Below are 72,089 nucleotides of genomic sequence, written 5' to 3'. Positions count from 1 at the left end.
TGACATATACAATTGAGTGTATTATCCTATACTACCAGACTGAAAACAACAACTAATTAGTAGATTTTAAGTTTGAGCCATGCAAAAGCTATACTACCTGGCATTCGCCAGGAAAACCCAGATTTGCCTTTTTTCCTGCTTGCCCCACGAGTAGGTTAGGCTATTCGGTCACTATATTTTGAGATGTTTTAAGCCATGGGCAAAGTGGGCAATTGCCTAGACCACCCATCTTTTAAGTGTTAAGTTTTAACGGGGTAAACCCATAAAACTACCCGACCTGGGTCAGTGGTACAGTACGTTCAAGAAATGGTTGTGGTAGTTCCTTTCTAATTTATATTAAACATACAAAAAATCGAGAAAAATACTATTCACCACAAAGAATTCTGATTTGATTATCCAAGGGAAAGGAAATTTAATTTTAATGAGTAACACAGTCATTCAATGCACATGTAAATCAAAGCATTAATGGTTCGACATATAACAGCTTGAATACATTCATAGTGCTATCCATTGAACGAGCCAGTGTGAGAAGAACCTGTCTAGGATTGATCCAACTTTGCATCTGTAGATCTACCACCCCAAATGCCAGTACTACAGCAGAATTTTCAGGAGCCTTTGTGAGCCCAATAGGGATTGTTCGTTGTCCGTCCTTCCCTTCACAAGCCCTCTAAACCCAATCTTGTCCTGACGAAGACCCCACAGTGGGGAACCATTCTCCCTCCTTTTTCTAGGGGTCAAAACGTAGACCATCTACTGCATACCAACAAACTCATAGAATGAGAATAATCTAATCAATATGTGTCTATGAGATATGTATATATGGAAACTATTGACCTGTATTAGGCTGGAAAGGTCTTACTGTATATTATAGTAATCGAGTCCATGTCACTATACCTTTTCCCTGTCCCTCACTCACCAATTCACTACCATTACCCAATCCCCCCTATTTTTCTTCTTGTCACATTGAGAGCACTGTAAATATCACATGCACTACGAATGTATTCAAGCTGTTACATGTCGAACCATTAATGCTTTGATTTACAATTACATTGCATGGCTGTGTTTTTCATGGAAATTAAATTTCCTTTCCCTTGAATCAAATCAGAATTCTTTGTGGTGAATAGTGTTTTTTTCGATTTTTTGTATGTTTAATATAAATTAGAAAGGAACTACCAAGACCATTTCTTGAACATACTGCCCATTCTTCTAAGGGTGGCCCTAGAAGAGTGACCTTTCTCTAACTCTATCTCGCCCATGTCAATTTCTCTATCACAGCCTCTCTTCCTCTCTATTCCTAGCTCTACCTTTTCAGGGAATCATATTAGTGATTTGCTAGGTGGAGGAAGGCTGTCGGCTCCTTTCCCTCTGAACACTAATGACAGTCTATTTGACCCACATGCCCTAAAACAGTGTTTGGAAAACATTGTCCACGTTTGTCAAAATAATAATAATCAAAAGATAAATGTCTAAAAGCAAAAATAGAACCAAACCCACAAACCAACATGTCCCCCTCTGTGGGTTGCTCTTGTTTGGTATGTTTGCTTGTTAAGTTCTTTTATGTTGGTGTATTTATGCCTTTACCTCCTTTTTGCTTCTGCTCCTTTGTACATTGCTCTGATACCCTCATAGGTCATGTTCACGCTATATAAATCTTTTCGAATAAATAAATAAAACACTATCTCATAAATTATCTTAAATGGGGATCTTCCAGTATACACTTACTGTAAATTTGAAATTATTCCCAGACAGGGTCAGACTGGCCAATAGGGCAATAATGCAGTGCCCGAACGGCAGGTCTGACAAGTCAATGTGTGGGACGGTTCATCTGTTTGTGGGCCTGATGTATGGTCTTTTGGGCTGATCTTTATTGTTGATTTCTCAGCTATTACCACAAACATTGCCTGCAGCAAGCACAAATTAATTATCTCAAATGCCCAGCAAAACACTTATACAGTGGGCCTTTACAAGTTGAAAACTACCCGATTTGCAGATGTGAGACACTTTTTACCTATCACATTCGCTAATGGGGTACACTTTTTATTTTGCTGGCGTGGCCTAATTTCTATCCCAGTGCGACCTTGTACCCAGATTTTTAACAAGTTACAAGACTGGGTGGAGACTATATTAAAGGTAAAGGTTTCATCGGATCTATCTGCACCTTGTTACAGTCTATCTCTCCATGAAAAACAAAGCACATTTTACTGAAGATAAAATCAAGGCAGTAAAGCCTCAATAAAAACTCTGCAAGATGCTTTTAAATTTCATATCACAAAAATGTAAAGGGCAAATTTCTCCTCTCTCTCCTTGGGAGGCAGATGTCACTGCTACTGGATGCCGGGGTTGCCCAATACCAAGGTTGTTTTCTTGTGATTCCACCTCATGCCTCTTTCTCAGGCCCCTCTCTCTTGCAGGTGTTTTCTATCCGTTCTAATCCATCTGTCAATCTTTTTTTTTTTTCTTTCATTCCTCTTTCTCTCTTATCTACATTTCTCTTTCTCTCTGCTCTGAGTCATAGTCTGATGATGAAAAATAAATCCTGTTTCCTAAAAATGAGTGATGTTGCCCACAACCTCAATTCACCAGCATAGATTAAGCTCTGCTGTAGGCAGAGCCCATGTTAGTCCTCAACACTTGTTGCATTAGTTCCATCTAATTTTTAAACTTTATAGCTATTCCTTCAGTGTGTTAAAACCAGTTTTTCAAACCTGTATGTTTAAAATTATTACAAACAGTAAATTAGATATTGATTGTATATTTTTCTTAATTATTTTATTGTCTATGAGTTTTGTACAGAACCGCGTGTTTCAAAAATCAAAAGCAATTTGAAATGCAGCAAGGCTGATGGAGTTCCAGAGTCTCAGGCCTTTTGCCCTCAAGGATTTTTCTCCTTGTTTGAGCCTTTTGAAGGACTGCTGTTAGTTTAGATGGGGGTGGGAAGCTCAGTTCCTGGATGGATAGCTCTTGCCTTTGACCCAATGAGCTTTATGTTTGATACAGTGAGTTTTTGCATTTGATTCTGTATTCCATCGGAAGTCAATGAACAGCATTCAGTGCCAGCTTGATGTGATCCAATCTTCGTAAGATTTCTGGTCGCCTGCTTCTATAATCTTTGTGGCCTGGGGATGAGGTCTCTGCGATGCCAGTGTAGATCACATTAGCGTAGTCCAGAAACACCATCTCCAGGGCAGGTGCCACCTGGTTTGTCTGGGGAATATGAGGATTTTCTGTGAGACTGACAGTTGTAAGCTGACACCCATGACCATGGCATTGACTCCAGGGGGGAGGTAAGGATGGAATTGAAGATGATCTTTAGATGTCTCAGTTACTGTGAGGGGGCAGGATCAAGCCGGGCAATTTCAGAACAGTTGAATGTGTATAAATCAGTTGAGCCCTCCTTTCACAAAATGAGAATTTCACTTTCGCTAAACAAAGCAAACATATTTCATTCTGTGGTGGACGTGGTCACTTCAATGTCTAGCGTAATCCAGCCGCTTGCACCCCAGTATTTAACCTTCAATCGGCATTGCAGCTGTTTGTCACTTTCCCATGTAGAGCACCTTGTTGGGTCAGCTTGGTTCAACAAACTCTCACTTTCATTCCTTGTGTTAAACGGGCAACAGGAAATATCACCCCAAAAACAGGCCTGTCGTTACGCCTGACCTTCTGCCCTTTAGATCGCCCCAAGACACACTTTCATCAACCCCTCTTCTCCCAAAGACACATCCCATAATGAGGATACTATGAACCTGATGATACAGTCCCGACACCACCACAACTCCTTTACCTACCCCCACCCCTCCCCCCTAAACTGTAGCAATAGCAACCAATCATGAATAATGTTGGACTTGGCCCTCTCCAAGCCTTTTTTCTAACATGATGTTAGTGGTTTCAGGACTCTGGGCACTTTACTGTTGCTGTCCAGTGTAAAGTGCATGTGTGCTCTGTTTTACATTGGTGAGATTGGCCTGCCCTCCCATAGGGATGCATTGGGGATTCCCTGATAAGTATGTCAGTGGTAAGTCCTGATATGAGAGATGCAGCGTGGTATGGTTGGAATACAATTAATAGAATGCTACGCAATGGTGTGTGCACATTTATTATAACTATTTCAGAAATGCCACCTCTAGACGTTAACGAGAATCAAGAGGGAGAGAGAGGACCAGAAAGCTAGTCCAGATCCCCGGTTTATATGTATCAGTATCAATAGGAGACTAGCTCTAGAGTGGATTAATCTGACACGGATATGGTAGATTAATATTAGTAATGTAGCGACTCAGTATTTTGCCAGATGGCAATGGCACCTGTTGGGTGTCTTTGGAAAGCCCTCACCCACGCTTTCTACACGCCCTAAAGTGTATCTAACTGTGAGACGGGGGATTCCCTTCTCAAGATCACGCTTTCAATGTTTGTTGTTAGCTCCAAGGTTATTGAAGTGGCAGGGTGAGGCCAGGATTTCTGGCCAGCACCAGCGTGGGACCTGTTGTGCCTCCTTCGCAGAACCGTCTCACAGTTAGATACACTTTAGGGCGTGTAGACACATAGACTACACTACACAACCCCTAATTTTAACCCACACATATTTATTGTCCTGATGAAAGCCAGATTAATATAAGGCACTGGCTGAAACATGTTGACTACTCCAGGACGTAGGAGGTCGTAACCCGCCTCTAACGTCCCACAGCCTTATTTTTAACCGCTGGCGGAGGCCCTTTTAATAAAGTATCCTCACCTCAGGGACCATCTGCCAAGCCGTTTTAACTTCACTTACCTTAGCACCTCACACTGCACACACAGTGACATACCTGCTCCGCTGTAATCAGGCGTCGAAGCACACCCGGGACACGCTAGGTGTCACTGGGTGGGCCCGATGATGAAGCATGCCACCAACTAGGTTGGTGGGTGAGGGCTTTCCAAAGACACCCAACAGGTGCCATTGCCATCTGGCAAAATACTGAGTCGCTACATTACTAATATTAATCTACCATATCCGTGTCAGATTAATCCACTCTAGAGCTAGTCTCCTATTGATACTGATACCTCTAGACGTTCGCATTTCTGTGTGCTATGTGTCTGCCTGCCTGAGGTGGATTACATGTCTGGCCTTGCAGAGACAGAGGCTGGTGAGGTTTGTGTGGCTCCAGGAGGGGCAGGGTGAGTCAGCGCTAGGCTGAATAGGGCATCTGCAATTGGAGTAGTGGGAGGAGCAGTCCCTGGTCCCTGAATAGGATTGTGCCTGCCCCAGTAAATGCTGGCTCCGCCCTCCTGTGGTGTGTCTGATGACGAGCCCCCACCTAAAAAAGGGGAAGAGGAGCTTGGAAAACAAAGTGCTCCAATTCCCTCCTGAACCAGTGTTGGCTGGTTCCCCTAAAGCCCTGTACTGCAGACCAAGTAAAATGCCCTATAAATGTAGGGGCTGTGACTCCATGGAGCCTGAGCTGTTCCTGTGCTTACTGGGGCTTTGCTGCGGCTGGGCTACAGGAGGAACCACCATGAGGGACTACCTCCCTGCTGGAGGGCCCTGTGTGCTGGCCTGCCTGGGCCCAGGTTTGCCCCTTTGAACTTTAAGGACTTCCAGGAACTGTGGGCATAGTGCATTGTGAGCGCTCTACCTTATTTGCCAGGAGGGAGGAGCTGGCTCACCTGCCGCGTGAGGCTGTGAGGGAATCCCAGAGTGTGGGATTCCCCCTGCGCTGCTGATTTGAAGCGGGAGCCTACCCATCATGACTGCTGTGCAGAGCTGTGCTGCGTGATAGTTCCTGGAGGGAACCCCGGCGTGATGGGTTCCCCATAGCTGGTGGAGAGGAGCAGGAGCCCACCCCGCATTTGAACTTAATTAGTAATTAAGAGCCCAGCCCGCTGTTGTGCGCACTTCAAGGGATCCCGGCGTACGGATTCCCCTGTGTTTGGCAGAGAAGCAGGATCGCTGCAAAAGGAGGAAGACAGGCAATTTGCCTGACTCGGGGCCATCTTACGGAGGCTGCAGAGGCCACCAATGGTAGTGCAGCCGAATGGAAAGTCCCTGAGGCCCGGAACGGGGCTCCCGTGAGCTTGGGAGAGCTCCACGGTGCCGGCCAGAGGAAGTCCAAGGGAGCGAGAGAAGTCCCGAATTCAGAGTCTCACTGAGCGGGGGCCCCGTGAGCTGTGGGAGCCCGCATGTCGCCAGAGGAGCAGAGAGGCTCTCCTTTGTGATCCGCCGGTGCCGTTCTCAGCAGCAAGATGTCACCGAACAGCCTGGTGAGTGGAGTCTGTCAGTGAGCCCCGGTGAGTGGGGGAGCTGAGATCAGAGCATTGGGAGCGACCCCTGAGGCACAGTGGTGCCAGGCCTAAATTTTGCAGCTGCCCTGCTTGACAGAGGGCAGCTGCAATGTTGTGGGCAAATTTGGATTCCCCTGAGGCACATTGTTGGTGCCGTTGCTGACACAGCTGCCCCGCATGACAGTGGGCAGCTGCAAAGTTTGGGTGTAATTGTTGGACCTGATTGAGGGTTCCCAGGGCACTGTGGTGCCAAGGCGTTTCCCCCAGCTGCCCATAATTATTTAGAGAATCCCTGAGGGAAGCCAGAGGGGCCCAGAGGGTACCGTGAGTGCCAGTGCCCACATTTTTGCCTGCACAGCTGCACCGCAATTAGCGGCAACTGCTACGTTTAGGCCTGCACAATTGCACAGTTTTGGGATTCTGCTGCATTGGCAGCCGCCCTGACATTTGGGATATAGGATTCCTCTGTGCGGTATGATCGTAACCTTTATGCTCCTCTTCGTCGCCTCAAACAGGATGTTCAGAGGTGGCGCGGCTTGCCTCTGTCCCCATTGGGACGCGCAGCACTTTTTAAAATGATGTCCCTTCCCAGATTTTTGTATGCCTTGCAGAATTTTTTTGATCCTGTTCCCTCCAGTTACTTTCGCGAGGTTGAAGGTTTACAGAGGCAGTTAATTTGGGACGGACGAGCTCGCATCTCCTTATCTAAACTCACGCTCCCGTGGTACGATGGTGGCATAGCCCTTCCGGGCATCAGACGTTACTACTGGGCCTCACAGCTCAGCACGATTAACCACGTGACGTACTCCCCGGGGCCCGCACCCGCCTTCGCTATGGATAAACTCCTGTTGCCGGGCGGCAACTTCAACAGGGCCTTATATTCGAAGGTACCACTCCGTCTTCTGACTGGACCTATGAAATGCGCTGTGCGTGCTTGGAAGGATGCGACTGTGGCCACAGGTTGGAGTGATAGATTGACGCGAATGACTCCGTTATATGACTCAGAGCGGTTGGGTGGCCTGTGGCGAACGAAAGGGTTTGATAGAAGGGATATGATCGGTATTAGCAAGGTGGAGGATCTTTGGGCCAGAGGCACAATTAAGTCCTTCGAGGCCCTGAAGGTGGAGTATCAACTGGATGACAGGGAATATTTTCGTTATCTTCAGGTGCGTCACGCGTTGCTCTCTGTTTTCCCCCCTGGGACGGAATTCCCCCAATCATCCCTCATCGAGGATCGGATTCTGGATGGCCATGTGCCGGACAGCACGATTTCTCTAATTTATAAAAAACTTATTAATAACAGGGCTGATCTTCTGGTGAGGCTTAGGACCTCTTGGACGGCAGATGGCCTTGAATTAGATGACGAGGACTGGCAAACGGCGATTTCCTCCCCCAAGGAGGTGGCTATTCCGGCCCGCCTTCGCTTTGTGCAGTTAAAGATCCTCCACCGAGTTTACATGACTGGTACGCGTCTGGTTCGGATGGGGTTCTCGACTGATGGGCTGTGTAAACGTGGCGGTGGTATGGATGGCACCTTTCTTCACATTCTATGGGAATGCCCGGTGATCGCCGCTTTCTGATCCAGAGTGCATGATGTAATGGGGCAAGTCACCGGGGTCTCTCTCCTCCCTGAGGCGAGGCGCTGCCTTCTTAATGTGTGGGAGCCTACGGATTGTGCGGCTGCTCAGACCTTTTGGATCACTCTGGGCAACATGGTTGCCAAGAGAGATATAGCGCAACTCTGGGGCTCCCACAGACCACCTGGGATAAGTGCTTGGAGAGAAAACATGGACTGGTGCATGTTTCGGGAGAAGACGGTATATGAGGCTCGGGGCCGGCCCAGGAAATGGGGTAGAATCTGGTCACAATGGAATGCATACCGTGGAGACATTTGTACCCCGCCACTTGATTTTACTACTAACATCCCCTCGTCCCCGTAGTTGACGTTCATATAGACTGACTACTATACTTTTTCAATTATCCTTTTCACCGTCTCCACTCTCCCCAGAAGGTTGCCTTTATTCTTTCAAATTGATCTTCCCCTTCCCCCATCCCGTGCCCTAGACACTGTTCCCACCATGTGAGTGTTTGTGTTGTCTGTTTCAAATTTCATCAAAATTATAAAAATAAAACCTACATGATCCTTCCTATATGTTTGATGCCAATGCACCATAGTGATGTTATTTCTGGCTTTTTCCGCAGCATAATGTGGTCTGAAATATTGTCGATTGTCATTGCGGCCGGCCCGATTGGATTGTAGGCAGACGCTGTGTACTGTGCATACGATAATAAAGGTTTTAAAAAAAAAAAAATAATAATAATAATAAAAAAAAAAAAAAGAATGTTGTGGAGTGTTGTTTTTGCGGCTTTTTGCAAGGGAACGCCTACTCTGCATCTGATTAGCGTTAGTTGCCAGGGCCATCTGTGGCGAAGATTTTTGCGGCTACTATCGCAGGGAAACTAGTGATATCGGCTGTTAGCACCAGCTTGTGAATAGGGTGATCAATTTATTGCGACTTTGGCTGCGATAAAGTGCAGATGACTCTGCAATAAGTTCTTGAGAATATGCCCCTCTGTCTTTTGTACCCAGTGTAGGTGATTCCATGTCCTAGCCTAGCTGCTGTTCTGTTTCAGAGTGTGTCTACTTACCCCAGGACATGTGCATTCCCTTTCACTGTGCCCACTGGTCCTATGTAGTGTCTTCCATTTTCAGCATCAATATTTTTGAGTGTGAACTGTCTACCTGTCCTAGCCTCTTTGGTTCACATTGTAGGTGTCTCCCAATACCAATAGAGGAATTCACTTCTTGTCTTGTTTCCAGTATACTCCTTGTCCCCATGCCTTTGGGTATCTGATCCCATGTATGTGTCTTAGCACACAAGAGGATTAATCTTAGCCCAGCTGTACCTCTGTCATTACAGGCAGGAACCCACCATCTGCAACTCCTTTTGTCATTTTGTTGCTGCCTCAAAAGGGCCAGACAAATCTAAACTGCTAACCAATGTCCCCTCTGAATGGGAACATAAACAAACCAAGAATACCTTCAGCCTTGTGGAACCGAATTAGCCAGGCCGAGGTACAATTCCCAGCAAGGTACCATGGCACAGCAAGATTCAGGCCCACATCACACTCTCGGCACTTGGGGCTATTCACTGCGAACAAGATTGAAGTATGGTAATATTTAAATTTATCTGGACTGCAGGAAATTTCTCTGATCACACACCATTCCATTGTTTTTTGCTCATCAGCGTCATTACAGAGAAACGCATATCATACGCAAATAGTCTTATTCAAACCCAAAATGAACAGTATAGTCAGAAATGCTAGTCTATATCACCTCTGAATGGAAGCAACAGCATAGCCATATGCATTTTGGACTCCTGGTGTCTCAGCAATGAGGTGCGGCTTGAGTTCCTATGGAGCTGGACACCTGGGGTCACATCTGAGCATGCTGCAAAGGGCCACTCTGTTACACGGCAAAAGTGATGGGTGGAAATGCTTGATTTTATCTGAACCGCTGGTTATCACTGGTTTATTGTGTCTGCCTCCCAGTCCATGGAAGTCTAGCTTGCCTGTGCCATCAAAGACATGTAGCAACCATTTACTAACCAGTCGTGGCCCTGCACAAAAAGAGACAGTCCAACCCTTACATGCTACACTGAGCCCACTCTGAAAAGCAATTTTGGCAGCCCAAGATAGGTGTTGGCCTTGCTCAGCCTACTCCAAGAGGTTGGCGTTCCTAAGGTACAGTATGTTACAGACCAATTTTTGAATGTACTGACACCACTTAGGGCACAATTACGACTTTGGCAGTGCTGCTCTGGTTCCGTCCCGCTGCCTCACAGCCAAAGCTGCGGTCAGACCTCCCACCAGATTAGGAGTTTCCTCCTGTCTGGCGGGCTGGTTTTTGGCGTTCCCAGGGTGGTGCCCCTAGAACTGGGCAGTGTAACTGTGATTAGCTGCCTCATCAAAAATAAATAAGCAGGCTTGCTTTTAAAACCATGAATTAATTTTGCAGTAGGAGTGCAGAGTCCTGAAATATCGCTGGGGCATAATGCCCCATCTGCTCTCTGTGACAAACTGGACTATGTAGCAAATTTGGGCTAAGGGCCGGGCAAATGGGCAAAAGGGCATCTTGAATTGATCCCAGTGTGTAATATTTACTGGTGCAGCAAGAACTCATCAATAAGGCATCATCAACTATCTACTGGTAAATTCATCTTGGGGAATTATGAATCAATCATTGAGGCATCGTCATGGGATAACTAGTGCATTTATTACTTGATAATTTTGAAATCCTTAATGAGGGTATTATAGATTGTTTGTGTACCATGAACCTGCCTCTGGAAGCATCATCCCTGGGGCATATATTACTGGGCTTCATGAAAATGTCCCCCCTGGAAAGCAAAAACTGATTTACATTGATTTCTTCACTTGGGTATTTTGATGTGGCCAATAGGGCATTCATCACTTTCTCATTCATCTGGAGCTTTGCAAATGGGTCCTGGTGGCCACTTGGTTTTTTATATTATGGACTGATCAGTAGGGCATCATGGTCTGACCCATTGGCATCTTGAAGTGATAATTACAGTCACACATTACTGGATAACCAAGGCAGTGGCCATTTTCTCTGCCCAACATCATTACCAGACACAGAACCTAATAAGCTTACAATTCTCCAGATGGCAGCCCAGTCAGGCAAACCTGCTTAAACAGCTGAACTAAGGATAGGACATAACACTGACATTTGAGCAATGTAGCAGTCTATAGTGTGCTCTATTTAACACATGCTATGCATTTAGAGATATTTCAATATTTCACTGATCATCAACTAAACATCACTTTTTATTAGTGTATTGTGGATAAATGACTATACCACCGTATTCATCCATAGTACTGCTGCAAATATTTACAAAGATCCTTGGCATGGAGGAGCTATGGACATGTGATTGTATGTAATCTAATTATTTTTTTCATTTTTATTTTTTTATATTTTTATTAGTCTTTTTATGAGTAGTACATTAGTCATATACATCTCTTGTACCGGTCTGGTTTACTCTTAGGAGAGTGATACAAGAGGGGACAGGATAGTGCAGTAAGTGGAAAAGGAGAAAAGAGAAGGACTATATGGAAAAGGGTAGGAAAGCCCTGTATAGAGAGTCGTGCCGCATCACTTATGCTGCACACCCAAAAAGTACACTCGAACAAATGCTATCAAACGAGTCATTGCACCCCCACTGGTTCAGTTGGCTCGGCGAGACGTGGGAGTCTAATCTGAATTTTTGTAATGCTCCTTTAGTTTCTTTTCTAATGGGGTTGCTATGCAGATCCCACCCTCCCCCAAGTTAAGCTACACAATTAATTTAAACTTCTACAAAAGGCATTGTCTAACTTAATATTAACCTAAACCATCCTATATATTGTTTGACGTATACAATTGGGTGTATTATCCTATACTACCAGACTGAAATCAAGAACTAATTAGTAGACTTTTAGTTTGAGCCATGCAAAAGCTATACTACCTGGCATTCGCCAGGAAAACCCAGATTTGCATTTTTTCCTGCTTGCCCCACGAGTAGGTTAGGCTATTCGGTCACTATATTCTGAGATGTTTTAAGCCATGGGCAAAGTGGGCAATTGCCTAGACCACCCATCTTTTAAGTGTTAAGTTTTAACGGGGTAAACCCATAAAACTACCCGACCTGGGTCAGTGGTACAGTACGTTCAAGAAATGGTTGTGGTAGTTCCTTTCTAATTTATATTAAACATACAAAAAATCGAGAAAAATACTATTCACCACAAAGAATTCTGATTTGATTCAAGGGAAAAGAAATTTAATTTTAATGAGTAACACAGTCATTCAATGCAAATGTAAATCAAAGCATTAATGGTTCGACATATAACAGCTTGAATACATTCATAGTGCTATCCATTGAACGAGCCAGTGTGAGAAGACCCTGTCTAGGATTGATCCACCTTTGCATCTAGAGATCTACCACCCTGTATGCCAGTACTACAGCAGAATTTTCAGGAGCCTTTGTGAGCTCAATAGGGATTGTTCGTTGTCCATCCTTCCCTTCACAAGCCCTCTAAACCCAATCTTGTCCTGACGAAGACCCCAAAGTGGGGAACCATTCTCCCTCCTTTTTCTAGTGGTCAAAACGTAGACCATCTACCGCATACCAATAAACTCATAGAATGAGAATAATCTAATCAATATGTGTCTATGAGTTATGTATATATGGAAACTATTGACCTGTATTAGGCTGGAAAGGTCTTATTGTATATTATAGTAATCAAGTCCATGTCACTATACCTTTACCCTGTCCGTCACTCACCAATTCACGACCATTACCCAATCCCCCCTATTTTTCTTCTTGTCACATTGAGAGCACTGTAAATATCACATGCACTACGAATGTATTCAAGCTGTTACATGTCGAACCAATAATGCTTTGATTTACAATTACCTTGCATGACTGTGTTTTTCATGGAAATTAAATTTCCTTTCCCTTGAATCAAATCAGAATTCTTTGTGGTGAATAGTGTTTTTTTCGATTTTTTGTTTGTTTAATATAAATTAGAAAGGAACTACCAAGACCATTTCTTGAACGTACTGCCCATTCTTCTAAGGGCAGCCCTACAACAGTGCCCTTTCTCTAACTCTATCTCGCCCGTGTCAATTTCTCTATCACAGCCTCTCTTCCTCTCTATTCCTAGCTCTACCTTTTCAGGAAATCATATTAGTGATTTGCTAGGTGGAGGAAGGCTGTCGGCTCCTTTCCCTCTGAACACTAATGACAGTCTATTTGACACACATGCCCTAAAACAGTTTTTGGAATACATTGTCGACGTTTGTCAAAATAATAATAATCAAAAGATAAATGACTAAAAGCAAAAATAGAACCAAACCCACAAACAAACATGTCCCACACGGTGGGTTGCTCTTGTTTGGTATGTATGCTTTTTTAAGTTCCTTTACGTTGTTGTATTTATGCCTTTACCTCCTTTTCGCTTCTGCTCCTTTGTACATTGCTCTGATAATCTCATGGGTCATGTTCACGCTATATAAAACTTTTCGAATAAATACATAAATCACTATCTCATAAATTATCTTAAATGGGGATCTTCCAGTATACACTTATTGTAAATTTGAAATTATTCCCAGAGAGGGTCAGACTGGCCAATAGGGCAATAATGCAGTGCCAAAGAACGGCAGGTCTGACAAGTCAATGTGTGGGACGGTTCGTCTGTCTGTGGGCCTGATGTATGGTCTGATGTATGGTCTGTTGGGCTGATATTTATTGTTGATTTCTCAGCTATTACCACAAACATTGCCTGCAGCAAGCACAAATTAATTATCTCAAATGCCCAGCAAACCACTTATACAGCGGGCCTTTACAAGTTGAAAACTACCCGATTTGCAGATGTGAGACACTTTTTACCTATCACATTCGCTAATGGGGTACACTTTTTATTTTGCTGGCGTGGCCTAATTTCTATCCCAGTCCGACCTTGTACCCAGATTTTTAACAAGTTACTAGACTGGGTGGAGACTATATTAAACGTAAAGGTTTCATCGGATCTATCTGCACCTTGCTACAGTCTATCTTTCCATGATAAACAAAGCACATTTTACTAAAGATAAAATCAAGGCAGTAAAGCCTCAATAAAAACTCTGCAAGATGCTTTTAAATTTCATATCACAAAAATGTAAAGGGCAAATTTCTCCTGTCTCTCCTTGGGAGGCAGATGTCACTGCTGCTGGATGCCGGGGTTGCCCAATACCAAGGTTGCTTTCTTGTGATTCCACCTCATGCCTCTTTCTCAGGCCCCTCTCTCTTACAGGTGTTTTCCATCCGTTCTAATCCATCTGTCAATCTATTTTTTTTCTTTCATTCCTCTTTCTCTCTTTTCTACCTTTCTCTTTCTCTCTGCTCTGAGTCATAGTCTGATGATAAAAAATAAATCCTGTTTCATAAAAATGAGTGATGTTGTCCACAACCTCAATTCACCAGCATAGATTAAGCTCTGCTGTAGGCAGAGCCCATTTTAGTCCTCAACACTTGTTGCATTAGTTCCATCTAATTTTTAAACTTTATACCTATTCCTTCAGTGTGTTAAAATCAGTTTTTCAAACCTGTATTTTTAAAATAATTACAAACAGTAAATTAGATATTGATTGTATATGTTTCTTAATTATTTAATTGTCTATGAGTTTTGTACAGCACTGCTTGTTTCAAAAATTGAAAGCAATTTGAACTGCAGCAAGGCTGATGGAGTTCCAGAGTCTCAGGCCTTTTGCCCTCAAGGATTTTTCTCCTTGTTTGAGCCTTTTGAAGGACTGCTGTTAGTTTAGATGGGGGTGGGAAGCTCAGTTCCTGGATGGATAGCTCTTGCCTTTGACCCAATGAGCTTTATGTTTGATACAGTGAGTTTTTGCATTTGATTCTGTATTCCATCGGAAGTCAATGAACAGCATTCAGTGCCAGCTTGATGTGATCCAATCTATCGTAAGATTTCGGGCCGCCTGCTTCTATAATCTTTGTGGCCTGGGGTTGAAGTCTCCGCGATGCCAGTGTAGATCACATTAGCGTAGTCCAGAAACACCATCTCCAGGGCTGGTGCCACATGGTTTGTCTGGGGAATATGAGGATTTTCTGTAAGACTGACAGTTGTAAGCTGACACCCATGACCACGGCATTGACTCCAGGGGGGAGGTAAGGATGGAATTGAAGATGATCTTTAGATGTCTTAGTTACTGTGAGGGGGCAGGATCAAGCCCGGCAATTTCAGAACAGTTGAATGTGTGTAAATCAGTTGAGCCCTCCTTTCACAAAATGAGAATTTCACTTTCGCTAAACAAAGCAAACATATTTCATTCTGTGGTGGACGTGGTCACTTCACTGTCTAGCGTGATCCAGCCGCTTGCACCCCAGTATTTAACCTTCAATCGGCATTGCAGCTGTTTGTCACTTTCCCATGTAGAGCACCTTGTTGGGCCAGCTTGGTTCAACAAACTCTCACTTTCATTCCTTGTGTTAAACGGGCAGCGGGAAATATCACCCCAAAAACAGGCCTGTCGTTACGCCTGACCTTCTGCCCTTTAGATCGCCCCAAGACACACTTTCATCAACCCCTCTTTGCCCAAAGACACATCCCATAATGAGGATACTATGAACCTGATGATACAGTCCCGACACCACCACAACTCCTTTACCTACCCCCACCCTTCCCCCTAAACTGTAGCAATAGCAACCAATCATGAATAATGTTGGACTTGGCCCTTTCCGCAGGGTCATCCCAAAACTTGTTTTGCCTTTTTCCAAGCCTTTTTTCTAACATGATGTTAGTGGTTTCAGGACTTTGGGCACTTTACTGTTGCTGTCCAGTGTAAAGTGCATGTGTGCTCTGTGTTACATTTGGTGAGATTGGCCTGCCCTCCCATAGGGATGCATTGGGGATTCCCTGATAAGTATGTCAGTGGTAAGTCCTGATATGAGAGATGCAGCGTGGTCAAGTTTAGTATGGTTGGAATAGAAATAATAGAATGCTACGCAATGGTGTGTGCACATTTATTATAACTATTTCTGAAATGCCACCTTTAGACGTTCGCATTTCTGTGTGCTATGTGTCTGCCTGCCTGTGGTGGATTGCATGTCTGGCCTTGGAGTGACAGGGGCTGGTGAGGTTTGTGTGGCTCCAGGAGGGGCAGGGTGAGTCAGCGCTAGGCTGAATAGGGCCTCTGCAATTGGAGTAGTGGGAGGAGAAGTCCCTGGTCCCTGAATAGGATTGTGCCTGCCCCAGTAAATGCTGGCTCCGCCCTCCTGTGGTGTGTCTGATGACGAGCCCCTACCTAAAAAAGGGGAAGAGGAGCTTGGAAAACAAAGTGCTCCAATTCCCTCCTGAACCAGTGTTGGCTGGTTCCCCTAAAGCCCTGTACTGCACACCAAGGAAAATGCCCTATAAATGTAGGGGCTGTGACCCCATGGAGCCTGAGCTGTTCCTGTGCTTACTGGGGCTTTACTGCGGCTGGGCTACAGGAGGAACCACCATGAGGGACTTCCTCCCTGCTGGAGGGCCCTGTGTGCTGGCCTGCCTGGGCCCAGGTTTGCCCCTTTGAACTTTAAGGACTTCCAGGAACTGTGGACATAGTGCATTGTGAGCGCTCTACCTTATTTGCCAGGAGGGAGGAGCTGGCTCACCTGCCGCTTGAGGCTGTGAGGGAATCCCAGCGTGTGGGATTCCCCCTGCGCTTCTGATTTGAAGCGGGAGCCCACCCATCATGACTGCTGTGCAGCGCTGTGCTGCGTGATATTTCCTGAAGGGACCCCCGGCGTGACGGGTTCCCCCGAGCTGGTGGAGAGGAGCAGGAGCCCACCCCGCATTTGAACTTAATTAGTAATTGGGAGCCCACCCCGCTGTTGTGTGCACTTCAAGGGATCCCGGCGTAGGGATTCCCCTGTGTTTGGCAGAGAAGCAGGATCGCTGCAAAAGGAGGAAGACAGGCAAGTTGCCTGACTCGGGGCCATCTTACGGAGGCTGCAGAGGCCACCAATGGTAGTGCAGCCGAATGGAAAGTCCCTGAGGCCCGGAACGGGGCTCCCGTGAGCTTGGGAGAGCCCCACGGTGCCGGCCAGAGGAAGTCCAAGGGAGCGAGAGAAGTCCCGAATTCAGAGTCTCACTGAGCGGGGGCCCCGTGAGCTGTGGGAGCCTGATTGAGGGTTCCCAGGGCACTGTGGTGCCAAGGCGTTTCCCCCAGCTGCCCCACCTGACAGTAGGCAGCTGCAATGCTGCGCATAATTATTTAGAGAATCCCTGAGGGAAGCCAGAGGGGCCCAGAGGGTACCATGAGTGCCAGTGCCCACATTTTTGCCTGCACAGCTGCACCACAATTAGCGGCAACTGCTACGTTTAGGCCTGCACAATTGTACAGTTTTGGGATTCTGCTGCATTGGCAGCCGCCCTGACATTTGGGACATAGGGCATTTGAGCCCTCTGAGGAGGCCAGTTGGCCAGAGGGACAGTGTGAGGTTGATAGGGGGCCAGGCCCTACTGTGATTTATGTGGTGCTAAGAAATGTGATTTACGCACCGTGATTTATGCCTCTATGATTTACGATTAGGAGGTTATTACATAATAGGTTTATGCTTATGAGGTTGGCGCATAATGTGTTTTGCACCTGTTATGATGCTGAGTGCAGTATTTTGGCAGTAATTGCTGGTTGTGTTCTACTTTTATTATAAGTTCTACATTTACTATTTTCACTTTGTGATGGTTCTAACAGTGGTCCAATTGGCCCTGTCATGTGTATATAATCCCCTGTAAATATTGCCCAGTGCCAGTTGGCACAGTGTATATTGTGTGATTGCTATTCTAATGTGTTTTGGATATTGCAAAGGCTATTTTTATATATAACCTTGTGTGGAGTTCCTTTTGTAGTGTGCCTAGTGGGTTGCTGCTGTGTGTGGGTGTTGCGCAACCGCTTTACACATTGCTTCCTGGATAGGCCTGACTGCTTGTGCCAAGATACCAAGGGGGTGAGCAGGGGTTATCTTTGGCGTGTAACTCCTTTGCCCTGACTAGAGTGGTGGTTTCTGCCTGGCTTTGGCGCAAGCCTTAGCCAACCAGAAATCCCATGTCTAATAAATAACATTTATATTATCATTTGGAATGGCAACTCTTCCAACCCCCCCACCCATGCAAAACAAAAAACTGTCATCTGTTGAGCATTGCGGAAGTGCAGATAAATCTACTTGAAGATGTAGTGTTCCACCTCCATCAGGTATTAACCAGCACCATTTCAATAGCAACTCATATTTCTGAACTGTAGTACATAACTAATTACTGCCCCTACCAGCATTACTTTGCTGATAGGTTGGAAGGGACTTTTTTTACTAAGGAAACCTAATATCGAAGTTTTCCTGGTAAGCAACAACAAAAATATGTGGCTCCAGTTTCACCCCAAGGCGCTGCACTTAAGCCTACTCTATTAGGGTGATACCATTCCAGTGAACCTACTGTCAAAAATGATCATGAAAGCTAAGCATCATGCAAGGGGAGTTTTTGAACCCTAAATACAGCCAGAATTACTGACAGCATCCTGATAATCTTCCAGTAACAGAGTTCTGCCAAAAAATTTAGAATCAGGTCTTAATACATTCTCTCTCGCCTCTGTGTGGAGAGATGGGTTAAGCAGGACAAAGTCACCTCACTGGATGCAATGGTCAGAGTGTGCAAATGAAACACTTCATTAAGACAACTGACGCATGTCTTCCTTAACAACCTCTTCACAATACCTCGTTGGCCGTATTTCGGTCCCATTCTTTACGCATCAGCAGTTTGCCTGCTCCACAGAAACTATTACCTAGCTGAGGTCAAAATATTTCCCTCAATATGGCACTGCCTACAAAGCATGAATAAAGGTGGAAGCATGTCACTAGGACACAGTGTTCTTTTCTTTCTGTACTGCAGACATGTTGCGTATTAAGGCCAGTTAAGTTGATTATGGATGGATGTGCCCAGATGCCCTTCCCAAGGGTCCTCAGTTGGGTCTGCCCTTCCTGCGGGGGGTTTGGTGTAGGGGAAGTCTCTAATTTTTCAGTCTGGTAGGCATTGGCTTGGGTTCGAGCTTTCATTTCCTCCCATGTGTCAGGGGCAAGGAGTGTTTTCAGATAGACAACCATCTGCCAAGGTTCCTATGTGTGTCGTCAAGGGGGTTGTTGGTTTCAATCCTTCCGATCACGGATACGGAGTATAGGTCTGCAGTTCAGCTCAGTCTGCACTATACTCACAGCTCCTGTGGTGTGCTTCCTCACATTATTATTATTATTATTATTTCTGATTTTGTATAGCGCCTGGTTACACTGTCAGTGTGTCCCCGCGCTGTCAGAAGAGTCAGTTGCTCCGACAGTCATAGCAGGACGGGCTAATCTTTAGGAAAGAGGAATGTTTTCAGTTTCCTGCGAAAGATGAGCTCCGATGTTTCCACTCTTAAGCTCAGGGGGAGAGAGTTTCATCTGTGTGCCACCAGAGTACGAAAGGATCTGCCTCCCATTCTGGCTTTTTTGTGTCTGGGGACAGCAAGAAGGCCTGCTCCTAATGAGCGGAGTTGCCGGGTGGGCGTATAGGGGCATAACAGGTTCTGAAGGAAGGCCGGACCCTTACCATGTACGATCCTGTGGCCAATACACAGGGCCTTAAAGTCGATCCTTTCGTTAATCGGGAGCCAGTGTAATGTTTGTAGGGATTTTTTAGAGGAAGCTCTTCTAGGCAGCCGGAGGACCAGGCGAGCTGCAGCATTCTGGATTGTCTGCAGTCGCCGCCGACTAGAGACGTTGGCACCTAGATACAGGGCATTTCCGTAGTCCAATCTTGACGTGACAAGAGCATGGACCAGGGTCTTCCTTGAGGATTCTGGGAGCAGGTCGATGGTTTTGCGGAGTTTCCGTAGAATCGAAAAGCAAGCACCAGCTACTCGTCTGGTGTGGTAGTCGTAGTCAAGCTTTGAGTCCACCCATACTCCAAGATTTTTCACCTGATCACTGGGGGTAGGTAGGGGCCCCAAGGTATGCGGCCACCAGGCAGATGACCAGACTGAGGGGGGTTTTCCCACAATCAACACCTCAGTTTTATCACCGTTAAGACGGAGGCAGTTCTTCGCCATCCATTCAGCCATCTCCTGGAGACATGCTGAGAAGTTTGCAGCGGCTAGTTCAGAGGGTTGGGTCAGAGCGACCACCAGCTGGGTGTCGTCTGCGTATGTTACTACTTCCACCCCATAGCGTTCCGCCGTAATGGCCACATCCCTCATCCTGTTGGACGCCTGCCTATATATTCCCATCCATCTGGCTGGTCTGCTGTTTCTTCGTTTTTCTGTGGGATAATGCTCTTGCCTTTTAACAGGTGTGTCTTTTTATCAATGCCATGGGTTGTTCTAACCCTCTTGGCCCCACTGGCTCTGATTTTCAACAGGGCTCTCTCCCATCTATTCCAACAAATATTCTGGGTTCTTTCCAAATCTTGGGTGTCTGCCCTTCTCTGACTGCAGAGTCTGGGTGAGGTGGCATGTGCACTGCCTGTGCTCTCTGAGGCTGTGTTGGACAGGCCACATGAAAGGCCGCTCTCCCCCGGCCCGACCAGGCCTGAGCCCGGTCACGCAGGTACTACACACCACCCTTGCACGTCCTCCGTCCCCTCAGGGACCCCTGCCCTCGAGCATGTCAACCTCGTGGGTCCGATCCACTGCCAGCCTACGCGCCCATCCTGGGGCGCCATCTTGGACACTCCCCCACGTGGCCGCCTGGCCCCCGGCCGACCTCAACCCTGGGCCTGGCCAGGCCTCAGACTTCCCGGCACCACCATCCACCCAGGAGGTGAGCGGGCTACTTGGCAAGTCAATGGGAGAAGGAGGTGTCGATGGCTCTCCACCACCAAGTGCCGCTCGCCCATCGCCTCCCCGGGCGTTGGCTCCACCCCCCTGCTGGGTGTCTGGACTCCCTCATCCTGGACCTCCCGACCTCCAAGTGCGAGGGTCCGGACATCAAAGCACACCAGCCCTATAACTGGGGCAGCTCCAGAGCAGGAAGGCAGTTGTATCTTGGAGTCGAGAGACGTAAAGAGGAACTCATCCTAGGCGGACTACTGGCGCTGCCGTAGCTCTGTCTTGTGCATCACCATCCTGCCTGTTGGCGCTGCCACAGCCTTCGCAACCTTCATCTCCTTCATCGTCGTCGGGACCTGCTGGCGTGGCCGCGGACCGTTGTAACCGTCATCTTCACCGGGACCTGCAGGCTCCGCCGCGGACCGTCGTTTTTCCTTCGTCCATCTCGGGACCTGCTGGCTCCGCCGCGGCCCGATCACCTAGAACGCCGAGCTCGAGGATTGAGAGCTATTTTCCACTCATTGGTAACAAGACTGTCCCGCTACCCCTTTTCCTACACCAGAGACCAGAACCGAGGGGACCCCTGAGTCCAGACCTCCTTGTATCATATCATCGTAACCTAAGAATTGCATATAAAATCTCGTTAAACTTCAACCTTGTGTGGTGTCCGTCTGTGGGGGGGGAAGTTACTTATCTGTACAGTCGTTGGAGACGGCTCTCCCCGGAGACCTCTCCCCGTAGTCTCGGCCGACCCTCCCGGTCCGTCTAACATTGGTGGCCAGCGGCGCGATCCGAATCACCGCATAAACGTACAGAGAGTAACTCACCCCACGACGAAATCACAATGACAACTAAAGAAAGCGGATCAACCGAGAAGTTCCAAATGGAGAAATTGGAGGAGTACAGCCATCGTGAACTAAAACAATTCTGCATCGAACTGGGTATCGCTACCACCGGACTAAGCACCAAAGACGATTTTAAGCATGCCCTAGAATCTTGGGCAGAGACCGGGGATGCCGGAACCCCCGATCAAAGCACCGCAGAAAAAACCACCACGGCCCCTGAAGGGCAAAGAACGGGTCTCTCGCAAGACGAGATCCAGGAAAGAGAAAGAACCCGACTACACGAGCTAGAAATGGCCCGGCTCAAAATGGACGTTGAACTTAAGTTGGCCGAACAAAAAATCAACTTAGAGCACCTGCGTCTCCGAGAAGAAAGAGAGGAGAAACAGAGACAAAGGGAGCTCGAGGAAAAGAAACTGGCGTACGAACACGAACGGAACCTAGCCGAGATCAACCTGCGCAAGCAAAATAAAGAAGTAGGGGTGCCCGAGCGACCCCACACCTCAGGGGCCACAGAGAAAAAGGTACACATCCCCAAGGATGTTGTCCGAGAGTATTTCCGAGAGGACGACATCCAGCAATGGTTTAAGGCCTATGAAATCGCTATGACTGCACACCGGATCGATAGAAGCGATTGGGGAGCCGGTCTATGGGGGAGATTCCTCAGTGAGGGCCGCGATACCCTGCTACAGCTCCCGGACCACCAGATGACCTCCTATGACCATATGAAAGCGGCACTCCTCACCCGCTATGGCCTCACACCCGAGATGTACCGTCAGAGGTTCCGAGACTGCACCCGCATCCCGGGTACAACTTGGGTGGACTATGTAACCTACTTTAGCCGAGCCTTCGAGGGCTGGATCAGAGGAAGCAACGTCACGACCTACGAACAACTGTTCAATCTGATGGTATGAGAGCATCTGTCGAACAATTGCTTCATTGAACTCCGCCAGCACCTCCTCGACAGCAAGTTAACGGATCCCCGGCAGCTCGCGGCCGAAGCTGACCGGTGGGAGATCACCAGAGTGGGCCGGAATGGGTCCTACGAACAGAACCGGAACAACAATGGTCAGCACCGACCCAGAGGAGGAGGAGGGGGCCAAGGACGAGGAAGAGACAACGCTCCGGTCGCCCCCGCTACCAGCACCACCCCCCCGGCCAACCGGGGCAGCACCCCGGCGCGACCGGGGTACAGAACCAATGTCACGTGTCACCGATGCCAACGGGTCGGCCACTATGCAAACGACCCAAATTGCCCGCAGTACCAGAGCCCAAGACCCCGCCAAGTGGCCGCTGCGGCCCTAGGGGAAGAACAGATCTCCGAGGAGCAGGAAGAATACGAACAAGAGCATCAAGAGTGGGAGCCAGCCGCCATGGCTCTAGCATGCTTAGGGGGGAAAGACATGGTCCCGCGGGTCCCCCTACCCGCTAACACCCAGAAGTACAGCCAATGGGTGAGCATCAATGGACGCCGGGCCGAAGCCCTTCGTGACACCGGGGCCAGTGTAACAGCCGTCCGCTGTCACCTGGTGACCCCAGAACAGTATTTACCGAACATTCTCTGCCCTGTACGATCAGCCGATAACTCGGAAAGTCTGTGTCGGATGGCCTGCGTCCCTTTCGAATGGGGAGGGGTCTCCGGCATGTTGAAAGTAACGGTCCGAGACGATGCCCCCGTAGACTGCCTCCTGGGAAATGACCTTGAAAGCTCTCCGTGGGCAGCCGTGGAGCGAAGAGAACACCTGGGGATGTTAGGCGTCCCGGACTGGGCGTGCGTCACCACCCGGTCCATGGCCGCCCGTGCCAACCACCGCCCAGAAGAACCCGAATGGCCGGCACCACCGCCCCCGGTCGCCCCAGCCGAAACCACCGACCGTGACATTCCCCCCGAACCAGCTCAACCTTCCGACCTCGCTAACCTCGACCAGTGGCCTCAAGAGGGGGGGCCCACGCAAGAACAATTTCGCCAAGAACAGAAGACCTGTCCCTCCCTCGAGGGACTCCGCCAGCAAGCGCTCGCCCAAAGCGCAGGAGATACCTCCGGTACTCATTGGGTCTACTGGGACAATGATCTGCTGTATAGCGAGCAAAGAATCGCCGAGCTGGGGGCCAACCGAGTATTAGTGGTGCCCCTCCGTTTTAGAGACTTTCTGCTCAACCTGGCCCACGATGTCCCCCTGGCAGGACACCTGGGACAAGATAAAACCTACAGTCGCCTAGTGACCCACTTCTTCTGGCCTAAAATGAGGAACGATGTGCACCAGCATTGCCGATCTTGCCCCACGTGCCAAGCCAGTGGAAAGAGCGGCCGCAAACTAAAGGCTCCCCTGCAACCTTTTCCTGTGGTCACTACCCCGTTTGAGAGGGTCGGAATAGACATTGTGGGGCCCCTGGACCCGCGCACAAAACAAGGCCATCGATTCATCTTGGTGCTAGTGGACCACGCCACCCGCTACCCTGAGGCTGTCCCTCTGCGGACTGTGACAGCCCCGGTAGTCGGCCGGGCTCTGATGGGGATCTTCTCCCGTGTGGGCTTCCCCCGAGAAGTCGTCAGCGACAGAGGCACGAACTTTATTTCTAAATACATGAAATCCCTCTGGCAACAGTGCGGGGTCACCTACCGATTCACGACCCCCTATCACCCTCAAGGGAACGGACTCGTTGAGCGGTTCAACCGCACGCTAAAGGGGATGATCGGGGGGTTGGAAGAGCCCCTCCGTCGCCAGTGGGATGTGCTGCTGCCGTGCCTCCTCTTCGCTTATCGAGAGGTCCCCCAGAAATCCCTGGGCTTCAGCCCATTTGAACTGCTATATGGACACCCAGTGCGGGGGCCGCTCAGCCTAGTCAAAGAAGGCTGGGAGATGCCTCCGTTAAAGAACCCTCCAGATGTCTTCCGGTATCTCTTAACCATCCGCAACCAGACCCGGCGGTTCCGGGAACTGGCAAAAACCAACCTAGAGGCCAGTCAAGAGGACATGAAAAAGTGGTATGACCGGAATGCCTCATCCATTGAATTTGAACCTGGCCAACAGGTATGGGTGATGTCCCCCACCGAACCATGCGCCCTACAAGACAAATGGACGGGGCCCTTCAAAGTAATCGAGCGCAAGGGCCCTGCCACCTATCTCATCGACATGGAATCCTCCCGGAACCCACTCCGGGTCCTCCACGCTAACAGACTAAAGCCCCACTTTGTGCGTACAGAACTCAGCCTCCTGATGGCCACAGACACTGGGGCTGAAGAAGACTCCGAGCCCCTCCCTGACCTCCTACGGACTCGGGAGCAAGACGGCTCCGTGGATGGGGTCCGACTCTCGGAGGCTCTCACTAGAGAGCAACGCCAGGAATGTCAAGCCCTCCTATCACAGTTCGCCAGCCTGTTCTCCCTCACCCCAGGTGTCACTCCCTGGTGTGTGCACGATGTGGACACGGGGGACAGCCCCCCTATCCGCCACCGGGCCTACCGCGTGCCAGATCGGGTACGGGCCTGCATCCAAGAAGAAGTAGCCAAGATGCTCACACTCGGGGTCATCGAGGCCTCAGACAGCCCCTGGGCCAGCCCTGTAGTACTGGTCCCCAAAGCAGCTGCCCCCGGCACCACACCAGAACTCCGGTTCTGCGTCGACTACCGGGGCTTGAATGCGGTCACCCGAACAGACGCACATCCCATCCCCCGGGCAGATGAACTGATCGACCGCATGGGAGCTGCCCGCTACCTCAGTATCTTCGACCTGACGGCGGGCTACTGGCAGATCGGCCTCACACCCCGGGCGCAAGAACGTTCTGCCTTTTCCACACCCGATGGCCATTACCATTTCACCGTCATGCCCTTCGGCATGAAGAACGCCCCAGCGACATTCCAACGGCTCGTCAATCAGGTCCTGGCGGGGCTCGAAGGATTCAGCGCCGCCTACCTAGACGACATCGCTGTGTACAGCCACCATTGGTCCGAGCACCTCCACCACCTCCGAGCAGTGCTGCAAGCCCTACAGCGGGCTGGCCTCACGATCAAGGCCAGCAAATGTCAAATTGGGCAAGGGTCTGTAACCTACCTCGGGCACCAAGTGGGAAGCGGCCTGGTGGCCCCTCTGCAGCTAAAAATCGCCGCCATCCAGTCCTGGCAGTCCCCCATCACCCAGACCGAGGTACGAGCCTTCCTGGGCCTCACAGGCTACTACCGAAGGTTCGTGAAAGACTATGGGACTATAGTGGGGCCCCTCACAGAACTCACGTCGAAAAACCAGCCCAAGAAAGTCAACTGGACCCCAGAGTGTCAAGCTGCCTTTGAACAATTGAAAGCCGCCATGTGTTCCGCCCCTGTGCTCCAGGCCCCCGACTACAGCCGGGAGTTCGTCGTTCAGACGGATGCCTCCGACCATGGCATTGGGGCAGTCCTGTCTCAAGTGAACACCGACGGTCTTGATCACCCGGTGGCCTTCATTAGCCGGCGACTCCTACCACGGGAACAGCGCTGGAGCACCATAGAGAGGGAGGCCTTCGCTGTGGTATGGGCCCTCAAGAAGCTCCGGCCCTACCTTTTTGGCACACACTTTCGGGTACAGACCGACCACCGACCCCTGCAATGGCTGATGCAGATGCGGGGGGAAAACCCGAAGTTACTACGCTGGTCCATCTCCCTACAAGGTATGGACTTCACAGTCGAACACCGGCCTGGGCCAGATCACGCCAACGCGGATGGCCTGTCCCGGTTCTTCCGCCTCGACACGGAGAGTCCCCAAGAGGATGGGTAACTCTCCCCGCCTTCAGCTGGGGGGGACGCATGTTGGACAGGCCACATGAAAGGCCGCTCTCCCCCGGCCCGACCAGGCCTGAGCCCGGTCACGCAGGTACTACACACCACCCTTGCACGTCCTCCGTCCCCTCAGGGACCCCTGCCCTCGAGCATGTCAACCTCGTGGGTCCGATCCACTGCCAGCCTACGCGCCCATCCTGGGGCGCCATCTTGGACACTCCCCCACGTGGCCGCCTGGCCCCCGGCCGACCTCAACCCTGGGCCTGGCCAGGCCTCAGACTTCCCGGCACCACCATCCACCCAGGAGGTGAGCGGGCTACTTGGCAAGTCAATGGGAGAAGGAGGTGTCGATGGCTCTCCACCACCAAGTGCCGCTCGCCCATCGCCTCCCCGGGCGTTGGCTCCACCCCCCTGCTGGGTGTCTGGACTCCCTCATCCTGGACCTCCCAACCTCCAAGTGCGAGGGTCCGGACATCAAAGCACACCAGCCCTATAACTGGAGCAGCTCCAGAGCAGGAAGGCAGTTGTATCTTGGAGTCGAGAGACGTAAAGAGGAACTCATCCTAGGCGGACTACTGGCGCTGCCGTAGCTCTGTCTTGTGCATCACCATCCTGCCTGTTGGCGCTGCCACAGCCTTCGCAACCTTCATCTCCTTCATCGTCGTCGGGACCTGCTGGCGTGGCCGCGGACCGTTGTAACCGTCATCTTCACCGGGACCTGCAGGCTCTGCCGCGGACCGTCGTTTTTCCTTCGTCCATCTCGGGACCTGCTGGCTCCGCCGCGGCCCGATCACCTAGAACGCCGAGCTCGAGGATTGAGAGCTATTTTCCACTCATTGGTAACAAGACTGTCCCGCTACCCCTTTTCCTACACCAGAGACCAGAACCGAGGGGACCCCTGAGTCCAGACCTCCTTGTATCATATCATCGTAACCTAAGAATTGCATATAAAATCTCGTTAAACTTCAACCTTGTGTGGTGTCCGTCTGTGGGGGGGGAAGTTACTTATCTGTACAGTCGTTGGAGACGGCTCTCCCCGGAGACCTCTCCCCGTAGTCTCGGCCGACCCTCCCGGTCCGTCTAACAGGCTGGTATCCATGTGTTCCCTCTTTTCAGGTTTTTCATGGATCGGTGGCTTTTATTCCTAGACCCCGGAGGTTGGAGGTTTCTCCGGTGGTGGTTGTTGCCTATCTCTCCCTAAGGGGCTTGCACCTTCCCCCTCGGTGTTCTTGCAGACTGATGCATGCGCCAGGGAGAGAGGCACTGCTGGGGCATTCCTGGGCACAGGGCAGGTGCTCCCTTTCTGAGCTCTCCAGTTTTTGTACTGGTCAATTTTGGTGGCGTTGTGGCAGGCATTGTCTTTGTTCCGGTCCTCTCCTTCGGCCCCTTGCTATCTGTATTTGGACAGCCATCCAGGTCATTCGTGCCTCAGTCGACTGGCGGGGGGGATGCGCCGGTCTCTGTTTTCCCTTTCCTCTGGGTGAGAGGCCGATTTGTGAGCCTTGGGGAGTCTCCTCTCTCTCAGCGGTCTCTCTTCTCATGGTGTATGGGCCTGTGGTTCCTTTTGGAGTGGGTGTGTCCCTTCTCTTTCTGCCGTTTCCCTCCTAGTTCAGCCTTCCCTGGCTGGGTCTGTTAGCCTTGACAAAACTGACCCTTCTCCCTCTGTTTGCAGCCCGATTACCTCATGGTTTGGACTGGGTGGTCAATGCTTTCTTCGTCCCATGGCCCTTGCTTTCCCTGGTCAACGGGGGCTTATCCCCACACTTTGGTTTCCCACTACCATATTCGGGTGGGGGTGCCTGTGTCTGCCGGTTTGGTTTTGTCGGCAGTACATGGTCTGGGGTTTGTGCTATTTTTTGCACTTCTTTTCATGTATGTTGCATCATCCTGTGTTTCTGTGTGGATCAATCACCATGCACTTCAGTATGGGCTCATGCGTAAGGAATGGGACAGGAAGACTGAAGAAGAGGTATTGCCCAGTTACTTCCCGGTAATCTTCATTACTCTGAATTCTAGTTCCTGAACCTGTCCCTCCCTCCCTGGTTTCTGTTTATGGTGATTTTTTGTTTGTTTTTCTTTTTCATGAGTTTCTTTGGTATTCTCAGGATGTCCTAGTGACGTGCTTCCCCCTTTATGCTTGCTGGGTAGGCAGCGCCGTATTGGGGGAAGTATTTTGACCGTAGCAAGTAATAGTTTCTGTGGAGCAGGCAAACTGCTCATGCGTAAGGAATAGAACGGGAAGACTAGGGCTTGGAGTAATGAAAATTACTGGCGAGTAGCCGGGTAACACGCCCTTCGTTGTCGGTACAATATACTCCCCAATATTGATATATTTCATGTACGTCAGTGTTGCTCCACGTGGTCGTCTAATATCACTTTACACAAACACATAAAAACAGACTGGCTTCTTATCACACTGCCTTCTGAATTAAACAATATGGCAAGCAAATCTTTCATTTTGGTATGCGATTAAAGTTTTCAGATAGCTGATAATGAGGAATACATTTGCATTCATGCTCGTGCCACACTAGCTCCAGAAGGGTACTTGTAGCTTGGCTCATTTTTAAATTATAAGTCTACGCAAATATGCCCCTTTGTTGTTGTCCTCGGATCCAGTCAGAATCAGTCCTCCAACATTCCACCGCCTCATGAATTGTTTATTACGCCACACAACATATTCCAGGGTCCCTTGCTGGGCCGTCCTTATTTTAATAACATCATATCTTTCAATGGACGTCCGTCAACCTCTGAAAGTCAGGGTCCGAATCCTGAAACTGAACAACATAAATGAAAGTATTTAAATAAATTATACTCACATTGCACTGCAAATCATGAGCAGGTGAAATATGCATTCAGCTTGAAATAAAATGAAATGTCACATTATGACCAATTTATCCAACATATTACTTTTTATTGCACTGAACAGATTCCGCTTGAGACTTTTTAGAAATCCGTGAGCCAGACTTACTAAGGACTTGCATTGCCCTTCCATCAGGCAAGGCGATAAAAGGCAATGCAAGCCCTTTAAGTGGGATTTACTAAGCAGCGCAAAACCATCTTGCTTAGCTCAGAGTAGTTTAGTAAGGCTAAGGTAAAGCAAAGGGGCACATTTTGAAGCCTTGCGTTACCTTGCAGCAGGCAGGTATTCCATAGGTGGAGTGTGGGCGTTCCCACGCATCCACCCATGGATTTTGGTGCATTCCCAGATTTACAAAGAACTGTAAACCTAGAATGCATCAAAACCTTCTAGACGCAAGCGTAACAAGGGGAACTATCTTTTTTCCTCCCCGTTACTTCCTTTTTCTATGTGTGATGCTGAATGCATCACACATTGAAAAAGGAAAATTTCTTTAAGGGTTGTTTTTCTAGGCGTCCCATCCTGCACAAAAACAATCCTGCCTGTAATACAGGCACCATGGCGCAAGGGTGCCTGCATTGGTGCTAGAAAGCAAGCACGCAGTGTGGAGAGGCTGCAGAAATGCGACATATCTTTGTAAATATGGCCCATTTCTGATGTCTCCCTTTAAAGCAATGCAGCGCAGCAAGTTGTCTTGTTGTGCTGTGGAAACTTTAGTAAATCTTCCCCTGTGTGTCTTAAGTGTTTTCATTTCAGCACCCGAACTAAAAAATATAAGCGTAGATTGCCATTCTCAAAAAGAGTGCAATACATTTAAAACTACTGATGTTTTCCTGCCTTGGTGGAGGTAGTTTGTCTCATGTCACACATCATCGCTATGTATAACAAGCGTCCATGGTGACTGGCTCCAAAATAATGTCAGGATTAAGTTGGGGACAATGTAGGATTCCTAACCCCACAATAAACATGCTGGACGCAGAGCATGTCCATGTGATTTTCTGCATGACCTGACGTGTCTATGCAAGGGCGTCACCTTTAGATATATCAGGAGATGCATCACAAAGATGGGCCGACCCCTCATTTCAGAGGTTCTGGGTAGAGATGGGTAATGCTTGCCTATTGCTGGTGGCACTAAAGTACAGGGCCCATTGCATTTTTGAGCACGAATGAGGTTCTTTATAATATGTGTTGCCTGCTGGGCATTTTGGTTTTGTCATGTTTAAAGAGGAGCTTACAGAGGACACGCTCAGGATCTTTTTAAATATGAGCATGAAGCTAATAGGACTTTGGGGGTAATGTTATCAAGATCCCCCATTCTTCTAGGAATCCATCTGTTTGAAGTGGGGGTTGTTATCCGTCACCGCCACCACCAAATGCTGGAGGCGGGAATCCCTGTCCCACACCGCTGTCACCAGGTGCGAGATCTGGACCCCTCGTTTCAATGTTAGGCTTAGTAGTGACACAGTCTGAGATATCCCTGAGATATCCCTGCTCACCCCCTTAGTAGCTTGGCATGAGCAGCCAAGCTTATCTGCAAGGCACAAGTTTACAGTGTCCCTCACCACCCCTTGTTGTAAATATTTTTGTCCACCCTAAGCGTGGAAGGGTATACTCAGATGTGAGTCCCTTGCTCATTGCACCATCAGGATTCAAGCAAGCCGGGCCGAAGACGGCTGAAATGCCAGAAACCGGTCCCCGGTAGCTTGTTTCCTTCCCAGTGTAAGAATTGGCTTTTGTAGTTTGGTTTGCCCTGTTCCCATCATGCACTGGGACAGGTACAGACTAATTTGCATACAGCCAGGTTCTGAAACTGGGATGGTGCAGTGAGCTAAAAAACGGTGTTGGATCCAGCCCTGATCTCTTGACTGGGTGAGAGTATTCTGTTTAATTCAGAGACTCTGTCCCTCACCACCCCTTGTTGTAAATATTTTTGTCCACCCTAAGCGTGGAAGGGTATACTCAGATGTGAGTCCCTTGCTCATTGCACCATCAGGATTCAAGCAAGCCGGGCCGAAGACGGCTGAAATGCCAGAAACCGGTCCCCGGTAGCTTGTTTCCTTCCCAGTGTAAGAATTGGCTTTTGTAGTTTGGTTTGCCCTGTTCCCATCATGCACTGGGACAGGTACAGACTAATTTGCATACAGCCCGGTTCTGAAACTGGGATGGTGCAGTGAGCTAAAAAACGGTGTTGGATCTAGCCCTGATCTCTTGACTGGGTGAGAGTATTCTGTTTAATTCAGAGACTCTGTCCCTCACCACCCCTTGTTGTAAATATTTTTGTCCACCCTAAGCGTGGAAGGGTATACTCAGATGTGAGTACCTTGCTCATTGCACCATCAGGATTCAAGCAAGCCGGGCCGAAGACGGCTGAAATGCCAGAAACCGGTCCCCGGTAGCTTGTTTCCTTCCCAGTGTAAGAATTGGCTTTTGTAGTTTGGTTTGCCCTGTTCCCATCATGCACTGGGGCAGGTACAGACTAATTTGCATACAGCCAGGTTCTGAAACTGGGATGGTGCAGTGAGCTAAAAAACGGTGTTGGATCTAGCCCTGATCTCTTGACTGGGTGAGAGTATTCTGTTTAATTCAGAGACTCTGTCCCTCACCACCCCTTGTTGTAAATATTTTTGTCCACCCTAAGCGTGGAAGGGTATACTCAGATGTGAGTCCCTTGCTCATTGCACCATCAGGATTCAAGCAAGCCGGGCCGAAGACGGCTGAAATGCCAGAAACCGGTCCCCGGTAGCTTGTTTCCTTCCCAGTGTAAGAATTGGCTTTTGTAGTTTGGTTTGCCCTGTTCCCATCATGCACTGGGACAGGTACAGACTAATTTGCATACAGCCAGGTTCTGAAACTGGGATGGTGCAGTGAGCTAAAAAACGGTGTTGGATCTAGCCCTGATCTCTTGACTGGGTGAGAGTATTCTGTTTAATTCAGAGACTCTGTCCCTAACCACCCCTTGTTGTAAATATTTTTGTCCACCCTAAGTGTGGAAGGGTATACTCAGATGTGAGTCCCTTGCTCATTGCACCATCAGGATTCAAGCAAGCCGGGCCGAAGACGGCTGAAATGCCAGAAACCGGTCCCCGGTAGCTTGTTTCCTTCCCAGTGTAAGAATTGGCTTTTGTAGTTTGGTTTGCCCTGTTCCCATCATGCACTGGGACAGGTACAGACTAATTTGCATACAGCCAGGTTCTGAAACTGGGATGGTGCAGTGAGCTAAAAAACGGTGTTGGATCTAGCCCTGATCTCTTGACTGGGTGAGAGTATTCTGTTTAATTCAGAGACTCTGTCCCTCACCACCCCTTGTTGTAAATATTTTTGTCCACCCTAAGCGTGGAAGGGTATACTCAGATGTGAGTCCCTTGCTCATTGCACCATCAGGATTCAAGCAAGCCGGGCCGAAGACGGCTGAAATGCCAGAAACCGGTCCCCAGTAGCTTGTTTCCTTCCCAGTGTAAGAATTGGCTTTTGTAGTTTGGTTTGCCCTGTTCCCATCATGCACTGGGACAGGTACAGACTAATTTGCATACAGCCAGGTTCTGAAACTGGGATGGTGCAGTGAGCTAAAAAACGGTGTTGGATCTAGCCCTGATCTCTTGACTGGGTGAGAGTATTCTGTTTAATTCAGAGACTCTGTCCCTCACCACCCCTTGTTGTAAATATTTTTGTCCACCCTAAGCGTGGAAGGGTATACTCAGATGTGAGTACCTTGCTCATTGCACCATCAGGATTCAAGCAAGCCGGGCCGAAGACGGCTGAAATGCCAGAAACCGGTCCCCGGTAGCTTGTTTCCTTCCCAGTGTAAGAATTGGCTTTTGTAGTTTGGTTTGCCCTGTTCCCATCATGCACTGGGACAGGTACAGACTATTTTGCATACAGCCAGGTTCTGAAACTGGGATGGTGCAGTGAGCTAAAAAACGGTGTTGGATCTAGCCCTGATCTCTTGACTGGGTGAGAGTATTCTGTTTAATTCAGAGACTCTGTCCCTCACCACCCCTTGTTGTAAATATTTTTGTCCACCCTAAGCGTGGAAGGGTATACTCAGATGTGAGTCCCTTGCTCATTGCACCATCAGGATTCAAGCAAGCCGGGCCGAAGACGGCTGAAATGCCAGAAACCGGTCCCCGGTAGCTTGTTTCCTTCCCAGTGTAAGAATTGGCTTTTGTAGTTTGGTTTGCCCTGTTCCCATCATGCACTGGGACAGGTACAGACTAATTTGCATACAGCCAGGTTCTGAAACTGGGATGGTGCAGTGAGCTAAAAAACGGTGTTGGATCTAGCCCTGATCTCTTGACTGGGTGAGAGTATTCTGTTTAATTCAGAGACTCTGTCCCTCACCACCCCTTGTTGTAAATATTTTTGTCCACCCTAAGCGTGGAAGGGTATACTCAGATGTGAGTCCCTTGCTCATTGCACCATCAGGATTCAAGCAAGCCGGGCCGAAGACGGCTGAAATGCCAGAAACCGGTCCCCGGTAGCTTGTTTCCTTCCCAGTGTAAGAATTGGCTTTTGTAGTTTGGTTTGCCCTGTTCCCATCATGCACTGGGACAGGTACAGACTAATTTGCATACAGCCAGGTTCTGAAACTGGGATGGTGCAGTGAGCTAAAAAACGGTGTTGGATCTAGCCCTGATCTCTTGACTGGGTGAGAGTATTCTGTTTAATTCAGAGACTCTGTCCCTCACCACCCCTTGTTGTAAATATTTTTGTCCACCCTAAGCGTGGAAGGGTATACTCAGATGTGAGTCCCTTGCTCATTGCACCATCAGGATTCAAGCAAGCCGGGCCGAAGACGGCTGAAATGCCAGAAACCGGTCCCCGGTAGCTTGTTTCCTTCCCAGTGTAAGAATTGGCTTTTGTAGTTTGGTTTGCCCTGTTCCCATCATGCACTGGGACAGGTACAGACTAATTTGCATACAGCCAGGTTCTGAAACTGGGATGGTGCAGTGAGCTAAAAAACGGTGTTGGATCTAGCCCTGATCTCTTGACTGGGTGAGAGTATTCTGTTTAATTCAGAGACTCTCTCCCTCACCACCCCTTGTTGTAAATAAGCTTATCTGCAAGGCACAAGTTTACAGTATGTGCAACCATACTCACAGCAACCCAATGATGTCACCACAATTAGACTCCACACAAGTTTTTATAAAACAAGTATAATCTTTATATAGGAAGGTATACAATATGACCACACAATACAAAACAAACATACAATAATGGGTAGTATTCCTTCCGGTGGATTGGTAGGTTCTTATCCCAACCACCGCTACTAACCGTTAAGCTTAGTTCTAACCGTTTCCAAAAGGTTAGGCAGGTCGTAGTGCTAGAATCATACACGTTGCAAAAGAAAAGAAATACTGCAATGCGCAACGATATACTCCTGTACAGTGCAATGGAGAAACAATGCAATACTTAGCGCCACAATTATGTACTTTGCAATAGAAGGAATAATGCAATGCGTATCACTACCAGCATGCCCTGTGCAAGGAAGAAACAAATCAATGCATCGCGCTACAATCATGTACTGTGCAATGAAGAAATAATGCAATGAGCCATTTTATAATCATGTACTGTGCGATGAAGAAATAATGCAATGCGCCACGTTACAATCATGTACTCTGCATGGGAAAAATAACGCAGTGCATAGCGCACCAAGCATGTAGTTCGTCAGGCACAAATAAGGTCAGGCCTCCTACAACAGTTCGATAGTTCATTAGCAACAATAATGCAAAGTGTAATACAACAGTTTAGGTACTCTGTTAACAGTTGTCCCCAAAATGGATCAATGATGGCACAAAAGTACTGCTTCTCACTTTGCCCCAGGACTGCCCCTCCTCGGGCCAACACGGGCCTCGATCCAAGCCGAAGCAACAGGTTCGCGCAGTTGACAGAAGCGAGAAGCCGAGAGAGTGTCCTTCCGAGCCCACACCCCACCCCAGGGTGTGATCCACGTTACCTGGGAGGCACAACTCCACTCTCCTCTCCTCCTTTTGCGACTTGGGCCTTGATCCAGAACTCCATCAATGGGCACAGTGAACTCGAGCCGGCGGCTCAGCTCCTCCGGGGCTGCCCATCTGGGCTGCTACTGTTTCACTCTGAGGGCCCAATGAGCTGGCCCTCCTTCCAGCGGTCTCAGTGGACACCGAGACCTGCACTCAGCACTTTGTAGACTTACTTCAATTTCGGTGCACACACTACCCAGGCACTCCTCACCAGCGCCTCTGGTTGCACCTCAACACGCACTCTGCACATCCAAGACTCGCCTCTTCTCTGGTGCACACGAAGACCAGGCGCTCTTCACCAATGCCTCGGCTTGCACCTCGACATGCGCCCTGCGCGTCCGAGTCTCACTTCCTCTACCGGTGCACACGATGACCAGGCGCTCTTTGCACCTCGACACGCACCATGCGTGTCCGAGTCTCACCTCTTCTCCCAGTGCACACGATGACCAGGCGATCTTCACCAATGCCTTGGCTGCACCTCGACATGCACCCTGCGCATCCGAGACTCACTTCTTTGCTCGGTGCACACAACGCCCAGTGGCTCTTCACCAACCCCTTGGCTGTACCACGACATGCACCCTGCGCGTCCGAGTCGCCTCTCTACTACTGGTGCACACAACGACCAGGCGCTCTTCACCAATGTCTTGGCATGCACCACAACACACACCCTGCACGTCCGAGACTCAGTTTACTCCTGTGTGCCCACGATCACAAGGCCCAACTTCCGAGGGTCTCAAGCTGCAAAAGCATGCACACACCGCGTTGCTTGGGACTCCTCCGGAAACTTTTATGTTCCTGTGTTTCCAAACAGGGAGTGAGCTCCACTCGAGACCTTGGGGTTCAGGACACAGCACAAAGCACAGTCCTGTTCAAGAAGGGGGGGGACACCACTCACTGCAATGTCCCGTCAGTCTCTTCCTTAGTAACAGTTACAAACTGCAGGCCAGCCCCAGATCACGATGCAAGGGTCAGTCCTATCCAACAGTCTCTTCAGCAACTTCTTCCTTGGCAGAGGTTCTTCTTGACCACCAAAGAGATCAAAGCCTTTGCAGACTCGACCTGTCCATTTCGCCATTCAAAACGACACCAATTTCTAGGGCTTTCAGTTTTCTTACTTATACCCCTTCATATATTTGAAGTTCTTTGTGCTCAGGGGTCCCTGACCCCTGTCTAAATCAGTTCTGGATGTCTCCCTCTCAGTGTCACCTTTTTCCCTTTGGTACCAGGGGTTTGGATCCTTAATCACTCACCAGGAGATGGGTCAATTGGTTTATAGCACCAGCCCAGACCTTTTCACCTCCCCGGCTTCTACTCCCCCGACTCTCCAGATGCAGGGCAGCCTGGTGCCATCTCAACCCCTACCTGGGTCAAGACCTCTCCCAGCTCCTCTCACCTCTCAGATCCAGACAGTCAATCCACATTCAGCAGAGACACACAGAAATGCTTAAAGCACAAATCTCAGGCACTTTCTAAAAGAGTTTTTTTCTGAGCACACATTGACAAAACCACTTTCACAGAAAGATTTGTTATGACACTGTGAGTTCATACATATTAAAATTCACCTCTCCATTTTAAACTTATAAGAACCTAGGCTAACAAACACAACACCCAGCCTCCCCCATTCTGTCCTATGGGCGGGATGGCCTTTCAGCAGTGAAAACGAAATGGAGTGTTTTTCACTTTCAGGACATAACACACACCTTAGTATATGTCCTGCCTTTTACTTACACTGCACCCTGCCCAGGGGTTACCCGGGACCTACCATAGGGGTACCTCCTGTGTATGCAAAAGGGAAAGTAAGGCCAGACAAGTGGTTGCACTTGCCAGGACAACATGCCAACTTAGCAAACTGCGTGCAGGCCTTACACTGCAGACCTGAGTTCCCTTTTCCATGCGCCTTTGCATTACTAGCCCTGGCACACACAGTCCACATCAATAGGGACTTTACAAGTAAGGCAAACATACCAATCATGGACAACCAATTACCATTACACTTTAATCAGGGAACACTCGTACTTTGACACTGATCAGCAGTGGCAAAACACCCACAGCATTTACAATTGGCTACTCTATGTCAGGAAAATGGTCTAGGGGGAAAGCAAAAAGTTTAGGGAACTTCAGCCAAAAAGGCCAAGCCCTACACCATCCACCAAAGCTGGTACAGCTAGAGCAGCAACTACCATTGCCTCCACACATAAATGGTCATTTGTGACCTCCTTCCTGGACTAGCGAAAGGTACAAAACTAAGAGGGCATTACATCCAGGAGGGAGCCCAAAACAATGCCATGCAGGCAAATGGAGTTACATGCAGTTATATGGGAGCCACTATATGGTAAATAGGCGGTCAGCTACATAACAGTCACCAGAGTCTTTAAAGTGATTTTAGGGCAAATACTGGGCTTCTTGTCAAAAAGATTGATGAAGTTTGCCCTTATTACGAGAGACCAGTTAATTACAATGAGGCAGTTACCTGCCCTATGGAAATGATCAGTTTAGTAGGAACATCGTTGGTGTGTTATATTCCACCTGGAGAATTCACCTGCTGAAGCATGCAAAGCTTCCAACTGGAATACAAGGGAAAGACATGCAGGATTCCTTATTTTCACGTTTCTTCCCTAAAAGTTGAAATTCCCATTGATCTCTGTCCCTGGTATTGTCAGGCCTTTGTGTCCCTCAAAGTCAACACTGGCCAAAAAGGGATGCCATGATGAAGATTGTCTTTTAGAGAACGAGGAACCACATAATGTTCTCATTACCAATTGTGATTGATTCACAGATGGTCAATTGGGCTATTTTGAGAAACTCCACGGTATTAGTGGTGAACATTGGGACATATACATATGGTGTATGCCTTCCTGAACAGAACAAAAGTACTCACTGATGATATGTTTATTTCTGCAGAATACTCCCCATCCTCATTCTTTGCCCAGCAGCATGTACAATAGAAAGGTAAGCATCATTTCAGAGCAAAAGTAGCACTCAAAATTGGGAGTGTACAGTTCATCCCACCAACCATATTCCCCCAGAAGGAAGCAACTGCTGTCACTTGGACAACTCACTCAGCAGTCAGCACAATATGCAAAAATCAAAGTATCCTAGAAGAATGGGAGATCATGATAACATTAGCCCCAAAGCCCTGTTATCCTCACGTTCCTATTTAACAAGATCCTAAACGCATCCTCTATAAGCTTCCCTTTAACCATTTACTTATTTATTTTGAGAGTTTTATATAGCACGAACAAGAACTTTGCAGGTATCCGAGCGCTTTACAAGCAAGATTTCAGAAGCTGATAAAAATATAGTTGAAAATATATGATTGAGTCTAGTACATAGAAGTAACTACCAATAGAAAACCATATACAATACAAGGCTATATACAAACTTTTTAGAAACATAGTATCCCTGAGAATATAGTTCAAATCTTGTTGCAAGAGATCCAATACAAAGTAGTTACTAAAATTCCAGATATAAAATGTTTCACGTAAACGTAGACATGAGAATTGAATTCACTTCTTTTTTGAAAAAGGCAGTAGAGGGGTTCTGTCTCGTTTCTGGGAGTAGGGCATTCCAGATCCTAGGGCCATTCCTGATAAGGATCGGTTATATGTTTTTTTCTTGGCAAATCTTTGCGGTTTCAAAAGAAGATTCTCCTGGTGTATCTGTTACCACATGAGAGTGACAGTTTTTGTGTTAGATAACGTGGGGTATTGTGGTGTAGGGCCTTGTGCGTCATGCAGGTGATTTTTAGATGAATTCTCACCTTGAATGGTAGCCAATTGAGAACTTTAAGGTCCGGGGAGATATGATAGTTTCTTTGGGAGCCTGTGATTAGTCTAGCCGCTGTGTTGATTGTGGCTCTTAGCGGGCCGTTGTTGATCTGGGAAGACTGCAAAGGGCGACACAGCCATATTCTACTCTTGGGATTACTAAGGCTTGCACAGCCTGTTTGAAGTCATTTGCGGGCAAAAAGGGTTTCAGTTTTCTCAAGGCATTTATTTGAAAATGTGCTCCTTTTGTAGAGGCACTGATATGTTTATGCATGTTTAAGGTACTGTCTAGCGTTATTCCCAGTGATTTTGCTGAATCGACAATGAGTGGTTGACCTTTGAGTGCTGTTAGGTGTTCAGCCAGTCGTGAATGATGGAAGAATGATTGGGGAGAGATTAGGAGGAATTCAGTTTTGAGGGTGCTTAGTTTCAGATGGTTTTCGGCCAGCCAGGATTGAGTTTTTTCCTGCGTTGAATTGAGAGAGTGAATGGATCTTTATGTAGAGGTGCGTATCATCTGCGTGCATGTGATAGTGGATCTTAGATGCGCTGAGGAGTTTGGTGAGTGGTTCCATATAGAGATTGAAAAGAGTGAGTGAGAGGCATGATCCTTGCGGTACTCCTAGAGTTACTGGCACGGGATTGGATAAGGAATTGTTGACTTTGAATCTTTATGATCTGTTTTGGAGGAAGGAGGTGAACCAGGTAAGTACAGAGCCAGATAAACCCATTTTGTGTTTCAGGAGGTCTAGCAAGTTGTTGTCTTTGACTGTGTCAAAGGCCGAAGATAGGTCAAGCAAGATTAGTAAACAAGTTTCGTTTTGGTCAAGGATTTTTAGTGTGTCGTCTATTATGAGTGTCATGGCTGATTCTGTACTGTGACCTGCTCGGAAGCCAGATTGGTATTGGTTGAGCAGGTTGAAATTTACTATATGGTAGCCCAACTGTGTATGAACACATTTTTCTAGGAGTTTGGCCAGACTGGGAAAGTTGGATATTGGGGGATAGTTGTTTAAGTCCAATGGGTCCGCTGATGGCTTCTTTAAGATAGGGGATACCTGTCCTGCTTTAAGGATATCTGGGATGGATCCTCGACTGAGGGATGTGTTTATGATCTTGGTCCACAGAGGTAGTACAAATGGTATTAAGTCTTTTAGGTAGTATGCGGGGAGAGGGTCTGTGAAGTGGTTGGAGGGATTCAAAGCCAACAGAATTTTTTGTATAGATTCTTCACTGTAAAAGTTGAAGGAAGACCATGATGCGTTGTGTTTGAGGTCGAATTTTGAAGAACTGAAGGCTGGGGCTAATGGTGTGGTAATTGGAGGGACTCTTTGAGTGTCCTTGAGGGTTATTAAGTCATTGAGCAGGTCCTTCTTTATGCTTTCTGTCTCCCTAGTAAAGAATGTGGCAAAATCCTCGCAATTGGGTCTTATGTCTGGCTTATCCTGGAGAAGGGTGGTTCATCCTTAGTTAGCGCCTTGATTAATTCGAATAGTTTTTTGGATCCGTTCTTAGCTAGGTTTGAGTGCTGAATTCAGCTTTAGATCATCTGACCTTTCTAAAAATAGGCGTTTCTCGTGGTTCCTAAAGCCTTGAGGTGGTCAGAGGATAGGATAGATCTCCATCGTCATTCGATCAATCTGAGAGATCTTCTGTCTTCATTTAACCTGCCATCATACCACAGTTTAAAGTCTTTTTTGGTGATTCTTTTCAGTTGAAGGGGAGCTACTTTGTATAGAAACGTGTTCATGGTGTGGAAGTAGTGATTGGTCATACTATGAACATCAGAAGATCCTTCAGGGGGAGCAAGCTGTTAGGGATGGAGCTTGAGAGTACGTTGGAACTGATATTTTTCTTATCCCGCTTCCAGAGTTTCGTTCTTGTGGGTTGTGTACTGGCTGCTTAAGTTGATTCATTGATGTTGAATGTAATGATGTGGTGGTCAGACCAGTCACACGGGAGGATCAATTCTAGCACAGTCGAGTCATCTTTGGTGATTACCAGATCGAGGATTGCGCCTTTATCATGTGTGGGACTGGTGTAGATTTGGGTGAGATTAAGGTCTGTGAGGAAAGCTTTGAGGCTATTGACCCCTGGGTCGTTCAGATAATCCCAATGGTGATTGAAGTAACCCAGGAAAATTTGAGTATTCTGAAGGCCAACATTTGTATATCTATTAGGTGTTCGATGAAGGTGAGGTTATCTCCTGGAGGGTGGTAGAATTTATGAAGTGAACATAAAGGCTTGTTATTACTAGTGATACCTAGGTATAAGTATTCACAGGAAGATAATAATGATGGGGAGTGGGATTGGTTCACTGTTAGATTGCTTCAATGTATGCAGGCAATACCACCACCTGGCCTGTCTGTTCTGTCTAATCTAGTGATGCCATCGTTTGGGGGTACCAGTATGTGTAGAATAGGTGTAGACGATTCATTTAGCCATGTTTCAGTCAAAATTAGTATTTCTGATTCATTAGTAAGGATGAGGTCAGCTATATCAGTTCCATGTCTTAATGCCGACCTGCAGTTTAGAACAATGCATTTAGTTGTGATTTGATGTGTGTAGTTTTGGATTCAGGTATGAGGGGGACTCCCATGAGGTTGTTTACAACTATACCTCTAGAGTTGTGTCTTGTGGCTCAATGGATATCAGGGGAGATGGAGTGGATTAGGGAATGTTTTCGCAAATTAACTGTATGTTCACTATTAAGTAGGGGAACCGGTAATTCGCAGGAATGGAGCAGGGTGCTTAAGTCTTTGGCTGATAGAGGGTTTATCCTCGGATTGGCCGGGATGAAACATCTGTGTGGGGCACTGTTCTCCATCTAGGCAGCCCATGTTTCAGTGAGCTTGCAGGTAGTTGTTGGGTGATTTTCCGGTGTTTGCTGTGTAGGAACGTTCTGTGTGCTAGTTCTGGGTGTGAGAACATGGGTTGCAGCAGAATCAGGTTGCGAAGCGTATTTATGTCTTTTTTTATTTGTAGTAGCGTTAATAGTATCTCAGCTAGTTTATGGTCAGGAGTAGGAGGCAGCCTATTTGATGTGTGAATTATATGTGAGGGAAGTGCAGTTGATACATGAATGTCGTATGGGGGATCCAAAGTCTGTGCCATTGTGATGTAGTCTTGCTGTGTGTTTTCTGATTGAAGGGGGGGGGGGTGTAAAAGCAGGATGTGAAGGGGTTTGGACATGACAAAACCAAAAGCCCCCGCAGGCAACACATATCATAAAGAACTTAATTCATGCCAAAATGTCATAGGCCCCCTGTACTATAATGCTGCCAGCAAAATGCAAGCATTACCCGTCTCTACCCACGACCAAATAAGTAGACTTTATAGGCTCACTATACCCCCATCTGAAACTCTGCATGAGGATTGGGCTTGGCTGGCTGTGACCCTGGCTGGTCCCTCGTCATCAAATTAACTTTCACTTAAAAAGCACTCTGCCTCATCCCAAAACTCGGAGGAAAAGACTAAGCACATGTGCCTGCTTTCCTGGAATGGTGCTGGCCTTGAGAACATCCTAACAGACCCAGATGCTAAGTCTTTTTGCACAGCATATGACATTACATACATCCATGAATCTTGGTGAGAAGAAGAAACCTCAATAAAAGGCTACTATGTATCCTTCAATCCTGCCTCAAGACAATCCCAAAGAGCCACGCAATGGGTGGCCTATCTATTTTCTTATAGTGCGCTATCTCGTGCAATGATATGGTATCAACCACCCTTACAAACTGCACGGTCCCCTCGCCCCCCCACAAAGGCAACAAACTCAACTTATTGGGTTAGGACGTAGCAAATTTAATCCACATTAAACAAGGTGGTATAAACCACTATGAGCAAATGACATTACACAATAGAAAATATTGCAAAATACACAGCAAACCTGAACACGACATTGCACATATCCTATTTACATCCCCATTTGGGGGCAACATAGTAGAGAAAGACCAGGTAATAAACTTTCACAGCAAACAATTCAGACATCTCCAGAGACCGCATAGCGCATTGGTCCCTGCGGGGCATCCCATGACTCTTGGTCATGCATACATAATCTCCGGGGCACCCAAGGTAGGGCTAGAAAGGTAGGGCCACCAGCAGGTCAGCCCTCCTTTCAACCAGCCTCACCCCTGAAAGGCTTCTCCCTAAGGAGGCGGCCAACTGGGCAACTTAGTGCCCTCAAGCATAAGTGTCATTACAAGGCAACAATGGGCCTACAATAGGCACCCATGTATATATGTCGGGGTGGGTGGGTGGCAAACATTCAGTCTGGCTCCCACAGCACATCAGGGGACAAAGAGGGGGTCACTGGGGGGGGGTCATCCACTTTTAAAGGGCTCTATTCTGCCCCCTCCCCTCTGTTGCATAACTCACGACCACTTCCGGTCATGACCCATTTCTTTGCTCCCCCACCCCTCCATGGTGGCGCGATTAATGACGCCCACCTGCAAATGGCCGATGGGCTTTTGGACATAGTGCACTTACTCGTGCAATGGAGATGGGGTCAACAATCCTTATAACTGCGCAGTCTCACCCCTTCAGTACCTTTTTCACTCTAAAGTCCTTGGTGGGGTCTGCCACCCCCGTAGTCCAGCAAAGAAGTCAATTGCTCACATCTGCCTCCTCACTGCTACCACTGACTTTCCCGCCTCCCGTTGAACACCCAAAAAAAGACAAAACGCGCGCTGTTTGAAAGAGACACTCCTGCTGTTAGCTCCGGGACAATGGGACACCAAACTTCCATAGGCTCGCAGGGAAAGGCGACATCTCTTTGTCCGCTTCTGGTAGTTGCGTTCTGAAATCTGCCAACTTAAAATGAGAGAGGGCATTAGCTAGTGTGTTCTTATCTCCTGCTACATGCTTTGCTGTGAAGTGCACATTCTCTGCGAGGCATACCTAAATCATAGATTTGAAAAGGCGCAGGACGAGTTGGCACTGCGCTCTTTGGTTATTTAAGCCAGAGACTATGGACATGTTGTCTGACCAAAAAATGATTCTGCTAATAAAGAGCTGAGACCTCCAAATATGCAATGCCAAAATAATGGGAACGAGCTCAAGGAATGTTAGGTTCCTGGTCAAGCCTCTCTCAGCCCAGTCCTCTGGCCAGTGCTGCATGCACCACTTGTTCCACACGATGGCTCCAAACCCCCCGCTTCCAGCTGCATCAGTGTACAGGGCCAGTTCGGCAGTACTCACAGCTGGCCGTGGCAAAATCACTAAGCCTATAAAATCTTGCAAGAACTCCATCCAGATAAACAGATCCTCTTTAACCTATCTTGGGAGGCGGGTGTGGAGATGCTTTGCTTTCAAGCCAGACACTGTCCTTGCAATGTTTCTGGAAAAGACGCGACCCATGGGGATGATCCTGAGTGCAAAGTTAAGCTGCCCCACCAACCTCTGTAACTGATGGAGGGTCACCTTGGTAGAACTCAGACAATTCAGTATGGTTGTCCGGAATTCCTCCACTTTATTCAGCAGTAGCCTGCATACCGCTGCCTCTGAATCACTCTCAATGAATAGGAATGTCAGCCTTGTACTGGGGCCCTCTGTTTTTTTCTGCAACTAGTGGGTCCCCCACTACCTTTGCTAGTTCTTGGAAACCTTTCAGGGCACACCTACAATCCTAGGGCCCGATGGCCTCATGAAGAGGAAGTCATCCAGGTAATGAAGAATGTTATCAGACACCACCAGATCTCAAACCCCCATTCCAGGAAACGACTAAACGTTTCAAAATGTGCACACGCGACTGCACAGCCCATGGACATAGACTTGTCAACGTAGTACTTGCCCCCAAATGTAAAACCCAAGAGGTGAAAGTCTTGTTGATGCACTGTCAACAACCTGAACGCTGATTGGATGTCAGACTTGGCCATAAGGGCCCCTCTACCCAATAATCGTAGCTTGTTAAGGGCCTCATCAAATGACGTGTACCGGACCGTACACATTAATCAAGGCTGTCAAGACGTTTTCCATTATTCTACGCTGAATACTTGTAGTTCACTTAAAAAGTTCATGCAAAACCATTGCAAATAGTTTAACTAGTGAGGGAAATAATGTAGCTTGAATCCGAAGTCTTAAATCTGAAGTAAAGACTTGTACAATGTTCAACAATTTGTGTAGACTTGCGTACATTTATCATAGTGCACCTCTGTGTGTGCCGAAAATACTAGAACCATAAGGCACAAACGTTGGGTTAACCAGTTCTAGACCCATTTCAAGAGAATTTGGCATGGGAAATTAACTGTGAGCACTAAATATCTGTAGTGATATTCCATGTATGGGGTAAATATCAGCAGTGATAACACATACAAAATGTATCGCAAATGGGTAAGTATTGCTTGTGGAAAACAAAGCACAATGTTAAGCCTTTTGGGGTTGTCATTGAAAAAGCAGAAGAAATTACCTACAAAATGTACTAAAAAAAATCATTTACCAACAGCCTAAATACCATAAATATGTCTTGAAAATTTCACTACTAATAATGCAACAGTATCCCCACCTCCACTTAGACAAAGATGAAGCACTTCAGTAGTAAAATGCTGTTCCAGTCTATCAATGTCTGGCAGGCCTTGAGAACACATGTGGGAGATAGCAGATTTGTATCTGGGTCTGCCCCTTTACGAAGGCACTGGCAGTGTTCTTGGAAAGCTGGCTGTACTAACCAAAGATCTGCTGGTTGACCGCAAGGAATTTAGAGTGATAGTAATTACCAGGTCCTTCAAGTAGCCCACCAAGAAACCATTTGGTGGAAATGGGGGACGTGGCACTGTGATGATGGTTGTGGTGATGCCGGGTGATAGTGACATGATGCTAAGAACAGTGAAAAAGAAGAAGGTGCTTAAATATGCTTGAAACCATTTCTATGGGTTCCCTGACATAAATCCAGTGGCACTGCAGAAGATGCAAGTTCTCCTTCCTGACTGGAAAAAAACGAGTTGCCAGTCACAGGGACTCATTGATACATGGAAGAAATGTGACGTTGTGGCTACAGTTTCTGACTTTGAAAGTGGGGAACCAAGTTTGAATCATGACCTTAGCTTGAAATCCTGTGGTTCTGTGGAAGTCACTTAACCTCCCCATGCCAAAAAAACAAATCTGTATGGTCTTGTTCTCGTGTAAAGCACTCCAATGCCCTTTGGACAAGTTTGTGCTTCATGAAACTGTGAAAAGCGCATCTAAAAAAAATCCAAGAAAAAGACCTTAGTTATCAATCAAGATGAGCTGACTTTTCCAAGCACACGAATACGCTGTGACATCACCTTTAAGGCCAAGTTAAGTATAGCCCTAAATTTCACCAATTCTTACCCTCAATGGAGCACAGCGTGAAGAATTCTGTTCATAGTCACTGTCTGTCCAGGGTCTCCAACCTTTTATGCACTGGGAGCTACTTATGTTCAATGAAATGCATTGAAAGCTAATATTATTAGTGTTGTATAATCTCATTTGTTTTATATGTATATTAATTCAACCAAGCTAAAGCTTTCTAATTTAATAACTGGGATGCACACAGGTGAGCTACTCAGAGCTATCTGGAGAGCTACAGTAGCTCAGGAGCTTGACTTCTTTTTCTTCTCTCCCCTGCTTTGGGTAACTCCCTTTCCACCGGTTTCGAACAGCGGGTACGTTGTTTTACTAGAATTTGTTGTATGGAATCTGTAATGTTGAAAATGTTGGTTCGCGATATTTCGTTGGGCAGTTCAGGGAGAGTGTAAATCCCTCTATCTGTCATCGAGGAGCACTTTGAGGAACTGATGGAAGCAGGCTAATTAAAAGATTGAATCTAAAATTAGTGAATTTAAAGGCGATGGCTTCGCAGGTTCCTTCTTGTCAGAAATCCGGCCTGTAATCCACCTGCGTAGCAGCTAAATGATCAGCCCTTCAACTGGCTGTGTTTGGCGCAATGCCAGTAAGTCAACAAAACAAAGGAAAATAATTCACTTGCAACCGTTGCTTGGAGTATCTGTGCAGGAAGCCGGGTGGTTGGCGGCTGCATTAGCGCGTCATCTGGCATCCAATCAAAGGATGTCTGTTAAGCAGTGGATAATTGCTGAGCTGCAAGGACAGCAGGGCCTTAACCGCCTCGCGCAGCTCTGCTGAGATCACCCAGCAGTCCCAGCAGAGCCACATTAGCAGAACCGCAAAGTCTGTTTTTTTCTAAACCTAATTGTTATTTACCATATTTTTCCTAATTTTATTGTAAGTTGTGTAAGTACCAGAAATCCACAGAAATGCATGTGAGGGAACTTCCCACGCAGCTGCTGCTACACTCACTGCACAACCCGGGGTGGCTGGAACCAGGGGAGGGTGTGAGGGTGGGGGTGGTGGGATTTTGGTGCTGGAGCACCCCCACGAAACTTGAATGTTTGGATGGAAAATGGAAAACAAGCATTGGAAATGCAATAGGGCTCGCATTAGGAAAGTTTGAGCTATTGGTCTTATAAATGATTTTTTTTTTATTTATGTGTTTTTTAAATAGCTAAATTAATAGCTTTGTCATTTACAATGCCAATAGTTATAACTTTCGCAAATGTGACACCTATAGCATTTGTAATGCAACATGTTTTGTATTTACGTGACTTAGATGTATTGATATTACAAATAACAATGGCTTTTAATTTTTAAAAATAATTAATACTTAAATAATTTATTTAATTTGTAATGGCAATAGCTTAAACTTTTGTAAATAACTTTTGTGAAGATTATGTTCAGTGTTTTTTATTGTGACGAAAATTCAAGAACAGAAGTGAAATATTAACATCTTTTTGTGATTTGTAATAAAGCGTGAAAGCTTGAAATCAGCTTGAAACATTGAAAGAACATATTTGAACCAGTGATGCTGTGGTTGCGCTGAGTGATGCTGTGGTTGCGCTGAGAGATGCTGTGGTTGCGCTGAGTGATGCTGTGGTTGCGCTGAGTGGTGTGTGCATCGGTGGAGCTTAGCGGGTGCATCAGTGGAGCTGTTTGGGGGGTGCATTGGTGGAGCTTAGTTGGAGCATCGGCGGAGCTGTGTGGTGGGTGCATCGGTGGAGCTGTGGTGGGTGCCTCGGCGGAGCTGTGTGGTGGGTGCATCCGCGGAGTTGTGTGGTGGGTGCATCGGCGGAGCTGTGTGGTGGGTGCATCGGCGGAGCTGTGTGGTGGGTGCATCGGTGGAGCTGTGTGGTGGGTGCATCGGTGGAGCTGTGTGGTGGGTGCATCGGTGGAGCTGTGTGCTGGGTGCCTCGGTGGAGCTGTGTGGTGGGTGCCTCGGTGGAGCTGTGTGGTGGGTGCCTTGGTGGAGCTGTATGGTGGGTGCCTCGTGGAGCTGTGTGGTGCGTGCATCGGTGGAGCTGTGTGGTGGGTGCATCGGTGGAGCTGTGTCGGTGGAGCTGTGTGGTGGGTGCATCGGTGGAGCTGGGTGGTGGGTGCATTGGTGGAGCTGTGTCGGTGGAGCTGTGTGGTAGCTGCATCGGTGGAGCTGTGTGGTGGGTGCATTGGTGGAGCTGTGTGGTGGGTGCATCGGTGGAGCTGGGTGGTGGGTGCATCGGTGGAGCTGTGTGGTGGCTGCATCGGTGGAGCTGTGTGGTGGGTGCATCGGTGGAGCTGTGTGATGGGTGCATCGGTGAAGCTGTGTGGTGGGTGCATCGGTGGAGCTGTGTGCTGGGGGCATCTGTGGAGCTCTGTGGTGGGGGCATCTGTGGAGCTCTGTGGTGGGGGCATCTGTGGAGCTCTGTGGTGGGTGCATCGGTGGAGCTGTGTCGGTGGAGCTGTATGGTGGTTGCATCAGTGGATCTGTGTGGTGATTGCAATGGTGGAGCTGTGTGGTGGGTGCCTCGGCGGAGCTGTGTGGTGGGTGCATCGGCGGAGCTGTGTGGTGGGTGCATCGGCGGGGCTGTGTGGTGGGTGCATCGGCGGAGCTGTGTGGTGGGTGCATCGGCGGAGCTGTGTGGTGGGTGCATCGGTGGGGCTGTGTGGTGGGTGCATCTGTGGAGCTGTGTGGTGGGTGCCTCGGTGGTGCTGTGTGGTGGGTGCCTCGGTGTGGCTGTGTGCTGGGTGCCTCGGCGGAGCTGTGTGGTGGGTGCATCAGCGGAGCTGTGTGGTGGGTGCATCGGCGGAGCTGTGTGGTGGGTGCATCGGCGGAGCTGTGTGGTGGGTGCATCGGCGGAGCGGTGTGGTGGGTGCATCGGCGGAGCTGTGTGGTGGGTGCATCGGCGGAGCTGTGTGGTGGGTGCATCGGTGGAGCTGTGTGGTGGGTGCATCTGTGGAGCTGTGTGGTGGGTGCCTCGGTGGAGCTGTGTGGTGGGTGCCTCGGTGGAGCTGTGTGGTGGGTGCATCGGTGGAGCTGTGTGGTGGGTGCATCGGCGGAGCTCTGTGGTGGGTGCATCGGCGGAGCTGTGTGGTGGGTGCATCGGTGGAGCTGTGTGGTGGGTGCCTCGGTGGAGCTGTGTGGTGGGTGCCTCGGTGGAGCTGTGTGGTGGGTGCATCGGCGGAGCTGTGTGGTGGGTGCATCGGCGGAGCTGTGTGGTGGGTGCATCGGCGGAGCTGTGTGGTGGGTGCATCGGTGGAGCTGTGTGGTGGGTGCATTTGTGGAGCTGTGTGGTGGGTGCCTCGGTGGAGCTGTGTGGTGGGTGCATCGGTGGAGCTGTGTGGTGGGTGCCTCGGTGGAGCTGTATGGTGGGTGCCTCGGTGGAGCTGTGTGGTGGGTGCATCGGTGGAGCTGTGTGGTGGGTGCATCGGTGGAGCTGTGTCGGTGGAGCTGTGTGGTGGGTGCATCGGTGGTTGTGGGTGCATCGGTGGAGCTGTGTGGTGGCTTCATCGGTGGAGCTGTGTGGTGGGTGCATCGGCAGAGCTGTGTGGTGGGTGCATCGGTGGAGCTGTGTGGTGGGGGCATCTGTGGAGCTCTGTGGTGGGGGCATCTGTGGAGCTGTGTCGGTGGAGCTGTATGGTGGTAGCATCAGTGGAGCTGTGTGGTGGGTGCATCGGTGGAGCTGTGTGGTGGTTGGATCAGTGGAGCTCTGTGGTGAGCGCATCGGTGGAGCTGTGTCGGTGGAGCTGTGTGGTGGGTGCATCGGTGGAGCTGTGTGGTGGGTGCATCGGTGGAGCTGTGTGGTGGGTGCCTCGGTGGAGCTGTGTGGTGGGTGCCTCGGTGGAGCTGTGTGGTGAGTGCCTCGGTGGAGCTGTGTGGTGGGTGCCTCGGTGGAGCTGTGTGGTGGGTGCCTCGGTGGAGCTGTGTGGTGGGTGCCTCGGTGGAGCTGTGTGGTGGGTGCCTCAGTGGAGCTGTGTGGTGGGTGCATCGGTGGAACTGTGTGGTGGGTGCATCGGTGGAGCTGTGTAGGTGGAGCTGTGTGGTGGGTGCCTTGGTGAAGCTGTATGGTGGGTGCCTTGGTGGAGCTGTGTGGTGGGTGCATCGGTGGAGCTGTGTGGTGGGTGCATCGGTGGAGCTGTGTGGTGGGTGCCTCTGTGGAGCTGTGTGGTGGGTGCATTGGTGGAGCTGTGTCAGTGGAGCTGTGTGGTGGGTGCATCGGTGGAGCTGTGTGGTGGGTGCCTCGGTGGAGCTGTGTGGTGGGTTCCTCGGTGGAGCTGTGTGGTGGGTGCCTCTGTGGAGCTGTGTGGTGGGTGCATTGGTGGAGCTGTGTCAGTGGAGCTGTGTGATGGGTGCCTCGGTGGAGCTGTGTGGTGGGTGCCTCGTTGGAGCTGTGTGGTGGGTGCATCGGTGGAGCTGGGTGGTGGGTACATCTGTGGAGCTGTGTGGTGGGTGCATCTGTGGAGCTGTGTGGTGGGTGCATCTGTGGAGCTGGGTGGTGGGTGCATCTGTGGAGCTGTGTGGTGGGTGCATCTGTGGAGCTGGGTGGTGGGTGCATCTGTGGAGCTGTGTGGTGGGTGCATCTGTGGAGCTGTGTGGTGGGTGCATCTGTGGAGCTGTGTGTTGGGTGCATCTGTGGAACTGTGTGGTGGGTGCATCTGTGGAGCTGTGTGGTGGGTGCCTCGGTGGAGCTGTGTGGTGGGTGCTTCAGTGGAGCTGTGTGGTGGGTGCATCGGTGAAGCTGTGTGGTAGGTGCCTCGGTGGAGCTGTGTGGTGGGTGCATAGGTGGAGCTGTGTGGTGGGTGCATAGGTGGAGCTGTGTGGTAGGTGCCTCGGTGGAGCTGTGTGGTGGGTGCCTCGGTGGAGCTGTGTGGTGGGTGCATCGGTGGAGCTGTGTGGTGGAGGCATCTGTGGAGCTCTGTGGTGAGTGCATCGGTGGAGCTGTGTCGGTGGAGCTGTGTGGTGGTTGCATCAGTGGAGCTGTGTGGTGGGTGCATCTGTTGAGCTGTGTGGTGGGTGCCTCGGTGGAGCTGTGTGGTGGGTGCATAGGTGGAGCATGTGTGGTGGGTGCATTGGTGGAGCTGTGTGGTGGGTGCATCGGTGGAGCTGTGTGGTGGGTGCATCGGTGGAGCTGTGTGGTAGGTGCCTCGGTGGAGCTGTGTGGTAGGTGCCTCGGTGGAGCTGTGTCTTGGGTGCATCAGTGGAGCTGTGTGGTGGGGTCATCTGTGGAGCTCTGTGGTGGGTGCATCGGTGGAGCTGTGTCGGAGGAGCTGTGTGGTGGTTGCATCAGTGGAGCTGTGTGGTGGTTGCATCAGTGGAGCTGTGTGGTGGGTGCATCAGTGGAGCTGTGTGGTGGGTGCATCAGTGGAGCTGTGTGGTGGGTGCATCAGTGGAGCTGTGTGGTGGGTGCATCAGTGGAGCTGTGTCGGTGGAGCTGTGTGGTGGGTGCATCAGTGGAGCTGTGTCAGTAGAGCTGTGTGGTGGGTGCATCGGTGGAGCTGGGTGGTGGGTGCATCAGTGGAGCTGTGTGGTGGGTGGAGCTGGGTGGTGGGTGCATCTGTGGAGCTGCGTGGTGGGTGCATCTGTGGAGCTGCGTGGTGGGTGCATCTGTCGAGCTGTGTGGTGGGTGCATCTGTCGAGCTGGGTGGTGGGTGCATCTGTGGAGCTGGGTGCATCTGTGGAGCTGTGTGGTGGGTGCATCTGTGGAGCTGTGTGGTGGGTGCCTCGGTGGAGCTGTGTGGTGGGTGCCTCGGTGGAGCTGTGTGGTGGGTGCCTCGGTGGAGCTGTGTGGTGGGTGCATCTGTGGAGCTGTGTGGTGGGTGCATCTGTGGAGCTGTGTGGTGGGTGCATCTGTGGAGCTGTTTGGTGGGTGCCTCGGTGGAGCTGTGTGGTGGGTGCTTCAGTGGAGCTGTGTGGTGGGTGCATCGGTGGAGCTGTGTGGTGGGTGGCTCTGTGGAGCTGTGTGGTGGGTGCCTCGGTGGAGCTGTGTGGTGGGTGCATAGGTGGAGCTGTGTGGTGGGTGCATCGGTGGAGCTGTGTGGTGGGTGCCTCGGTGGAACTGTGTGGTGGGTGCATCGGTGGAGCTGTGTAGGTGGAGCTGTGTGGTGGGTGCCTTGGTGGAGCTGTATGGTGGGTGCCTTGGTGGAGCTGTGTGGTGGGTGCATCGGTGGAGCTGTGTGGTGGGTGCCTCTGTGGAGCTGTGTGGTGGGTGCATTGGTGGAGCTGTGTCAGTGGAGCTGTGTGGAGGGTGCATCGGTGGAGCTGTGTGGTGGGTGCCTCGGTGGAGCTGTGTGGTGGGTGCATCGGTGGAGCTGTGTGGTTGGTGCCTCAGTGGAGCTGTGTGGTGGGTGCATCGGTGGAGCTGTGTGGTGGGTGCATTGGTAGAGCTGTGTGGTGGGTGCATCGGTGGAGCTGTGTGGTGGGTGCCTCGGTGGAGCTGTGTGGTGGGTGCATCGGTGGAGCTGTGTGGTGGGTGGCTCTGTGGAGCTGTGTGGTGGGTGCGTCAGTGGAGCTGTGTGGTGGGTGCATAGGTGGAGCTGTGTTGTGGGTGCATTGGTGGAGCTGTGTGGTGGGTGCCTCGGTGGAGCTGTGTGGTGGGTGCCTCAGTGGAGCTGTGTCTTGGGTGCATCAGTGGAGCTGTGTGGTGGGGTCATCTGTGGAGCTCTGTGGTGGGTGCATCGGTGGAGCTGTGTCTGTGGAGCTGTGTGGTGGTTGCATCAGTGGAGCTGTGTGGTCGGTGCATCGGTGGAGCTGTGTCGGTGGAGCTGTGTGGTGGGTGCATCGGTGGAGGTGGTTGCATCAGTGGAGCTGTGTGGTGGGTGCCTCGGTGGAGCTGTGTGGTGGGTGCATCTGTGGGGCTGTGTGGTGGGTGCATCTGTGGAGCTGTGTGGTGGGTGCATCTGTGGAGCTGTGTGGTGGGTGCATCTGTGGAGCTGTGTGGTGGGGGCCTCGGTGGAGCTGTGTGGTGGGTGCTTCGGTGGAGCTGTGTGGTGGGTACATCGGTGGAGCTGTGTGGTGGGTGGCTCTGTGGAGCTGTGTGGTGGGTGCCTCGGTGGAGCTGTGTGGTGGGTGCATAGGTGGAGCTGTGTGGTGGGTGCCTCGGTGGAGCTGTGTGGTGGGTGCCTCGGTGGAGCTGTGTGGTGGGTGCCTCGGTGGAGCTGTGTGGTGGGTGCTTCAGTGGAGCTGTGTGGTGGGTGCATCGGTGGAGCTGTGTGGTGGGTGGCTCTGTGGAGCTGTGTGGTGGGTGCCTCGGTGGAGCTGTGTGGTGGGTGCATAGGTGGAGCTGTGTGGTGGGTGCATCGGTGGAGCTGTGTGGTGGGTGCCTCGGTGGAGCTGTGTGGTGGGGGCCTCGGTGGAGCTGTGTCTTGGGTGCATCAGTGGAGCTGTGTGGTGGGGTCATCTGTGGAGCTCTGTGGTGGGTGCATCGGTGGAGCTGTGTTGGTGGAGCTGTGTGGTGGTTGCATCAGTGGAGCTGTGTGGTGGGTGCATCGGTGGAGCTGTGTCGGTGGAGCTGTGTGGTGGGTGCATTGGTGGAGGTGGGTGCATCAGTGGAGCTGTGTGGTGGGTGCCTCGGTGGAGCTGTGTGGTGGGTGCCTCGGTGGAGCTGTGTGGTGGGTGCATCTGTGGATCTGTGTGCTGGGTGCATCTGTGGAGCTGTGTGGTGGGTGCATCTGTGGAGCTGTGTGGTGGGTGCATCTGTGGAGCTGTGTGGTGGGTGCATCTGTGGAGCTGTGTGGTGGGTGCCTCGGTGGAGCTGTGTGGTGGGTGCTTCGGTGGAGCTGTGTGGTGGGTGCATCGGTGGAGCTGTGTGGTGGGTGGCTCTGTGGAGCTGTGTGGTGGGTGCCTCGGTGGAGCTGTGTGGTGGGTGCATAGGTGGAGCTGTGTGGTGGGTGCCTCGGTGGAGCTGTGTGGTGGGTGCCTCGGTGGAGCTGTGTGGTGGGTGCCTCGGTGGAGCTGTGTGGTGGGTGCCTCGGTGGAGCTGTGTGGTTGGTGCATCGGTGGAACTGTGTGGTGGGTGCATCGGTGGAGCTGTGTAGGTGGAGCTGTGTGGTGGGTGCCTTGGTGGAGCTGTATGGTGGGTGCCTTGGTGGAGCTGTGTGGTGGGTGCATCGGTGGAGCTGTGTGGTGGGTGCCTCTGTGGAGCTGTGTGGTGGGTGCATTGGTGGAGCTGTGTCAGTGGAGCTGTGTGGTGGGTGCATCGGTGGAGCTGTGTGGTGGGTGCCTCGGTGGAGCTGTGTGGTGGGTGCATCGGTGGAGCTGTGTGGTTGGTGCCTCGGTGGAGCTGTGTGGTGGGTGCATCGGTGGAGCTGTGTGGTGGGTGCATCGGTGGAGCTGTGTGGTGGGTGCATCAGTGGAGCTGTGTGGTGGGTGCCTCAGTGGAGCTGTGTGGTGGGTGCATCGGTGGAGCTGTGTGGTGGGTGGCTCTGTGGAACTTTGTGGTGGGTGCCTCGGTGGAGCTGTGTGGTGGGTGCATAGGTGGAGCTGTGTGGTGGGTGCATCGGTGGAGCTGTGTGGTGGTTGCCTCGGTCGAGCTGTGTGGTGGGTGCCTCGGTGGAGCTGTGTCTTGGGTGCATCAGTGGAGCTGTGTGGTGGGGTCATCTGTGGATCTCTGTGGTGGGTGCATCGGTGGAGCTGTGTCGGTGGAGCTGTGTGGTGGTTGCATCAGTGGAGCTGTGTGGTGGGTGCATCGGTGGAGCTGTGTCGGTGGAGCTGTGTGGTGGGTGCATCGGTGGAGGTGGGTGCATCAGTGGAGCTGTGTGGTGGGTGCATCGGTGGAGCTGTGTGGTGGGTGCATCGGTGGAGCTGTGTAGGTGGAGCTGTGTGGTGGGTGGCACTTTTTATAAATCATTAGTAAAAGAGATCAATGAAATTCAACTAAAACCCATATATAGCAGAAGAGGAGAAAGCTCTAGTAACGGGATTCAGGATGAATGTATATCTTTGAAGCAAATCGCCAGCATGTGAAAGGTGTAAAATAGCAATCAGCATAAAACGAAAATGCCAGCAAAAGACTTTATAAAATTCTGTGTGGCCCTGATAAAATAATTAGAGCGTTTATTATATCATGACCAACAATGGTTATTGTTTCAAGAGCAGCATGCAAGATGGTTAGGGGCTGCAATATAAACAAGCCCTCTGCATTGCTGTGGTGGGAATGGGGGCGGGAGAGGCAAGAAGGGAAGAATAGGGGCCGGGAGCAGCAGCCTTTGATGTGCTGACCGGCCGGCCGTGCATGACTAATTAGGGGAGGAGAAATGCCGGCTGAGGGAAGCTTGAGATGCCCGAGGAGGCTGGTGGCTTTGATGTGCACGCGCTCTCGGGCACTCAAAGAAATCGCCGAGTTGGTTTAACTCTGTTTAAGCTGCAATATAGCTCGCCAGCTATGCGCAAGCGCACAGCAGGCGAGCCCTAATAAAGCGGCCCATCAAGTGTGTGTTTTCTACTGGCAGCATTTGGCACATATTCCCTATGCCAGTACTTTAAATAGGCAAGCATTGTACGGTACTGAGTCCTGCACTTCTTTAATTTGAAGGGTAGAGTGTCTGCACTTCTGAGCACTGCAGCAATACATTTAATGGGAGAGTACTGGCACCTCTCGAGAGCAAGAAAGTGCTCTAAATAGTGAGATTTACAATAACTGGTGCATCCCTGCATATCAGCAGGAATGCGCCAGTTATTGTGCGCCGCCGTAAAAGCGGTGCATTGCTGGAGTTGCGTCGCAAGCGCGACGCAGCTCCAGCAATGCTCTGGGGGGCCCTATCTCCACAATGCTGCGACAATCCTTACGCCTTCTTCAAGCAGGCACGCAGGGTTTTGACGGAGCATGGGCCCAAAAGTGACTGAGTGAAATCTTGTAGATTTCACTCAACCACTTTTGGGAGGCGTTCCTGCGCCGGAACGCCCCCCCCCTGCGATGGAATGCCTCCTTCTGGCGCAGGGCTTTACAGCGTGACGCAACTGGGAGATGCGTCACGTTGTAAATACCCCGCACCATGGCGCATCTTTAGCGCCACCGCTGCGTCACAAAAGTGATGCAACGGCGGCGTAAAAGAGGCGCAGGGGGCTTTTAAATCTGTCCCTGAGTATCTGCACTTCTGTATTTCTATTTCAATCACTGTCCTATGCCTTTACTGTGGCACTGTTTGTGGCCAGCTCCCCCACTCAAAAGGTTTTAACCGATTGGTGCTGCCGAAGCTGAGGGAGGGGTGGTGGAACCCGAAACTTTCAGTATTATAAATATAGAAATGCTGTTTGCTTCCTGTATTTTCTCCTTATTGGAAATCAGAGAAGATCGAAGAAGTAGTCTAACAAAAACATGAAAGGATAAACATCACAGGATTTGTGCTCTTGTCAGAAATTAAATAGTTAAATCACCCTTGGCACTAAAAGTCTTCAGCTTAAAGTGGGCAAGTAAAATCATGTATGTTGTAAATATGGAAAGGAAGAATAGAAACAGAATCAGCTAATATAAGATACGAGAGTAACTACAAGCTACAAAAAGAAATCATCAGTTACACTTTCACTCCCTGGGCCATAATTGAAGCAAGTAAGTAACTTATATTCCAAAGAGTTGCATCAGTGCCATTGTTAAATAGAGGGGAAATTCATATGCACTGCCTTTCACCACGAGAAATTTTATTTGGGCAATGTATCAAGCTGCTTGCCCTAGCGCAAATTGTGAGAAAGCTACTAAGCTTCTGCTTAACACACACAATGTGACATATATCTTCAATCTGTAATGTTTGTGCCACTTTGACTCTTAGTTGTGGCTTGTGGTATCTGCACATATTTGCTACACGCGGATACAAAGTTTTACAAAATGGACATAAATACAGTGGCGGCTCCTCCGCTAAGGTGGAGGAGCGTCACTCCACTGCTTTTCGGCAGCATAAAAAAAGGAAAAATTAAATAATAAATCGACGTTATTAATATTTTGTTTGTTCCTGCTGCAGCATCTTTGTGGGGAGGGGCTGCTCTGCTCACAGAGCAGGGGGAGGAGTGGTGGCACTCTGTAAGTGTGCATGAATGTTTGGCCTGCCTTCTTGGGCCGGCAAAACAGTCATGCGCACTTTGCATGTTCTCCACCCAGGCTGCATTGTAGCCTGGGTGGAGAACATGCCCAGGCTACCAGTCCCTGTCTGAGAGCGAAACTATGGTGCTCAGGGCAATCACAACGCTGCATTGTAGCGTTGTGATTGGCATAGGGGAGCCTGGGTGCTTCCTGTTTCTGGCCCGACGGGAGAGACGGTGGAGGAGAGACGCAGTGATAAGGTAAGTTTTTTTTAGGTTTTTTTACACCCGCTCACCAACCCCAATCCGTGCCAGCCGCCACTACATCAATATCACAATCAAATTGAGAGAGAGGCACTCCTTGAGGTTTGACATTGATGCCAGTACCTGGGAATTTAAATAAAACAAAGTATTGCTGAATCGTTTTTTACAAAGAATGGAAAACTAAAAGAAAACTTGACTACATACTTACAGAGAAGGGGCGGTATAGTCTCTTTAATCAGAAGAATTTATTAGATTGAGATACTTTTTTCCTGCGTTCATGTTCTTTTATTTAGGTTTACCAGCCGTCAACTACAAACTATTATCAAAACATTTGTTTGGAAGTAAAACAAAACTGTGCATTAGCCTTCTAGAAAGTGTTGGGAAGAAGAGTAAACCTCAAGGGTGGATGTGCTTTGTTTTATGTTAAAGTTCACGCTTGAACTGAAATTTTGCAGAGAATATATGTATACATTCGTGCATTAATTGAATTAAACATTCAAACTTTACTGCACGAGGGTGTCGCAGTTCCTGAAACACTTTGCTGTTTTTTGGTTAGTTTTTCGCATACAAGGTTTTTTTCAGAAAATTAGGAGAAGAGTACTACTCTGTTTTATTGCATATAGTTTGTGGGATCGAATAGGGCATTATATATTTGCTTAGATTTATCATATAATCTACAGGGGTTTGTTGTATATTATTCCTGTAGTTTCAAACTGTGAGTAGCGCGAGCACCGCAGCACGAGCACCGCAGCACGAGCACCGCAGCGCGAGCGCATTGGCAACTGATGTTGTTGCTGTGCTCCTACGTCATCACCATCTCTTGTAACTAACGTGATGATGAGCGCAAGGTCACGCTAGTTCCAGACATTCCAAGCCTCGCTTTGGATCATTCATCTCTGTGGTGGCCATTTTAACTGTGCATTCCAGCGTTTCAAGCCTCGTTTTGGAAAATTATTTGTGGCAGCCATTTTAACAGAGACATTAAGCGTTCCAAGCCTCCCTTTGACAGTACTATTTGTGGGGGACATTTTGAGTGTGGAAAATCAGCGGTTTTCTTTTTCTTTGTCTTTGGAAATGTAAATTCGGCGCTCCAAGCCTCGTTTTGGTTTGTTTCTCAGTGCCACTCGTTTTAATATTTACCAGAGGCATTTCCTATCCGGTTACTTCACAGAATTAACATGTTACTCATGGCTTAGTCCTGCTATTTGAAGCGGTTTTGAGGTACGTACTGTTGGCTTTAAAATCATTTAAGAAGCTTGGAAACTTCGTTGTCATTTAATCTGCCTCAACTTTTTGTGCCTTTCAAGTGTTTTTCATTGGTTTTTTTTGTGAACAGCATAAATATGGCACAACAAATAGTGGTTACTTTACCACCACAATTCCTACCTGAACCAGGGATTCCTGAAATACCTTGGGAGGACTGGTTCATAATGTTTGACAACTATCTTGAGGCATTATATGGGCAAGAGTTTTCTGCAAAGAGGAAAAAGGCTATTCTTTTAAGTACCCTTGGCAAAGAAGGGCAAAGAGTTTTCAGATTTTTGCCAATAGCTTTAAGGGCTAATGGTCAGGAAATGCCTGACGAATTTAAGGAGGCTGTTGCAAGGCTCGAAGTTAGATTCTCTAAGGAGGAGAATCTTGTCATGAACCGTTATAAAGGACTCAGAGTCGATTGATGACTTTGTAGCTCGCTTGAGAGAGTTGTCTATTAAGTGTAAGTTTGGTGCCATGAATGACGAGCTCATAAGAGATCAGTTGATCGTTCAATGCTCTAGTAAAAAAAATTCAGGAGAGACTTTGGGCGGCAAAGAATCCTTCATTAAAAGATGCAATTGATCTAGCGAAAGTAATCGAGGAATCTAACAAATGTATGAAAGTACTAGATTCTCACAAAATGACTCCACAACAAGAAGTCTCAGTAGTTTCCGAAAAGAAAGGTGCTACAGAGTGTGAGCACTGTGGAGGAGAGAGTGTTGAAGTAGTCAGAAACAAATCCAAGGCTCCAGTTAAAAAAACTTTTTCTTCAAATAAATTTTTCAATAGATGTGGAAGCAATACTCATTCTTCTGAGGCAAGGTTCTGTTTTTCTGCAAATAAGGAATGCCTTAAGTGTGGTAGAGTTGGACACTTTCAAAGATGTGCAAATCTAAGGGCAAGCAGAGAATTACTATTGTGGATGACTACGAATGTGACAGTAAAACTGAAGCAGAAAGACTTTTGGTAGTGGATGATGTAGACGTGGTTGGTGAGGATCCTAGACAGAACAGACCAAAAGCAATTTTCAAGATTGACTCTCATGAAGTGTCACTGATGGTGGACACAGGGTGGCTTTATACCATTATTCCAAAATCTACCTTTGATATCTTCTGGGAAGGGACAATTTTAGAAAAGAGTGACATTTCTCCTAAGGGTTTTAATGGCCAAAGGATTGAAATTCTTGGTTACTTTGAGTCTAAAATTGTTTTTGAGAAAAGGTCTACCGTTGGTAAGGTGTACGTCTCTGTTGATGACCCTCCTATTCTGGGATGGGTACATCAGTATGATCTCTACATTATTATCAAGCCCAGAGCGAAAAATCAGATTATGGTTGTTGAAGATGATTCTATCGAAAGCATTCTCAACTAATTCAGTTCTGTATTTAAGGATGAGCTTGGGGAACTTAAAGGTTATTCCCAGCTCATTAGGCTCAAAAAGAATAGCTTACCTGTGCAACATCGGGTGAGAAGGGTTCCTATCTCTATTCGTGATGATGTAAAATTGTTAATTGATGAGATGCTTCAAAGTGGAGTGATAGAACCAACGGAGGCCTCAGCATGGGTTTCTCCGGTGGTCATTTCGAAGAAAGATGATGGCAAATTGAGGTTCTGTGTCGACCTTAGGGCACTTAATAAGTGTGTTGTGGCTGACACATTCCCTTTGCCTAATATCACTGAGATGGTATCTACTCTGCAGGGAGCCAAGTTTTTCTCTAAGCTTGACCTGAAGAGTGCGTATCATCAGGTCAAGCTACATGAGACCTCAAAGCACCTCACTTCCTTTATTACTCCGGAAGGAATTTTTCAGTTCACTCGCCTTCCGTTTGGATTAGTCTCGGCAGCGAGTGTGTTTCAATGGTTGGTTACTGAAATATTCAAGGGGTTAAAGAAAGTAGTGTTCTTCCAGGATGATATTTTAATCTTTGGTGATTCTGTGGCTGATCATAATCATGTTCTTAAGAAGTTTTGCGTAGGATTTTGGAAACTGGCCTTACCTCGCGAAGGGAAAAGTGTTCTTTCCTATCAGCTAATGGTGTAAAAACAAAGAGGGATCTCCTCGAGGCAATTCACTCTGCCCCTTGTCCTGGTGATAAGGATCAATTACGTTCATTCATGGGATTGATTGAATATTATTCAAAGTTTGTGGAGAAATTCTCCGAAAAAACCTTACCCCTCAGAGCTTTGTTGAAAAAAGTGTGTAAATTTGTATGGGGACCTCAGCTTGAACAGTGTTTTAATAATATCAAACATGCAATTTTCAGTGCTAAGGTTCTTGCACCATTTGATACAAACAAAACATCCACATTATTAGTTGATGCAAGTGCAACTGGCCTTGGTGCGGTTCTCCTACAAAGACATAAGGAAGGGGAGAGGCCTATTGCTTTTGCATCGAGGACGCTTTCTTCATGTGAACAGAACTATTCTGTCATTGAGAAGGAAGCGTTAGCAGCAGCTTGGGGGGCCCAACCTTTCCGTACATATTTATGGGGTGCCCGGTTTAATCTTAAAACAGATCACAAACCTCTTATCAGAATCCTTTCTCCTGGTGGTGCAACTTGTAGTTCTCCCAGATTGGCAAGGTTAGCTTCAAAGATACAAGAATACCACTTTGATATTTCTCACATTCAGGGGTGGAAGAATTTTCAAGCTGATGGTCTGTCCAGACTCCTTGCAATATTGTGTCCAATGGTGATTTTAGCCTTGAGGGTACAGAAGAAAACATTGCCTGGATTAATGATGTGCTCTATTTTAGTGAGAGTTCCTTTTCTCGTCAGGATTGGGTAGAAGCTATGCTTAAGGACAATGTTATGCAAGAGGTTATCCAGATGATAAAATTGGGATCACAACGGGAGAGTTGTGTGCATGTCTCTGTTTGTCCGTTTTTAAAAGTTATTGATGATCTTTCAATGTGTGAGGATAATGTGGTAATGCGGGGCGACAAATTTGTCCCGCCTGCAGATTTAAGAGTTAAGCTTATTTCCATAGCGCACGAGGGTCATCTTGGCCAAACCTTAACGCAACAAAGGCACAAGTTGAACTTTTGGTGGCCTGGGATGGATTCAATGGTATCCTCTTGGGTTGAAGATTGTCCTACTTGTAAAGTGGGAGAGAAAAGATTAAAACTTGCTGTTGGTTTAAATATAGGAAAGTTGCAATTTCCTGAGGTCCCTTGGCACACCATTTGTTTGGATTTTATAGGGCCTATGGAGGAGTTGCCGGTTTCTCAGCGGTTTGCAGTTGTCATTGTTGATTGCTTTACCAAGTGGCTTTCGGTTGAGTTTTTGAAGGACATCACCACTGACACTACCATAAAACATTTAAAGTCTTTATTTTTCTTGGAAGGTTTTCCTAGTGTTATCATTACTGACAATGGCACGCAACTAGTTTCCCACAATATGTGTTCTTTATTGTCTGACTGTGGTATTTCCCACCACAGAACCTCTCTCTATAATCCTCAGGGAAATGGCTTGTGTGAACGCATCAATAGATTGGTGAAAGGGACAATTCAGATGGCTCTTTCTAAATGTTCACCTGTCAGTGGTCTTGTACCAGAGATGGTTTATGCCTGTTGTACCACTCTTCATGGTGTCCAGGTCAAGTCTCCCTTTGAGTTGATGAGGGGCAGGGTTCCTAGTACCATCCTGGCTTAAAAAAATGGTGCTTAATTCTGATCTAGCTAGTTCTGAGGATGCTTCCTCTTCGAGTTCTTCCAAACATAGTGCAGTTGCAGAAGAGGTGAAGAGCGTTTCTTCAAAGTTTTCAAAGGAGGACCTTGTAAAGGTGAAGTCTGGTAGAATTTCTGGAGGTTCGTCCAAATTTAGGGGTCCCTTTACTGTAAGGAAGGTTTTTCCCCACTATGTCGTTCTTTCAAATGGAGAGAAGTGGAACTTAAGAAGAGTGGCTCTTTACCAGAAGGGCAGTTCTTGTACTGACTCTTTGGCCACTCGTTCTGTTCCTGAGCAGAATCAACTTGGCTGTAGGGATGATTGTAATGTTACATGTTCATTCCTTCTCATGTTTCTAGCACACCAAATTCTGTGCCGATTCTAGGGAGAAGCGATGGTTGGGGAGATGCTCCTGATTCTCAACTCTGCAGTGGTATGTCTAACCAGACTTCTGTTTCTCCTTGTGCTGTTTCTTCCCAGACCTCTTCCATGTCTTAAAGGTACGTAGACCACCTTTATATCTAAACGATTACTGCTGTGATTAATGTGGACTGCTATGTTTTCTCTGCCTTAATGAGAGGAGATGTATTACCATTATTATGATTATTTTGACATGTTATGTTTCTAGCATGTCTTCTGTTTTGTTATTTACTTTTATCCTGCTTCTTTTGTATAGTTGAATGTTTTGTTTTGTTTTCAATGAGAGGAGATGTGTTGTATATTATTCCTACCTTTGTTTCCATGCTTTCTCTTGTATTAACCCTATGTTATTTATTCTAGAATGTAGGTTGCCCTGACTCATCCTAGGATTCTGGGATGAGACAGTTTGTGCCTGGCCAGCTAGCGTTGAATATACCTTCTGTTATGCTCCAGCAATAAACCTGCTGTTACTCATCAGAAGCCTCAGAGTGACTTACTACAGGGTTCAATCCCCTTATCTCTGTAGTTTCTGGGATCTGCCTAATTGCTAGATTGCTAGGATAGAAATATCACATTTTAGGCACTTCTGATTTTATTGTCCCACTACATGGTTTGTGTACTACCAAATTGCAGTTCATCAGTCTGTCCTCGTTCTATAATATTTGATTTCATCTTCTGGTGAAAAATGCACTTATTTAAAGGGAGGTTACAAAGGCGATTTCCTATTTTTTATGTTACATAATATTATAATAAAAGTCAGGGTGTGATAACAAAACTGGGATCAACTATTATCAAAACTAATAAATTCAGCTTAAATCACAAGCTGCAGATCTGCCTGTATTATGGTCAAATAGTTTGCACTTTGCAGAATAAAAGATTAACATCACTCTACCAAAGGTATTATATTTTATTTTGCAGCATTTCAAGTTCACTCCGAAAAATATAGGTCTTTTCTCGCAGAAAGAGTGCACACTTTTTCCGCTGTGAAAGTTCTGGGATGCTGGTTTAGATCATCTCAAATTTCCCAATAATCGAATCGTTCTCGAGTTTCCTTCTCACAAATATTAGGGAAAATGAAGGGGCAACTATAATGAACAATAGAGAAATGAGATTATTCACTATGGGAACGACGTGTTCGTATGCAATATCTGGATTGAATGCAGAGGTTATGTTCTGCAAAGCCAGTCTAGCATTTTAAAGGGCAGTGGGATGGTTTATTGATGCCTCCAGTGGGTTGGTACCCTGAGCTCTTGGGTGGAGATCCCATCCACCAGTCTCCAACAGGTTGGGTCTTTTGAAGCTCCAGGATGAAACCTTATAACCTAACGGATAGCACATCAATTGAGGTTACCACATATGATTCTGCCAACTCTATAGATGGTAAGTACCTTTATGCATGACTGTGACATCTCCCTGTAACACCCTATGTTAATCAAGTGCGGCTGGCAGTGGTAAGAGTGGTAGGGCATGGTGGGGGTGAAGGAAGTAGTCAAACGAGGGGATAGGTCAAATTAAATAAATGCATAAAACCACTTACCTTGCACTCACTGCATCACCGACTCGGCGATGCAGCGCTATTATAAATTTGATCCAGAACCTTTACTCAAAGGCCCAAGCTAACATTATTATTAATGCAGAGTCTGTGGGCTTAGTGTCGGTCAAACGCGGTACCAGGCAAGGCTGTCCGCTCTCCCCCGTTTTATTTGCATTTTTCATTGAGCCCTTAGCAACCGCAATTAGAAAGTCTGCTTATATACTTCCCCCTATTGCTTTGATGCCTCAAATTAAATTATATGCAGACGATATCATTTTGTTAATTAAGCCTGAAATGCAATGCCAAACCTATGCTTTGCATATATTCGAAGAGTTTGAGGCTCTTGGCGGCTATCGGATCAATAAAAAGAAAACCGAAATCCTGGTTTGCGGTGGAATCGATCCTGAACTCCACCTTGATTTAAGATCCTGCATTAATAATCAACCAAAAAGATATTTGGGGGGTTTCTTCTCTTCTTCTGTTTCAGACTTATATAGATTACATTTTGTGCCCCTTCTTCAGAAAGTACGTTCAATGTTGGAAAGATGGAACCCTTTACCAATATCTATTCTTGGTCGCGTAGAATTAATCAAAATGTCGGTTCTCCCTTTATTCAACTTTTTATTCTCAACCATTTCTTGTTTTTTACCTGGATCGTTTTTTGCTAAAGCAGAATCCTTGTTTACAGTTTAGAAAGCGGCTGAAGACCTTCCTGTTCTGCTGAGTGATTTGTCTGAGATGGGTCTAAAGCGCTGGGATGCCCCCGGGTAGCCAGCGCTATACAAATCTGTACTCATTCATTCATTCATTCATTCATTGTTTTCATCTTTTATTTGGGCTAAAAAGACACCACGAATAGCCTTAAACACATTATATGAGGATAAGGAGCTAGGAGGGCTCGCTCTTCCTAATCTCAAAGATTATTACAATGCATATTTAGCTCAATTCCTTGCTAGATTTAAAGACCGTAACCAGAAACTTTTTATGAATTTCTTCTTTGATTTAATAAGCAGAGAGACCCAGATACCCACTCCTCTTCAAATATTCAAATCACCCAAACTGGTTCGTTATAAGGTCTTGAATTGGTTTTTTAAGAGGCGCGCTGCAATGCTGAAAAGATATTCTCTCCCTTTTCTCAATCTAGTTTCTTCCTTAAACAGTGTATTTTCTTTTTTAGGGGCTGACATTAGTCCTGCTATATCAGAAAATTGGCACCGGATAGGGTTTACCATGTTAAAAGACTATATGAAAGATGGGGCTTGGATTACCCTGTCTGAGATGGCATCTCGGGTCCATGGAAAATTTTTACTGCTGGGATCGTATAATTTGATTTTCAGTGTTCTGCGTCAATTGGATCCTACTCTCTTTTCTCCTGCCACTCAGTTATTCAGTGAACTGTTTGTGGTTGTACAGGAGAAGAAACCAGGGGCGTGGAAACGCTGTCTAACTTTGAACACGGCCCCGGATTTATGCCTCAAAGCAATTAATAAATGGCAGGGGCAGGAAAATGTAGCATTAACCTCCACTAACTTATCCATATTTAAAAGACGAATTCTATAACACTCCGTTCACCCCAGCAAGAACACGCAACTGGGGACGGTTCCGGAATAATCAACGGATTACATTTTCTGACTCCTCCAATACCTCTGCCGAAGATTCTGATCCGGGTCAGGGTCCCAGTACATCCGGAATTAACAACAGACCGCAGCCTCTTTTACCAAACGGTTTTTTAGGCCGTGGCCGCGGCCGCGGCCAACCTCCACCACAAAACCGCCCGGCAAGAAACCGACAATACCAAATAACATTTGCGGGGGACCGACAAACTCGCAATCGCTACTACCAATGGGGGCCCCCGCAATAAACCAGGTTGCAACAGAAGAGAATGGCGATCTTTCAATACCCATCTTCAATCTGTCATACTACCGACTTAGCCAAGAAGAAACCACCCTCCTCTCTAGAGGCGTCACATTTGTGCCCACTGAACGCACAGATTTCTTGGAACTTCAAATGAATTTACTAAAGTTCTTCAGAAGGATCAGACTAAAGCAATTTTTTATTGACAAACAGGATTCCACATACTCCACTATGTCGGCATTCCGACCCCCTTCAACATTTAATCCCCCGACAACTCCATGCCCCCGGAGATCCTCACGTTTGAACATCTGGTGATGAGGGACGTCATGAATCTTAAATCCAAACGGCATTTCACACCATACAATATTCCGTTGGTTGAAAAACAAGCTCTCATCTCTCTTAAAAACAATGCAGAGATCGTTATAAAACCGGCGGACAAGGGTGGAGGGATTGTGGTGCTTGGACATGATAAATACGATCAGGAAAAACAGAGACAACTCACGAACCGGAACCATTACAAACCACTCTCTAAGGATCCACTGGAATATATCAGACAAAAAATACTAACAGTCACAAATGAAGCGAAAGATCTCAATATCATCACAAAAAAAGAATTCAAATTATTGAACAACTCCATTCCCAGAACTCCTGTGCTATATGTCCTGCCCAAGATCCATAAAGACCAGCAAAACCCACCAGGACGCCCAATAATATCTGGATGTGGATCGATTCTGGAACCTCTGGGCAAATATATCGATGCTGTCATCAAGGAATTTGTCCCTTGTACTGATACCTTCATTTGTGACTCTACTGATTTAATAAACACCATTGAGGATATCCATTTTGACACCACATCTCAACTATTAGTGAGTATGGATATTGAATCCCTCTACACTAACATCCCTCATGATGAAGGTCTCCGAGTGATCCGGACACTTCTCTTGACAAGACCACAACCTACTAAAATACCCACTGATTTCATCATGGCATTATTGCGCATCGCCCTACAAAACAATTACTTTTTATACAATGACACCTTCTTTCTACAAGTTAAAGGCGTCGCTTGATTTGCCCCAAACTTTGCGATTTTATTCGTACACGACCTGGAGAAATCTGTGATCCTGAATCCTGTTAACCCACATCTGTCCCATATACTTTTATGGCGTCGTTACATAGACTATGTCCTATTGATCTGGAATGGGGACAACCTTGCGTTAAATGATTTCACTATATGGCTCAATCAAGCCCAGGAATATCTAAAATTTACCAGTGAGTACAAAACCAACGACCTCCCATTTCTGGATGTAACTATCCATGCAGAAGACGGCAAGTTGGGTACCACCCTGTTTCGAAAACCTACGGAGAAAAATACTCTTTTGGCATATTCTAGCTACACCCCTCGAGGTTTACGCAATGGATTGCCCTATGGACAATTTTTACGCAATAGGCGCAATTGTAAATGGCGTAAGGACTACTTCAGGGAAGCAGAGGTCCTCACAAAAAAATGTATCCATAGAGGCTACCCACGACGCTTGGTCTCTCAAGAGCCTGGTATTGTCATAGAGATACGCTCCTTTCACCGCAGCCCAAAAAGACTATGAACAGGATCCCCTTTGTGTCGAAGATTAGCCCACATAGTAATGAAGTCAGCAAAATCATTAGAAAAAACTGGCCAATACTTCGAGCACATGAGTCCTTCACTGAGTTACCTCTTTTCTCTTATCAACGTGGCAGAAACATTGCTAGCCACCTAGTACATGCCATTACATGGCCACAACAAACCAGCGAAAGACATACTATTACAGCGGCATGGGGACTAGATCCAGTGATTGGACACTACAAATGTCAACACTGTAGCATCTGTGATTTGACACAAAACACCAAGGTTTTCCTTTACCAAGGACATACCTACAAATTAAAAAGCCACACTAATTGCAGAACGCAGAACGTAATCTATGCCATCACATGTCCCTGCAAGCTCATCTACATAGGGCAAACAACCCAAATGATAAAACAAAGGATCATCCAGCATAGAAGCAGGATTAACTGTAAAGTACTCACTGCCCCTTTGGTTTCACACTTCCTTGAACTAGTCCACCAAGATGCTGACATAAGGTGGCAAGTGATTGAAAAACCTTCTCTCCCTGCCCGTGGAGGAGACATTAAGGCCCTACTAAATAAAGCAGAATGCAAGTGGATGACCCTATGTCACTCTGTTACATCTGGTTTGAACACCCTTGACGAATGGAACAGTACCATCAGCCTTTAGCTATCCCTTCCTTCTGGATATAGACTCATATACTGATAACGTTCCACATCTGTGCTTGTGGGTGGTCCTTACAGTGAAATCTCTCAGACCCTTATACATTTAAGTGGTCCCTCCTTTTCTCCATTTATTATCTCAATATAGATCGATCCAGCTCCTAGCGTCTATAATTGTGAACTTGATAGACAACTCTGTATGATATACGTTAACTGGGTCCCTCTTGTTAAACATCTTTTTGAAAAACATTTAGTCTGTACCTGTGATATTATTTTTGAAAAACATTTAGTCTGTACCAGTGTTATTATTGGTTCCTTGATGTTCTTCTCATGCAAATAATTATCGAGCCGAGAATAGTATCAGTTGTAAACTTACTCTGCAAATGCTCTGGTTGTTACAGGGTTAAACTCTTGGAGCACTCGCACTGGGTTCCCGACCCCGCCCCCTTCTCTTTGACCTCATGACACACCCCCTAGTTCACTTCCGCATTTCCCCAGTGCTTTCAGCGATTCACGCGCTACAAGCAGGCTCCCGGACGCTTGGCCGGCGTGCCCCACCACACTGACTGTGCCCGCGGTCCCTACTACTAAACAAGTATCTGAGGAGCACGTTCATTTGCCCCTTTCTCATAATTTCATTGTTAGAGCGGCGCTCACTTCCTGCCTTCATTCCAGGTCCCTGGCCGCCATTTGAATTTGCCCCTGCGATCGATCCACAACGCTTTCTCTGGGACCCTAGATAACTTACAGGTAATCCCTGACGCTGCTTTAGCTATTCCTCCTTGGCATATATAATAGAGTGGATCTCATGATGCCCTTCAATTGCAGGCCCCTTGCTGCGGATCGTTTCAAACTTGCCAAGACTTTTGTGACTCGCTAAACCGGGACACTTGACCCAGGTAGTGATTACTTACAATACCGTTATCCCCTTCCCCTGTTAAGTTGACCCCAGACCGGCCCTCATTGAACTGTGCTTTTTACAGGTCCCTGACCACAGATTTCCAACACTTCTTTGAGTACCTTATGACGCCCTGACCTACCGGACTATTGGGTAACTAGCAATACACTAGTATTGGCGTGGCCCGACCCCATTCCGGTTTGGTATATTCACCCACTTTTGCTCTGATTACAGCCCCTGGGCGGTCATACGCAACTTGCCGGATCCCTCCGATCTCGGCTGAGACCCTTTTGATTTCAGGTAAGACCAATTCGGGTCTTTCCCACTTCCCCCACTCCCGCAGATAAATTCCTTTATTTTTCGCTTACATTTCTATGGCACTCTACATACCATACCACGTCTAGTATTTGTGCCAGAGCCTATTTACTGACAGTAACCTGTCCATATATTTTCTGTCAGGCGTTTTGAGGGCATTTAACAACCTACTTTACTCACGCCGCCCCATGCCTTCCTTCCGCCTCCTTCCCTTCTTTTCCCTGCTCCCGCCCGCCCCCCCCAACCCCACCCCCTACCACTCCATGCCCCTGCACGTCTGTTACCCAGTCAGCTCCAACCACTGTAGTTAATTTCCCTTTCCTTCCCCTGGCCCTTTCCTCTCCACTCCCAATACCCCACATGCCATTTAAATTCCCGGGTGCTTATATTCATTGTTTCTCACCCTACAGCACCTGTAACGAGACAAACCCGTCCTGAAGATGGTCCGCATTGGTAAGGACCGAAGCGTTGTCGACCTCCCAGCGCAAATTATAGGCGCATGCTGTTGTGACCCCAATCGAAATTACAATTTGTACTATAGATAGTCACTGATTTTATGTCACTGTTTGAGCTATCCACTGTAAATATTTCACTTTGCTCACTTTGCGCCGTTCGTCGCTGCTCACGCTTTCACTTGAGTTGCTACACTACACTTGTATATACTGTGCACCAAGTTCTTTTCGGGTTGTCACCCCAAGTATTTGATTATGTGCTGTATATAACTAAGTGTACTTGAAACATTTTTCTTGAATATCAAAACTAAAAAAAAAAAATTTTCCAAAACTACTTGAATAGGTGTCTCCTTTCTCTGATCCATGTAATGCTTGTTGCATACAATGTAAATTGCCTTTACACTTATACCTTTTGGGATATTGTTTTACTTTAATAACCTCCACTATGTGGCAGAAAATAAACAGTCTGAACTTTTCCATACTAAGAGGCGCTAATTGCCGCAGAATGCTGTTCTTTAGTAAATGGCTGCTGTATTTTACTCCGGCGAATGTAACTAAAATGTATCCCAATAGTTCACCTAATTGCTTCAGGTGCCTGCATTGTAATCCCGCCAATTGGTCTCATATTATAGCTCATTGTCCCAAAATAGTATCCTTTTGGGAGGATATCTTTGTGTTTTTTCCAAACCAATATAAAATTATGATTTCTGTGAATATTAAGCTGGTTTTGTTTGGATTTGATTCAGAGCTGATGTTAACAGAGCAATTAGCCAAACTAATGTATATAGCTATGGCTGTGGCTAGATCGTTATTACTTCAGAATTGGCGTTCACAATATTGCCCTACTGTACATGAATGGCGCCATAAAGTGGAAAGAGTCAGAAAATGCGAACAGATCTACGCTCAAAGAATTGGGGTTGTTCGGAAATTTGAGAAAATCTGGGGATCGTATTTCGATTGATGCATTGTAATTGATTTGGCAATGTATTATTATTATTTCTGAATTTGTCTGGTTTCAGACGTAGTTTGTATATGTTACTGCATTTTTTCGTTGCTGTGGTTCATCCAAGACCTCAATAAAAAAAAAATTAAAAAATAAAAAAAGACTCGGCGATTCAGCGAGCGCAAGGTATGTAGTTTTATTTAATTTTACCTGTCCTATCATCTGTCGACTCCACCCCCACCCTCACCCCCGTACCGCCCAGCCCCCGCCCCTGCCCCAGCCCCACTGCCTCACCGCTCGTACCTCTGCCGGCCGCGCCTGATTTCAATGCTCAACAAAACATGGCACAATGCGCTTCTACCACGTTGTCAACCCTCGCACACCTTACCCAGCATGTCGCACATAGGCCAAACCTCAAACAACAAATGTTGAACCCCACACCCTTATGGACACTCAGGAACACGCTGTAAATTAAAACTCCAAAAAACTGCCATATAAATACAATACAAAATAGCACCTCGGTATTTGTAGCAAAGAATTCTCACATTTTTGCAGATTTGTTTTTTGCTCATTGTAAGCTATGTCCTGCTCTTCACCCCCTATTCATGTGCAAATAGTTGGAAAAATTCTATTGCCATCCACCTCGCCAATGTCCTTTCTTGGGCTCTGACGTCACATTGCGCAGAGTTTACCCAGTCCTTGTGTCACACGTACATTTGTGAATAGCAATCTCCCAAAATAGAACACAGTCAAAAAGGTGGCTACACCTTGCTATTTTTATTTTCTTATGCATTGCAGAAAAACAAAACGTCATTGTGGCATTACAGGATGAACAACTCATGGTGTGGAGGTGGTCTGAGATCATTAAATGCTTTCATGAGGGGAGAGCTCTGAAGCCTGCTGAGCCGCACTTCAAACACAATCATTTAACGTATTACATCACATTGTTCTGTTGTCTTTGCTGCTACGGATTATATATTCAGTAAGGTTTAAAAGGGCTGTCCATGGAACAATGTCGTAATGGATCTGAAACCTCTAGTTGACATAAAAACACAAAGGGCCCGATTCACAGAACTAA

The sequence above is a fragment of the Lissotriton vulgaris genome, chromosome 2_1 (genome assembly GCF_964263255.1).
Source record: "Lissotriton vulgaris chromosome 2_1, aLisVul1.2, whole genome shotgun sequence".
In the NCBI taxonomy this organism is placed as follows: Eukaryota; Metazoa; Chordata; class Amphibia; order Caudata; family Salamandridae; genus Lissotriton; species Lissotriton vulgaris.
Note: the sequence above shows the minus strand (reverse complement) of the source record.